Source organism: Phyllobates terribilis, unplaced genomic scaffold, assembly GCF_046119375.1.
Source record: "Phyllobates terribilis strain yellow unplaced genomic scaffold, ASM4611937v1 Scaffold_14__1_contigs__length_39327217, whole genome shotgun sequence".
Classification (NCBI taxonomy): domain Eukaryota; kingdom Metazoa; phylum Chordata; class Amphibia; order Anura; family Dendrobatidae; genus Phyllobates; species Phyllobates terribilis.
In genome coordinates, this window is record NW_027362774.1 from 29,193,243 (window position 1) to 29,265,331 (window position 72,089).

Sequence of the window (72,089 nt, forward strand, 5' to 3'; positions counted from 1 at the left end):
TCAATGGAGACAAGTCCGGAGATGCTGCCGGCAGCTCTTATGTAATCACCGACCAGTAATGTCCCCGCTGTGCTCAATGGAGACAAGTCCAGAGACACTGCAGCTCCTGTGTGATCACCGACCAATGACGTCCCAGATGTGCTCGATGGAGACAAGTCCGGAGACGCTGCCGGCAGCTCCTGTGTAATCACTGACCAGTGATGTCCCCGCTGTGCTCAATGGAGACAAGTCTAGAGACACTGCCGGCAGCTCCTGTGTAATCACTGACCAGTGATGTCCCCGCTGTGCTCAATGGAGACAAGTCCGGAGACGCTGCCGGCAGCTCCTGTGTAATCACCGACTAGTGAGGTCTCCGCTGTGCTCCATGGAGACAAGTCCAGAGACGCTGCCGGCAGCTCTTGTGTAATCACCAAACAGTGACGTCCCCGCTGTGCTCCATGGAGACAAGTCCGGAGACGCTGCCGGCAGCTCCTGTGTAATCAAACAGTGACGTCCCAGATGTGCTCGATGGAGACAAGTCCAGAGACGCTGCCGGCAGCTCCTGTGTAATCACCTACCAGTGATGTCCCGGATGTGCTCGATGGAGACAAGTCTGGAGACCCTGCAGCTCAGGTGTAATCACCGACCAGTGATGTCCCCGATGTGCTCAATGGAGACAAATCCGGAGACGCTTCCGGCAGATCCTGTGTAGTCATGGTAAAGAATATTGGAGATATAATTTCATGTCAATCATTTGGTGATGGAGCATCTTAGCCGGACTTCTGGCTCATAGCCCGGTGTGGTGTGGACGCCTCCTGATGATTGTGTATACTGAGTGACGTCTGAGGCCCGAGGCTTGGTGTGCGACGTCTGAGGCCCGAGGCTTGGTGTGCGACGTCTGAGGCCCGAGGCTTGGTGTGCGACGTCTGAGGCCCGAGGCTTGGTGTGCGACATCTTAGGCCCGAGGCTTGGTGTGCGACATCTGAGGCCCGAGGCTTGGTGAGTGACATCTGAGGCCCGAGGCTTGGTGTGCGACATCTGAGGTCCGAGGCTTGGTGAACGACGTCTGAGGCCCGAGGCTTGGTGAGCGACGTCTGAGGCCCGAGGCTTGGTGAGCGACGTCTGAGGCCCGAGGCTTGGTGTGCGACGTCTGAGGCTCGAGGCTTGGTGAGCGACGTCTGAGGCCCGAGGCTTGGTGAGCGACGTCTGAGGCCCGAGGCTTGGTGTGCGACGTCTGAGGCTCGAGGCTTGGTGAGCGACGTCTGAGGCCCGAGGCTTGGTGAGCGACGTCTGAGGCCCGAGGCTTGGTGAGCGACGTCTGAGGCCCGAGGCTTGGTGTGCGACGTCTGAGGCTCGAGGCTTGGTGAGCGACGTCTGAGGCTCGAGGCTTGGTGAGCGACGTCTGAGGCCCGAGGCTTGGTGAGCGACGTCTGAGGCCCGAGGCTTGGTGAGCGACGTCTGAGGCCCGAGGCTTGGTGTGCGACGTCTGAGGCTCGAGGCTTGGTGAGCGACGTCTGAGGCCCGAGGCTTGGTGAGCGACGTCTGAGGCCCGAGGCTCGGTGAGCGACATCTGAGGCCCGGTGTGCGACATCTGAGGCCCGAGGCTTGGTGAGCGACGTCTGAGGCCCGAGGCTCGGTGGGAGACATCCGAGGCTTGATGTGAGGCTTTCAATATCACTTGCAGCAATAACAGATCACTGGGCGCCATTCTTCTAATCTGATGAAACCACGTGGGCAGCGCTATGAAGAGGCTTCACGAGCGACCATCACACCAGTCCTGCTCCTGGGATTATGATGGGGGCATAATTTCCGCTAGCCAGACCCCTCTAATCTTCACTCCAGGACACTCACAGCTCGATGTGAAATAGAGTTATGCTGGCCATTTCTCTAGTGTCCCAGGAGTCATACCAAGACGACGACCCCAGGTCGCATGTTCCGTGTACTACTGTGAGCGCCTGCGTGGCCTAAACCTGCTCCTGTGGCTGCGTCTCCGGACTTGTCTCCCTCGAGCACATCGGGGACGTCATTGGTCGGTGATTACACAGGAGCTGCCGGCAGCGTCTCCGGACTTGTCCCCATCGAGCACATTGGGGACGTCATTGGTCGGTGATTACACAGGAGCTGCCGGCGGTGGACCCTTGCTGATTTTCTTCCTCAGACGACCATTAATGACCTCAGTGACAGCAGCCTAGATTTGAGGTGCTGGGATTTCTGCACGAGGCTTAGACTCCGGACTGGATTTATACATATATTCCTCTGTCCTCAGGGAAGATCTCTCTGTGCTGGTGGGAAGCACAGAGCTGGACTCAAGGTATCCACCCAGCAAAGTATCCTACGCCATCCACAAGGTGATCATACACGAGGAATTCAACAACATTCATCTCAGCAATGACCTGATGCTGCTCATGACCAGGGACAAGATCCGTTTTGGTCGTGGAGTTCAACCCATTTGTTTCCCAAATTTTGACCTTCGCATTTCTGCGCTCAATAACTGCTCAGTGTCAGGATGGACAGGTCCAGAGGATGCAGGTGAGAGAGTGACAGGGGGTCTGCACTGCCAGAACAGGGGGGTCCACACGCTTCATCCGGGAACATCTCATACCAATCTGCCCAGCAGGATATGACGGCAGCCAGCCATTATACAATGGAGTTAGGCTTATCCTCAGGGGTCCTGCTGGCTATTAGACGCTTGGGAACTCTGCGCTTCCATCTGACCGGACACATGGGATCTCTGCGCTCTTCTCCAGTAGGTTGCTTGGGATGTCTGTGCTTCCATCTGACGGGTCGCCTGGGATCTTTACGCTTCCATCTGAAAGGATATCTGGGATCTCTGCGCTTCTCTCCAGTAGGTTGCTCGGGATCTCTGAGCTTCCATCTGACGGGACGCATGGGATCTCTGTGCTCTTCTCCAGTAAGTTGCTTGGGATCTCTGTGCTTCCATCTGACGGGTCGCCTGGGATCTTTACGCTTCCATCTGAAAGGATATCTGGGATCTCTGCGCTTCTCTCCAGTAGGTTGCTCGGGATCTCTGAGCTTCCATCTGACAGGACGCATGGGATCTCTGTGCTCTTCTCCAGTAAGTTGCTTGGGATCTCTGTGTTTCCATTTGACAAGACGCCTGGGATCTCTGCTCTCCTCTCCAGCAGGACGCTCAGGATCACAGCTCTCACCTCTGAAAGGACGCTCAGGATCACCGCTCTCGCCTCTGACTGGGCACTCGGGCTCTACCTCTTGGTGCAGACTGTCAGTGGAGAACATGACTCCTTGCCCTCTACAAAGGACAGTGTCGACTGAATGCTGCATCCATCGAGGTCTCCATGGTTCTGGCTGTTTGGTAAGATATTTGTGACCAGGTGCAGACCATAGTGGATGGATGTGATGTTACCTGTGTGTGCTGCTTCTGCAGGGGACCGGTGGCAGCCCGGTGTCATGTCAGGTAAAGGATCAATGGCTGCTGGCTGGAGTCCTGTCCGGTGCAGGGATGAGGCCCTACCTTCCAGTCCTCTACACTCGCACCTCATACTACAGTCACTGGATTTCATCTCGTGCTGCGCAGGCCGGGAGGCCGTTCATTCCTACCATCAGTACGGTGGATCTACCGCAGCAGCATTTCCGAGCTGCAGTCAAGGAGGGAACAGAAGAGCTGCTGTACGATTATTACAGCGAAAAGGAGCCTCCCAAGACTTCTGGCTGCTCATCCCGGGCAGACGTCCTTCTCATTCTCTGCATCATTTTCATTACATTGTGAAATAAAATAGAGAAACATGATAAAAATCTGTGTAGAGACTTTGTACAACCACCACCTAGTGCTGCACAGGGGTGTCTGGAAGGCTCAGGGAACAGGAAGGGCTGGAGGAAGAGATGGAGACTAGAGTCAGTGAGGGCGGCGAGAAACACCACACAGGAGATCAGTAATGAGATGGGGACAACACGTGACATCCGCGTCACACAAACCAGTGACTGCCACCAAACCATGCCATGTACCAGAAATGTGCCACACCCCGGTCACAAGTAGAGGCGGTTTCTGACTCTTACGACATCGGGCAGGCAGAAGAGCAGGAGGGTGTGAAGGGTATGGAGTCCCTAAAGTGGCGGTGCGGCACTCAGTCCAAGCATTAATCCCTAGCACGGTACCGCCATAATGCACCACCCAATCAATACGTCACTATATACTGCTTGACTGATGTGGCAGACACCATATGTGACGACACAGCATTTAATCTTAATTATCCAGGTGTAAATTCAGTAGGCCAGGAGACATACGCTATTATCTTTATGTTGACTTTTGAATTTGTGTTTTTCTTTGGTTGGTCGAGAAACTATTATTTGGATAAGCCTGAATGTTGACACTTGAATTGATATTTACTGCAACTTATTGTCTGCTAACTCTGCAAGACAGGGACAGAGGGTCATTGAACAATGGATGTTTGCTATATACACTACCGTTCAAAAATTTGGGGTCACCCAGACAATTTTGTGTTTTCCATGAAATATTTGATAAATAAAAGTGAGTTGCAAAATGAATCGAAAATATAGTCCAGACATGGAGAAGGTTAGAAATAATGATTTTTATTAGAAAGAATAATTTTCTCCTTCACACTTTGCTCCTTTGCAGCAATTCCAGCATTGCAGACCTTTGGCTTCTAGCTGTTAATTTTCTGAGGTAATCTTGAGACATTTCCCCCCATGCTTCCTGAAGCCCCTCCACAAGTTGGATTGGCTTGATGGACACTTTTTGCACCATACGGTGAAGCTGCTCCCACAACAGCTCAATGGGGTTGAGATCTGGTGACTGCACTGGCCACTCCATTACAGATAGAATACCAGCTGCCGGCTTCTTCCCTAAATAGTTCATGCATAATTTGGAGGTGTGCTTTGGGTCATTGTCCTGTTGTAGGATGAAATTGGCTCCAATCAAGCGCTGTCCACAGGGTATGGCATGGCGTTGCAAAATGGAGTGATAGCCTTCCTTATTCAAAATCCCATTTACCTTGTACAAATTTCCCACTTTACCAGCACCAAAGCAACCCCAGACCATCACATTACCTCCACCATGCTTGACAGATGGCGTCAGGCACTCTTCCAGCATCTTTTCAGTTGTTCTGCGTCTCACAAATGTTCTTCAGTGTGATCCAAACACCTCAAACTTTGATTCGTCTGTCCATAAAACTATTTTCCAATCTTCCTCTGTCCAATGTCTGTGTTCTTTTGCCCATATTAATCTTTTCCTTTTATTAGCCAGTCTCATATGGCTTTTTCTTTGCCACTTTGCCCTGAAGGCCAGCATCGCGGAGTCGCCTCTTCACTGTGGACGTTGACACTGACGTTTTCCGTGTACTATTTAATGACGCTGCCAGTTGAGGAGCTGTGAGGCGTCGATTTCTCACACTAGAGACTCTAATGTACTTGTCTTGTTGCTCAGTTGTGCAGCGCGGCTCCCACTTCTCTTTCTACTCTGGTTACAGCCTGTTTGTGCTCTCCTTCTACTCTGGTTACAGCCTGTTTGTGCTCTCCTTCTACTCTGGTTAGAGCCTGTTTCTGCTCTCCTCTGAAGGGAGTAGTACACACCGTTGGAGGAAATCTTCAGTTTCTTGGCACTGTCTCACATGGAATAGCCTTCATTTCTAAGAACAAGAATAGACTGTCGAGTTTCACAGGAAAGTTCTCTTTTTTTGGCCATTTTGAGAGTTTCATAGAACAAACAAATGTAATGCTCCAGATTCTCAACTAGCTCAAAGGAAGATCAATGTTATAGCTTCTCAAATCAGCCAAACCGTTTTCAGCTGGGCTAACATACTTGTGCAAGGGTTTTCTAAACATCCATTAGCCTTCTTACACAGTTAGCAAACACAATGTACCATTAAAACACTGGAGTGGTGGTTGTTGGAACCACACCTATGTAGATATTGCAAAAAAAAACAAGACGTTTGCAGCTAGAATAGTCATTTACCACATTAACAATGTAAAGAGTGTATTTCTGATTCATTTAATGTTAGTTTAATTGAAAAAAATCTGCTTTTCTTTCAAAAATAATGAAATTTCTAAATGACCACAAACTTTTGAACGGTAGTCTATGTTAATTGACCATTGTGTGGGCCCTGTGGCTTGTTGACCCGCAAAACAGAGAAGGACGAACTATACAGATCGATTAAATGTTCAAACATTGAGAGTTAAACTCATCCCACCTCCCCCTTGACCTGTGGATGATGACATGAACCACAGATGTTGATATAAAAAGGACCCCTCTCCTTCTGAGGTCTTTACAAAAATCACAGCCAAGAGAGACTCTTCAGAACAGTAACTAGGACACATGGCTCCATCAAGAGGGACACAGATTTGACTCTACAGGATGTCAGCTAGGGGACCAAGGCCCAAGCTGGAACAACACAGATCTGTTCCATCGAATATCACTGAACCCATGGATACGTTTGAGGAAGCTAGGATTGTAACCCTCCAGTTGCCTGACCCCAGGGATACGTTTGGGGAAACCAAGTTGGGACCCTCTGGTCACCTTAAACCCATGGATATGTTTGGGGTAGCCAGGTTGGGACCATCCAGTCGCCTGGCCCCATGGAGACATTTGGAGAAGCCAGGTTGGGACCCTTCGGTCATCTGGACACATGCCTCAATGGACTGTCAGCTTCCTAAGCTTGTCATTACCTCCTCTCTGTGGGGGCCAGCCAAAATCTGGTTGCCACTGGTGGGGGTAGTCGGCCCTGGAAGCCCCGGAGTCGCAGCTGCTCTAATCCCGGCGTGTCAGCGGAAGGGTGAGACTCTGTAATTTTGTACCAGCTTGGGTATTTGCTGGGACTGTTCTGTGTCACTGTCTGTTTGGTGGCTCAATAAAGTATTTCCACACTGTTTTATCCTCATCCTGTGTTGTCTGAGTAGTATTCTGCCCACCGGAGACCCCAGTGTCTCCAGACCATGTTACAGGCGCTTTATGCCCGCAGACGACGGTATCACCAATAATCACAGGCACTTTGTGCTCGTAGGTGACAGTATCACCAATCACAGGCGCTTTGTGCCACAGACGATGGTATGACCAATAATCACAGGCGCTTCGTTCTCGAAGGCGATGGTATCACCAATAATCACAGGCACTTCGTGCTCGCAGGAGACGGTATCACCAATCACAGGCACTTTGTGCCGCAGACGATGGTATGACCAATAATCACAGGCGCTTCGTTCTCGCAGACGTCGGTATCACCAGTAATCATAGGCACTTTGTGACGCAGATGACGGTATCACCAATAATCACAGGCGCTTTGTGCTCGCAGGTGACTGTATCACCAATAATCACAGGCGCTTTGTGCTTGCAGGTGACTGTATCACCAATAATCACAGGCGCTTTGTGCTCGCAGGTGACGGTATCACCAATAATCACAGGCGCTTCATTCTCGCAGATGACGGTATCACCAATAATCACAAGCGCTTCGTGCCCGCAGACGACAGTATCACCAATAATCACAGGCGCTTAATGCCGCAGACGATGGTATCACCAATAATCACAGGCGCTTAATGCCGCAGACGACGGTATCACCAATAATCACAGGCGCTTAATGCCGCAGACGACGGTATCACCAATAATCACAGGCGCTTTGTGCTCGCAGGCACCGTTATCACCAATAATAATAGGCACTTCGTGCCCGCAGACGACAGTATCACCAATAATCACAGGCGCTTAATGCCGCAGACGATGGTATCACCAATAATCACAGGCGCTTAATGCCGCAGACGACGGTATCACCAATAATCACAGGCGCTTAATGCCGCAGACGACGGTATCACCAATAATCACAGGCGCTTAATGCCGCAGACGACGGTATCACCAATAATCACAGGCGCTTTGTGCTCGCAGGCACCGTTATCACCAATAATCACAGGCGCTTAATGCCGCAGACGACGGTATCACCAATAATCACAGGCGCTTTGTGCTCGCAGGCACCGTTATCACCAATAATCACAGGCGCTTAATGCCGCAGACGACGGTATCACCAATAATCACAGGCGCTTTGTGCTCGCAGGCACCGTTATCACCAATAATCACAGGCGCTTAATGCCGCAGACGACGGTATCACCAATAATCACAGGCGCTTAATGCCGCAGGCACCGTTATCACCAATAATCAAGCCAAAGCAAAAAAAACTGGTGAAAAAGTTAAAACATAACCTTTAAAACAGATAAAAATACTAATCCAAATATAAAAACTCACATGGACCATCGGTACAAAAAATACCTGCCGCAGTCGACAGAGGGGGAGGTGTGGTAGGGGACGCAATAATAACAGGAGATCCCCACATTTTTTAGAAGGGGGCTATTCCCTGCTCAGTCATCTCACAATCTGAACAACCCACCACCACAATAAACCCCCAGGTTATTAATCTGTCCTCTAGGAACCTCACAGCTTCTGAGATGGCAGTATTAAGTAAAGGTCTGACTTTTGTACCAACCACCGACTACGATCCCTTTCACACGATCAAGGACATCAACCTGTTCGGTCGTAAATTTCAGTGCCGTAAGCATTATATTAGGAATGACAAACGTGCTGAATTTGGAGTGCGGGGTGACTTGCTAGCGGATATTAGGACTTTATTTCAGCTCAGTGATCCTGACCCTAATCTTGAAGGGAAAGGTCCTTTTACTGACCTGAAGTCAAAAAGTACTAAAATGCCCCCTCCACAGAATGACCTCAGCCCGATTGATGTGTTCTTGAGTATGGTCACTAAGGATCTTAGAGACCTAGGGAGACGACCGACATGGGATAAAGACGGATTTTGGTAAGACCTTACCTGTAAAATCCTTTTCAGCGAAGGAAGGAAGGGAGACACAGTCATTACTAGTGGCAGGCGGAGCCCACATAGGATAGAACACCTCAGATTAAAAAAAGAGTGTTGTCCGGCCCCTCCAGCTTGGGCTCCTCGTACTCCAGCTCTCCAGTCCGTACACAAGCTAAGGAAGAGCAAATATCACCAGCGGAGCAACACAACCCCTTCTGAAGAACTTCAGAGAAAAAACAAGAGACAGGTTATGCATATAACAGAAAAACCACACAGTCCCAGGTACTACTCACTGGACCTGACCACTGCGATGAGCTGGCAATGCTGGAACAGAGCCTTAGCACGCCGACCCCCGCCCAGATGACCGCCATCAGAGAAGGGTCACGCCGCATCTGAAAACACAACAACACACTTCTGCCATGGGAGGGAGCTGTGTCTCCCTTCCTTCCTTCGCTGAAAAGGATTTTACAGGTAAGGTCTTACCAAAATCCGTCTTTCAGCAGCAGATGGAAGGAAGGGAGACACAGTCATTACTAGTGGGACGTCCCAAAGCAGTCCAAAAATTAAGGGTGGGAAAAAACCAACAGAGGCAGAATCCCAACAACCTAGAAAAATGCGCAACTAGCGCTAAATACAAGTTAACGATAACTTAAACTACAGCCGCCTGCAGGACCCTACGTCCTAAGGCTGCATCAGCGGAAGCACTGATGTCCACCTTATAAAACTTTGTAAAAGTGTGGACGGAGCGCCAGGTAGCCGCCCGGCAGAGATGAGCTGCCGAGGCCCCTTGATGAAAAGCCCATGACGAACCCACAGCTCTCGTGGAGTGAGCTCGAATCTTAATTGGACAAGATTCGCCCTTGAGTCGGTAAGCCTCTAAAATGGCCGACCGAATCCATCGAGCTATAGTGTCCTTGGAAGCTCGTTGACCACGCCGACGACCTGCTGGAATCACAAACAGAGAGTCCGATTTCCGAAAACCTTGAGTAATAGACAAATAGAACTTCAAAGCCCGCACTAAATCCAATGAGTGCAAGGCCCGTTCCTTCGCATTCCTCGGTTCCGGACAGAGCGAGGGCAACACAATATCCTGGTTAACATGAAATTGTGACACCACCTTAGGTAGAAAGTCGCCCCGTGTGCGAAGCACCACGCGATCCGGGAGAAACTCCAGAAAAGGAGGCGAGCAAGAAAGAGCCGCCAGTTCAGAAACCCTTCTCAAAGAGGTGACTGCCACTAAAAAGGCAACCTTCCAAGAAAGCAAAAAAAGGCTAACGGAGTCCATAGGCTCAAAAGGCCCATGTTGAAGAGCCTCCAAGACCAGATTGAGCCGCCAAGGGGACACAAGCGCCTTCCGCGGCGGAAACTGACGGGTTACCCCGCGAAAAAAGGAACGAACGTCCCTACGCGAGGCGATAGCCTTCCGAAACAGCAAGGACAAAGCAGAAACCTGACCCCTCAGAGTGCTAACTGCCAAACCCTTGTCCAGGCCATACTGCAAAAAGGCCAACAAATTGGGAATGGAAAAAATCCTCGGGTTCCTTGAAGAACCCGAACACCATGAAAAGAAGGCCTCCCAAGTCTTGTGATAGATCCTAGTAGTGGCAGGACCCCTGGCAGCTCGCAGAGTGGCAATGACTTCGGCTGAAAAACCTTGACGAGTCAAGATTTCGGTCTCAAGAGCCACGCCGTCAAACGCAGAGACTTCAGGTCCGGATGACGAACGGGCCTTTGGGTTAACAGGTCCGTGCGAAGAGGGAGAGGAAGTGGAGGCGCAGCCAGAAGCGACACCAGCGTCGAGAACCACGTCCTCCTTGGCCAGTCCGGGGCTACTAACATAGCCGGGACTCTTTCCAGTCTGATCCGACGCAACACCAGAGGAAGTAAGGATATCGGCGGGAACACATAGATTAGCTCGAATTGGTCCCACGGAGCCACCAGAGCATCCACCGCCACAGCCTTCGGGTCCTTGTACCTGGACATGAACGTCGGTAACTTGGTGTTGAACCTTGATGCCATCAAATCCACTTGAGGAGTTCCCCAACGAGAGCACAGCTGTGCAAAAATTTCTGGGTGAAGACTCCATTCTCCGGGATCCACCTTCTCACGACTGAGGAAGTCCGCCGTGATATTCTGAACTCCCGGAATGTGAATCGCAGAGATGGCTGGCACCTTGGCCTCGGCCCATACCAGGATCCGAGACACTTCCATCATGAGCCTGGAGCTCCTCGTTCCACCTTGATGGTTGATATACGCGACCGACGTCGCGTTGTCTGTCTGCACTCGGACTGGCAGACCGTTTAAAGGGGCCGTCCAGTGTTGGAGGCAAAGGAAAATCGCCCTCAATTCCAGGATGTTGATCGGCAGGACAGACTCTTCCGACGACCATACTCCCTGAATCCAGAGATCGTTCCAGACACCCCCCCAGCCTGACAGGCTGGCATCGGTGGTTATGACCGACCACCTCGGAAGGAGGAAGGACTTCCCCAGGGATAACGCTTCCGGACGTAACCACCATTCTAGAGACTCTCGCACCCTGTGGGAGATGATGACACTGCGATCCAGCGAAGCCTGTGATCGATCCCAACGGTTCAGAATGAGCATTTGGAGAGTCCTGGAATGAAATTGGGCAAACGGAAGTGCCTCCATTGACGCCACCATCAAACCCAAAAGGCGCATACACCTTCGAAGGGACATTGCTGTCGAAGACTTCATAACCTGTACATGTCGAAGAAGACTTGCTTGCTTGTCTGGAGGCAGGGACACCACTGCTCGTACCGTGTCGAAATGCATCCCCAAAAACAGGATTGACTGCGACGGTTCCAGAGACGACTTCTTCCAATTGACCAGCCACCCGAAGTCCTCCAGGAGCTGAAGGGATAGATTGCGAGCCGTCACCGCCTCCTCCTTTGAGGACGCCACAATCAAAAGGTCGTCCAGGTAGGGAAGAACCGTAACCCCCTGTCTTCGAAGGATCGCCATGAGAGGTGCCAGAATTTTTGTAAAAACTTTGGGCGCCGAGGCCAACCCGAATGGTAGCGCCACAAACTGGAAATGGTCCTGACCTATGGCAAAACGAAGGAAGCGTTGGTGGGCCCTTCCGACGGGAACATGCAAATAAGCGTCGCGAATGTCGATTGACACCAAAAAGTCGTTCTGTGACAGGGCCGCCACAACCGAGCGAAGCGACTGCATGTGGAATTTCCGGGTGCGGACATGCCGATTCAATCTTTTGAGATCCAGAATGGGGCGAAATTTGTCCTTTTTGGGGACCACAAAGAGGTTTGAATAAAACCCTCTTCCCCGGTCCTCCGGCGGAACCGGTACCACCACACCCTTCAGCAGAAGGGAATCGACCTCCTGCCGTAGAGCGGCAACTAGCTCGGGCTCTGACGGAATGCGAGATCGGCAAAACCTGTCCGGGGGGTCGAGAAAGAAACTCTATGAAGTAGCCTGCTGACACAACCCGCGTCACCCAGGCGACCGAAACGCGGGATCGATTCGAATTGGAGCAGGCGACCCCCCACTCGAGAGCCCTCCAGTGAAAACCTGGCGTCAGTCCGCCTTAGCGGGCTTTTTGTCAGCTTCCCGCTTGTCTTGACGGAAGCTCTGTTTCCAGGGAGTGCGGGATTTCTGAGAAGCCTTTTCTCCTGAAAAAGAGGGACGACCCGATCCCCAAGAGGGCTGACCGGACCGTCCCCTGGACCGAAAGGGCCGCCGACTACTACCGGCACTAGGCCTGCCCGACGCAGAAGCCACAGTTCTTCGCTGTGGTAAGGCCGCTTCTTTTGCCTTTGCCTTGACAATCAGCTCCGTGAGGTCAGATCCAAATAACTGACCACCCTTGTAAGCTAAAGATAGCAAACCTTGCTTGGAAACCGCGTCCCCGGTCCACTGTCTGAGCCACAGTGCTCTTCTGACTGTGACCGCCGAGGATTGCGCCCTGGACAGCAGTGACGCGGTATCCAAACCTGCATCACTGCCATATCGGGCCGCATCCTCCAACAACTTGAAAAACCCATCCACCTCGGATAGCGGGGATCCATCCTGCCACGCCGTCCGTAGACGGTCCAACCAGCTTAGGGAAGCTTTACAAGCACACATGGATCCTAGCACCGCTCTGAATCCATGACCCGCGGCCTCGTAGATGGATTTCGCCGCCATCTCCGTTTTTCTGTCCAGCGGATCCTGCAGACTCGCCTTCCCTTTAACAGGAAGTAATGAAGATTTGCTAAGCTGGGATAAAGGGACATCCACTTCAGGAGAAGGAATCCAATTATCAATCAACTCCGTGGAACACGGATACCGTTTATCTGGACACAGGCGTTCCTTCTCCACTGCCCCATTAAGCTCATCCAGAGATGGTAATGCCAAGCGCGACCTATGCGACTCCTGAAACATCCGGGCCGACTTACCAGGACGTCTAGTTACCTCCTCCGGAAACTGTAACGCCTCCCTCATGGCTCCAATAAAAGCCTCTGCACGGCCCAAAAAAGAGGCAGAGTGCCCCTGCCGATCCTCCTTATCCGAATCGGACATCTCCCCATCTGAGCTTGAAGGGGAACCCTCCATAACAGAGATCTCCGAGTCGCTGCGCGGGGAGGGCAGTACCGGCCTGTGGCGCTTCCTGCCATGAGAGGGTCTAGCTGACACCCAATAACCTAGAAGGTCAGAAAGGCCATCAATAGAACGAGTGAGGGTCTCCATTTTGACCACTGCCCCATCACCGAAACCCCCGACCGCTGCGCTTGACGCCGTCGAGGACTCCTGCGTGTCAGACACGCGAGACTGATCCTGTAGCGGACCTGGGATCTGACATGCTCTCACACAGTATATGGCAGGTTAAACCTGTCAGTAAGTAGGACAGTGTGGTTTCTTAAAAGAAAGCTGAAGGGTTAAAGTTCTTAAATAGAGAGCTACCCCAGCTGACCCCCAATTAAGGGATAACCGCCTAATAAGGGGTTAATGTCGCAGACTCCCCACAACCTCTGTGAAATGAAAAGGATGTGCGAGCCCCAGACAAAAAAAAGGAACCTCTATATGAGGTAATAGCTGCAGGACAGCACAGTCTGCCACCTTATTGTGCCTCAGAAAGGTGCCCTGCGCTGAGGGGGTGAGGGGTTAAGCTTCTGCCCTGACAGGCAGAAGCGACTCACCCAGCTGGCCGCGGTGCAGTGTTCCTTCGGTCTGTCGGGAGGAGAGGAGAGTGAGGAGCCCGATGGAAGCCGTTCAGTAATGGCCGCCGCGCTGTGAGGTGAGAGAAGCCGGAAGAGGAGGGGCAGGAGAAAACGCGCGCTCAGAGCGCTTCCTGCCCGCGAAAGACCGGGAAGGCGCGAAGCCACGCCCCCCGCCGGCTTCAAAAAAAGCGGCCGCGACTCCTCCGCTCTCCGCTCCTGCCCCGCTTCCATGTCCTGCAGGCATCCACCTGCGGACAAAAAAACACAAGTCACCACCTGAATACATGTAGCAGCGGCTGCCGCAGCAGCCGCTGGAGCACTCAAAACACATTAACATGCTGAGTACTCACCCAGCTGAGCGCCACAGGGACCCCCAGGGATTTGTGGCGCTGTGCCCAAGCTTCCCCCCAGGGCGGAGAACGCAGTGACCCCAGATGCGCGGTTTGCGTCCCCGCCAGGGAAGCATCCCTCATCCCCCGGGGCCGGCAGGGTTCTGCAGGGACCTCTCTCAAAGGGTAATGCAGATCCGCCAAGGGAGGGGTGGGGTCCAGCAGCGCTGAGACCCCTGAGACCTCAAGACCACGGGGGTCCAAGTCTCTGTCCGATAAAAATAAAAAAATTTTCTGAGGAGCTGCTTCCAGCAGCGACCATCCTCTGTGACCTCAAATTTTAGACTGGAGAGCTGGAGTAGGAGGAGCCCAAGCTGGAGGGGCCGGACAACACTCTTTTTTAATCTGAGGTGTTCTATCCTATGTGGGCTCCGCCTGCCACTAGTAATGACTGTGTCTCCCTTCCTTCCATCTGCTGCTGAAATACAATCTTACACGCCAGGAAATGCAAGCGCTGATGGTCCATGAGAAGGATCTCTATCACCATAAAGCCATCGGATAAAGGCGGCAGTGTTGTCATCATGAACACTGGTGATTACCACCTTACGTTCACCAAATTGCTAAAAGAAAAAGACTGCTATCGGATACTGGATACTAATCCAACCAAGGAGTTTTCCTTGGAGTTGAAGCAATTAGCTAGGGATGCACTGAGTGATGGTTTTCTCAGTTACCAAGAGTTTGAATTTATCTGTCCGAGCAATCCAGTCATGGCAACCTTCTATAGTTTACCAAAAGTACATAAAGGATTAAGACCACGGAAAGGGTGTCCGATTGTATCCGGAGTTAATCTAACTCAAAACCTGGGCGTGTTTTTGGATAAGGTCCTCGGGCCGTTCGTGACGAGTTTGAATTCATTCATTGGTGATACAACTGACGTCCTTAGAAGACAGGAAAATATTGTTGTGGACCCCGATGTGATACTAGCTAGTATCGATGTGGAATCATTGTATTCCTCGATACATGAGAGGAGCCTCGAGGCAGTCCAGTTCTTTCTTAGCGAGAGGGGCAGACAGTACAATAGACACAAGCTTGTCCTGGAAGCACTCCGGTTCTGTTTTTCAAAAAACGTTTTCCTCTTCGACGGGAAGTACTTCCACCCACTCAGGGCTACAGCGATGGGGAGTCCATGTGCTCCATCGTACGCAAATTTGTACCTGGGCTGGTGGAAGGAAACCATGGTCTTTGGTGACACGCCAATGGAGGGGAGTGACTGTATACTACTATGGATCCGTTACATCGATGACGTCCTAATGATGTGGAAAGGAGACAAAAGAGAATTTGAAAGTTTCGTTGATAGACTGAATCTTAACAATCTGGACCTTTATTTTACTTTGAGATGGACATGGAGAGACTGCCTATTTTGGATATCGTGATCCAAAAGGGAGACAATATATTGATAGGGACGAAAACCTTTAGGAAGTCAACTGCGACGACCTCCCTTCTGAGGTGGGAGAGCAACCACCCGGTCCCCTTCAAGAAGGAAATTCCCAAAGGACAGTTCATCCCTGTTCGCAGGAATTGTTCAGACGAAGCCACCTTTGAGCAACAGGCTTGTGACCTGCGAAAACTGTTTTATGAAAGGGGATATCCAAGGAAAGTGGTGTCTAAGGCATACAGGGAGACAGTGGCCGGGGACCGCACTTCTCTACTGAATCCATTCCCTAAACAAGTAGAGGATGACAACACATGTAGGCTCATTACCACCTTCTCCAACAAAGCACACAATGTCCGTAAGATACTGCAGAGACATTGGTCAATTCTCCAGATGGATGAGGATATTGGCACAATGGTCAAATCAACGCCTCAGATCACTTATAAAAGGGGTAGATCCCTGAAGGATGTTCATAGCCACTACACTACCCACAATGAAGGCAGTTGGCTACAAAGTTCCACAAAAGGTAGCTTTAGATGTAGTGTCTGTGTGTCCTGTAGATCAATGACCCAAAGCAAGAGTTTCACAAGCAACGTCATGGGTGAGACTTTTGTGATAAAACATTTTATCAACTTGTAGGTCCAAGGGGGTAGTCTATAAGGCCACATGTGTATGCGGTATCTAGTATGTGGGGAAAACGAAAAGAAAGCTCAGGAGAAGGGTGAGTGAGCATCAACGAGATATTGCTTTGAAAAGAGAGACCCCCATAGAAAGACATGTGAATACTATGCATCCAGACCACCTTGACGCTATGCGGTTCATGGGGATTACGGTTTCATCTTGGGGAGGTGACTGGGAGAAGTTGATTTTACAGAGAGAGACAAAATGGATTTACAGATTACAGACAGTGATTCCGAACGGTCTTAATGAACAACTGTCCTTTAGGTCTTTCTTATAGGTGGACTGTTAGGGTGAGGAGCGTGGGAAAGGCTGTCGCGGAGTGGGGGCGCCATTTGCGCAGGTTGTGGGATGCTAACCTCCACTGTCAGGTAGGGAGCAGTGTGGCTAGAACTGTATTGGGGCTTGTCAGATGCTTTCCTTTCCTTGTCTTCACCTGCAGTCCCTGTGATGCGGTCCCTGTGATGCGGTCCCCGTGATGCGGTCCCCGTGATGCGGTCCCCGTGATGCGGTCCCCGTGATGCGGTCCCTGTGATGCGGTCCCTGTGATGAGGTCCCCGTGATGCGGTCCCCGTGATGCGGTCCCCGTGATGAGGTCCCTGTGATGAGGTCCCTGTGATGCGATGCCCGTGATGCGGTCCCTGTGATGCGGTCCCCGTGATGCGGTCCCTGTGATGCGGTCCCCGGTATGCTTACCTTGGTATATCCTCTCTTAATCCGTTGAATTACCCCTCTTCATCCATATGGTCTCTCTTTCTGGGCTGGATGTGCCTTCATTGCATGCAGTAAATTGCCTCTTGCCTTCAGACTTAACTGATGCTGCGACGATTTTCTTTTGCCAAAAAACATACGGGTATTGTGTGGCGATGTTAAGATACATACTTCGCCGCATATGGTATATATCCAGAGCCCCAATCCAATGCTTGTTGGATCAGAGGCTATTTATGGATGATATTTTTCTGAGTGATGACCGGTTTATAAAGGATTTTGATTGGGACATCGGTTTGAATAAAATGATTCCCCCCTACTCTTGATCATGTCATCACGTGGCTATGGTTTATCCCACGTGTCTGTCATTACTCTTACCATGTACGTCCCACCTGGTTTGTTTGTGTTTCAGCACGTGCGCACCGGGTATGATGCTTGCGTGTCACCACCGGGAGATGCGTTTCATAGACCGGAAGTGATAGGACCACGACCGGAAGTGACGCAACCGCTGCCAAATGAGCACGACCAGGTATTTAATAATGGATGGGCATCATCCACAAGTGGCGCCGCGGTTATGATATGACCGGCGACGCAAGGAACACTGTGTATGCTATGACACACCATCTTCACTCTGATGATCCACTGATGTGAGGAAACGCGTCGGGAGTGGTGTTCTGTCTATCTCTGGCGGCTGAGGACATGTAATGCCCCAGATCTGAGAGCGGATTAGAGCAACCATTGAACTGACAGATAATGGTGAGAGTGTTCCATTATTAAGCTCATGTCTAACCATTGTATGTCATCTATGGTTCTTTGCTCTTCATAGCTCCTTTATAACATCTGACATTTTTTGTCCATCATTGAAGTTGGTGTGACATAGGCATTGCCCTGTGTCATTCAGCGGTATGGATAGGATTATATACATTTAGGGTAACATATTTCATGACCCGCGGCAGGTATTTTTTGCACCGATGGTCCATGTGACTTTTTATATTTGGATTAGTATTTTTATCTATTTAAATTAAAGGTTATGTTTTAAGGTTTTTCACCACTTTTTTTGCTTTGGCTTGGTTTGGATTTAGTGGTTGTTCTATTAAACCCTTCTGCTGTTTTCATATCACCGATAATCACAGGCGCTTCGTGCCGCAGACGACGGTATCACCAATCACAGGCGCTTCGTTCCCGCAGACGACGGTATCACCAATCACAGGCGCTTCGTTCCCGCAGACGACGGTATCACCAATCACAGGCGCTTCGTTCCCGCAGACGACAGCATCACCAATCACAGGCGCTTCATTCCCGCAGACGATGGTGTCACCAATCACAGGCGCTTCATTCCCGCAAACGACAGTATCACCAATCACAGGCGCTTCATTCCCGCAGACAACAGTATCACCAATCACAGGCGCTTCGTGCCGCAGACGATGGTATCACCAATCACAGGCGCTTCGTGCCGCAGACGACGGTATCACCAATCACAGGCGCTTCGTGCCGCAGACGACGGTATCACCAATCACAGGCGCTTCGTTCCCGCAGACGACAGTATCACCAATCACAGGCGCTTCGTTCCCGCAGACGACAGTATCACCAATCACAGGCGCTTCGTGCCGCAGACGATGGTATCACCAATCACAGGCGCTTCGTGCCGCAGATGACAGTATCACCGATAATCACAGGCGCTTCGTGCCGCAGACGACAGTATCACCAATCACAGGCGCTTCGTGCCGCAGACGACAGTATCACCGATAATCACAGGCGCTTCGTGCCGCAGACGACGGTATCAATCACAGGCGCTTCGTGCCTCAGATGACAGCATCACCAATCACTGGCGCTTCGTGCCGCATGACGACGGTATCACCAATAATCACAGGCGCTTTGTGCCGCAGACGACGGTATCACCAATCATCACAGGCGCTTTGTGCCGCAGACGACAGTATCACCAATCACAGGCGCTTCGTGCCGCAGACAACAGTATCACCAATCACAGGTGCTTCGTGCCGCAGACGACAGTATCACCGATAATCACAGGCACTTCGTGCCGCAGACGACGGTATCACCAATCACAGGCGCTTCGTGCCGCAGACGACGGTATCACCAATCACAGGCGCGTCGTTCCCGCAAACGACAGTATCACCAATCACAGGCGCTTCGTTCTCGCAGACGATGGTGTCACCAATCACAGGCGCTTCGTACCGCAGACAACAGTATCACCAATCACAGGCGCTTCGTTCCCGCAGACAATAGTATCACCAATCACAGGCGCTTCGTTCTCGCAGACGACGGTATCACCAATAATCACAGGCGCTTCGTTCCCACAAACGACAGTATCACCAATCACAGGCGCTTCGTTCTCGCAGACGATGGTGTCACCAATCACAGGCGCTTCGTTCTCGCAGACGACAGTATCACCAATCACAGGCGCTTCGTTCCCGCAGACGACGATATCACCAATAATCACAGGCGCTTCGTGCCGCAGACGACAGTATCACCAATAATCACAGGGGCTTCGTGCTGCAGACGACGGTATCACCAATCACAGGCGCTTCGTTCCCACAGACGACAGTATCACTAATCACAGGCGCTTCGTTCTCGCAGACGACAGTATCACCAATCACAGGCGCTTTGTGCAGCAGACGACAGTATCACCAATCACAGGCGCTTCGTGCAGCAGACGACAGTATCACCAATCACAGGCGCTTCGTGCAGCAGACGATGGTGTCACCAATCACAGGTGCTTCGTGCAGCAGACGACAGTATCACCAATCACAGGCGCTTCGTTCCCGCAAACGACAGTATCACCAATCACAGGCGCTTCGTGCAGCAGACGACCGTATCACCAATCACAGGCGCTTCGTTCTCGCAGACGATGGTGTCACCAATCACAGGTGCTTCGTGCAGCAGACGACGGTATCACCAATCACAGGAGCTTCGTGCAGCAGACAACGGTGTCACCAATCACAGGTGCTTCGTGCAGCAGACGACGGTATCACCAATCACAGGCGCTTCGTTCCCGCAAACGACAGTATCACCAATCACAGGCGCTTCGTTCTCGCAGACGATGGTGTCACCAATCACAGGTGCTTCGTGCAGCAGACGACGGTATCACCAATCACAGGCGCTTCGTTCTCGCAGACGACGGTGTCACCAATCACAGGTGCTTCGTGCAGCAGACGACGGTATCACCTATCACAGGCGCTTCGTGCAGCAGACGACGGTATCACCAATCACAGGCGCTTCGTTCCCGCAAACGACAGTATCACCAATCACAGGCGCTTCGTTCCCGCAGACGACAGTATCACCAATCACAGGCGCTTCGTTCCCGCAGACGACAGTATCACCAATCACAGGCGCTTCGTGCAGCAGACGACCGTATCACCAATCACAGGCGCTTCGTGCAGCAGACGACGGTATCACCAATCACAGGCGCTTCGTGCCGTAGATGACGGTATCACCAATCACAGGCGCTTCGTGCAGCAGACGACGGTATCACCAATCACAGGCGCTTCATGCCGCAGACGACAGTATCACCAATCACAGGCGCTTCGTTCCCGCAGACGACAGTATCACCAATCACAGGCGCTTCGTGCCGCAGACGACAGTATCACCAATCACAGGCGCTTCGTTCCCGCAGACGACAGTATCACCAATCACAGGCGCTTCGTGCCGCAGACGACAGTATCACCAATCACAGGCGCTTCGTTCCCGCAGACGACAGTATCACCAATCACAGGCGCTTCGTGCCGCAGACGACAGTATCACCAATACACTGTGTTTCAAATTATTATGCAAATAATATTTTCTCAGATTTTCCCACATTCCCTCTATGAATTGCAGTCATTGTCATTTTCCAGTCTAATAACTATTCGAGTACAATTGAAAGGTTTTTGTACAATTTGCCGATGATAACAGGAGATTTTTAAAATAATAAACTCAAAATGCATGTTCCAAATTATTCTGCACAGCAGAGGTTTCAACCTTTTTTATTTTAATAAAGAACAAAAAAATGGTCATTTGTGAAATTATAAGCATTAGCAGGTTATTACACACTGAAATCAAACAGTTTTCAGCTCAAAACTTTATTCTAGGTGATGTTACATTTGCACATAGGACCCCTTGTTCGAAAGGAGCTTCTGAACTCTCTCGTCCATTGAATTTGTCAGGTTTTGGATGGTTTCTGCTTCAATTGTTTTGCATGAGGACAGAATACCCTCCCAGAGCTGTTGCTTAGATGTGAACTGCCTCCCGCCATCATAGACACTCCTTTTGATGATGCTCCAGAGGTTCTCAATGGGGTTGAGGTCAGGGGAGCATGGGGGTCACACCATAAGTTTGTCCCCTTTTATGCCCATAGCAGCCAGAGATGCAGATGTGTTATGTGCAGCATGAGACGGGGCATTATCATGCATGAAATGATCTCGATGGTCCAGATGGATGGAGTGGAGGATGGCTGGTTGATGGACACCCCATGCAAACACGGCTACGGCGCTAACAAGGAGGAGGTGGAGTAATGTTTTGGGCTGGAATCATGGGGAGAGAGATTGTCGGCCCTTTTAGGATCCCTGAAGGGGTAAAGATGAACTCCATAATGTATGTTGAGTTTCTCAAACAGCACTTCCTTCCATGGTTCAAGAAGAAGAACCGTGTATTTCACAGCAAGATCATTTCATGCATGATAATGCACCATCTCATGCTGCACATAACACATCTGCATCTCTGGCTGATATGGGCATAAAAGGGGACAAACTTATGGTGTGGCCCCCATGCTCCCCTGACCTCAACCCCATTGAGAACCTCTGGAGCATCATCAAAAGGAGTGTCTATGATGGCAGGAGGCAGTTCACATCTAAGCAACAGCTCTGGGAGGGTATTCTGTCCTCATGCAAAACAATTGAAGCAGAAACCATCCAAAACCTGACAAATTCAATGGACGAGAGAGTTCAGAAGCTCCTTTCCAACAAGCGGTCCTATGTGCAAATGTAACATCACCTAGAATAAAGTTTTGAGCTGAAAACTGTTTGATTTCAGTGTGTAATAACCGGCTAATGCTTAGAATTTCACAAATGACCATTTTTTTGCTCTTTATTAAAATGAAAAGGTTGAAATCTCTGCTGTGCAAAATAATGTGGAACATGCATTGTGAGTGCAGTTTGAGTGTTTTATTATTTTATAAATCTCCTGTTATCATCGGCAGTTTGTACAAAAACCTTTCAATTGTCCTCGAATAGTTATTAGACTGGAAAATTACAATGACTGCAATTCATAGAGGGAATGTGGGAAAATCTGAGAAAATATTATTTGCATAATAATTTGGAACACCGTGTAATCACAGGCGCTTCGTTCTCGCAGACGATGGTGTCACCAATCACAGGCGCTTCTTGCCGCAGACGACGGTATCACCAATAATCACAGGCGCTTCGTGACGCAGACGACGGTATCACCAATCACAGGCGCTTCGTTCTCGCAGACGACGGTATCACCAATCACAGGCGCTTCGTTCTCGCAGACGATGGTGTCACCAATCACAGGCGCTTCGTGCAGCAGACGACAGTATCACCAATCACAGGCGCTTCGTGCAGCAGACGACGGTATCACCAATCACAGGCGCTTCGTTCTCGCAGACGACGATATCACCAATCACAGGCGCTTCGTTCTCGCAGACGACGGTATCACCAATCACAGGCGCTTCGTTCTCGCAGACGATGGTGTCACCAATCACAGTCGCTTCGTGCAGCAGACGACAGTATCACCAATCACAGGCGCTTCGTGCAGCAGACGACGGTATCACCAATCACAGGCGCTTCGTGCAGCAGACGACGGTATCACCAATCACAGGCGCTTCGTGCAGCAGACGACAGTATCACCAATCACAGGCGCTTCGTGCAGCAGACGACGGTATCACCAATCACAGGCACTTCGTGCAGCAGACGATGGTGTCACCAATCACAGGCGCTTCGTTCCAGCAAACGACAGTATCACCAATCACAGGCGCTCCGTTCTCACAGACGATGGTGTCACCAATCACAGGCGCTCCGTTCCCGCAGACGACAGTATCACCAATCACAGGCACTTCGTGCAGCAGACGATGGTGTCACCAATCACAGGCGCTTCGTTCCAGCAAACGACAGTATCACCAATCACAGGCGCTCCGTTCTCACAGACGACGGTATCACCAATCACAGGCACTTCGTGCAGCAGACGATGGTGTCACCAATCACAGGCGCTCCGTTCTCGCAGACGACGGTATCACCAATCACAGGCGCTTTGTGCCGCAGACGACGGTATCACCAATCACAGGCGCTTCGTTCCCACAGACAATAGTATCACCAATCACAGGTGCTTCGTTCCCGCAGACGACAGTATCACCAATCACAGGTGCTTCATGCAGCAGACGATCGTATCACCAATCACAGGTGCTTCGTGCAGCAGACGACGGTATCACCAATCACAGGCGCTTCATGCAGCAGACGACGGTATCACCAATCACAGGCACTTCGTGCAGCAGACGATGGTGTCACCAATCACAGGCGCTTCGTACCGCAGACTACAGTATCACCAATCACAGGCGCTTCGTTCCAGCAAACAACAGTACCACCAATCACAGGCACTCCATTCTCGCAGACGATGGTGTCACCAATCACAGGCGCTTCGTACCGCAGACGACAGTATCACCAATCACAGGCGCTTCGTTCTCGCAGACGACAGTATCACCAATCACAGGCGCTTCGTTCCCGCAGACGACGGTATCACCAATCACAGGCGCTTCGTTCCCGCAGACGACAGTATCACCAATCACAGGCGCTTCGTGCAGCAGACGACGGTATCACCAATCACAGGCGCTTCATTCCCGCAGACGACGGTATCACCAATCACAGGCGCTTCGTTCCCGCAGACGACAGTATCACCAATCACAGGCGCTTCATGCAGCAGACGACGGTATCACCAATCACAGGCGCTTCGTTCCCGCAGACGACAGTATCACCAATCACAGGCGCTTCATGCAGCAGACGACGGTATCACCAATCACAGGTGCTTCGTGCAGCAGACGATGGTGTCACCAATCACAGGCGCTTCGTTCCCGCAGACGACGGTATCACCAATCACAGGCGCTTCGTGCAGCAGACGATGGTGTCACCAATCACAGGCGCTTTGTGCTGCAGATGACGGTATCACCAATAATCAACCATGTAAAGAGTACGGTTTTATTACTCTGCGCTCCGGTTACATGAAGATCTTTCTGTAAGAAGTGAAATCAGCTGAATCAGGAAGCGTCCACACGGCTCGGAGACGCTGCCGTCCGCTGGTCACCCCCTGCTGAGCTCTGTGCCCGCCTCACAGCTCTCCCAGTAGCTGCCCTTACTCTGGCATCAGTCTGGCAGCTTTGACTTGTTCCCAACTTCTGCGCTGAGTCTTCAGAGAAAGCTGTGTAATCAGGGCACAGGTCAGCAGTGATCCTCATCCCATTAGTAAGGATTGGTGTCATTATGTCCCTTGTGAGCCCATTACCTCGGCGATCTCCACCTTCCTCTCCCACGCTCGCACGTTCTTCTCCAGCTCCTCCTGCGCCATTTTCTCCTGCACGTACTGCAGAACGTCTGGGACGCGATAGTCGCTCAGCTGCTTCCTCAGCTTCTTGTTCACAATTTCAGCCTTCTCCCGTTCCTGACAAAAGTAACCAGACATATAAAGGGTCACAGCCCGAAACAGGGCACCACCAGCCCACCTGTGACATCGCTCACCCCCAGGATCCCGCTCACCTGCTCCACCTGACTCGTCTCCAACTCAATTCTCTGCAGGATCTCAGCACGGGATGATATCTCCTTGGCAAGACGACCCGACTCCAGCGAGGTATGCTGAAGCCTCTTCTGTAAGAACAGGAGACCATCCAGAGCACGGTCCTGCACACAGACCCCATCCAGAGCACGGTCCTGCACACAGACCCCCATCCAGAGCACGGTCCTGCCCTCCGCGTACACAGACCCCCATCCGGAGCACGGTCCTGCACACAGACCCCCATCCAGAGCACGGTCCTGCACACAGACGCCCATCCAGAGCACGGTCCTGCACACAGACCCCATCCAGAGCACGGTCCAGCACACAGACCCCATCCGGAGCACGGTCCAGCACACAGACCCCATCCGGAGCACGGTCCAGCACACAGACCCCATCCGGAGCACGGTCCAGCACACAGACCCCATCCAGAGCACGGTCCAGCACACAGACCCCATCCAGAGCACGGTCCTGCACACAGACCCCATCCGGAGCACAGTCCAGCACACAGACCCCATCCGGAGCACGGTCCAGCACACAGACCCCATCCAGAGCACGGTCCTGCACACAGACCCCATCCGGAGCACAGTCCAGCACACAGACCCCATCCGGAGCACGGTCCAGCACACAGACCCAATCCAGAGCACGGTCCTGCACACAGACCCAATCCAGAGCACGGTCCTGCACACAGACCCCCATCCAGAGCACGGTCCTGCACACAGACCCCATCCGGAGCACGGTCCTGCACACAGACCCAATCCAGAGCACGGTCCTGCACACAGACCCCCATCCAGAGCACGGTCCTGCCCTCCGCGTACGCAGACCCCCATCCGGAGCACGGTCCTGCACACAGACCCCCATCCAGAGCACGGTCCTGCACACAGACCCCATCCAGAGCACAGTCCTGCACACAGACCCCCATCCAGAGCACGGTCCTGCACACAGACCCCCATCCAGAGCACGATCCTGCACACAGACCCCATCCAGAGCACGATCCTGCACACAGACCCCATCCAGAGCACGGTCCTGCACACAGACCCCCATCCAGAGCACGGTCCTGCACACAGACCCCATCCAGAGCACGGTCCTGCACACAGACCCCCATCCAGAGCACGGTCCTGCACACAGACCCCATCCAGAGCACGGTCCTGCACACAGACCCCCATCCAGAGCACTGTCCTGCACACAGACCCAATCCAGAGCACGGTCCTGCACACAGACCCCATCCAGAGCACGGTCCTGCACACAGACCCCCATCCAGAGCACGGTCCTGCACACAGACCCCATCCGGAGCACGGTCCTGCACACAGACCCAATCCAGAGCACGGTCCTGCACACAGACCCCCATCCAGAGCACGGTCCTGCCCTCCGCGTACGCAGACCCCCATCCGGAGCACGGTCCTGCACACAGACCCCCATCCAGAGCACGGTCCTGCACACAGACCCCATCCAGAGCACAGTCCTGCACACAGACCCCCATCCAGAGCACGGTCCTGCACACAGACCCCCATCCAGAGCACGATCCTGCACACAGACCCCATCCAGAGCACGATCCTGCACACAGACCCCATCCAGAGCACGGTCCTGCACACAGACCCCCATCCAGAGCACGGTCCTGCACACAGACCCCATCCAGAGCACGGTCCTGCACACAGACCCCCATCCAGAGCACGGTCCTGCACACAGACCCCATCCAGAGCACGGTCCTGCACACAGACCCCCATCCAGAGCACTGTCCTGCACACAGACCCCATCCAGAGCGCGGTCCTGCACACAGACCCCATCCAGAGCACGGTCCTGCACACAGACCCCATCCAGAGCACGGTCCTGCACACAGACCCCATCCAGAGCACGGTCCTGCACACAGACCCCATCCAGAGCACGGTCCTGCACACAGACCCCATCCAGAGCACGGTCCTGCACACAGACCCCATCCAGAGCACGGTCCTGCACACAGACCCCATCCAGAGCACGGTCCTGCACACAGACCCCATCCAGAGCACGGTCCTGCACACAGACCCCATCCAGAGCACGGTCTTACCCTCCGCATACACAGACCCTCATCCAGAGCACAGCACGGTCCTGCCCTCCGCGTACACAGACCCCCATCCAGCGCACAGTCCTGCCCTCTGCGTACACAGACCCCCATCCAGAGCACGGTCCTGCCCTCCGCTTATGCAGACCCCCATCCGGAGCACGGTCCTGCCCTCCGCTTATGCAGACCCCCATCCGGAGCACAGTCCTGCCATCCGCGTACGCAGACCCCCATCCAGAGCATGGTCCTGCACGCAGACCCCCATCCAGAGCACAGTCCTGCCCTCCGCATACGCAGACCCCCATCCAGAGCACGGTCCTGCCCTCCGCGTACGCAGACCCTCATCCAGAGCACGGTCCTGCCCTCCGCATACGCAGACCCCCATCCAGAGCACGGTCCTGCCCTCCGCGTACACAGACCCCCATCCGGAGCACGGTCCTGCACACAGACCCCCATCCAGAGCACGGTCCTGCACACAGACGCCCATCCAGAGCACGGTCCTGCACACAGACCCCATCCAGAGCACGGTCCAGCACACAGACCCCATCCGGAGCACGGTCCAGCACACAGACCCCATCCGGAGCACGGTCCAGCACACAGACCCCATCCGGAGCACGGTCCAGCACACAGACCCCATCCAGAGCACGGTCCTGCACACAGACCCCATCCGGAGCACAGTCCAGCACACAGACCCCATCCGGAGCACGGTCCAGCACACAGACCCCATCCAGAGCACGGTCCAGCACACAGACCCCATCCAGAGCACGGTCCTGCACACAGACCCCATCCGGAGTACAGTCCAGCACACAGACCCCATCCGGAGCACGGTCCAGCACACAGACCCAATCCAGAGCACGGTCCTGCACACAGACCCAATCCAGAGCACGGTCCTGCACACAGACCCCCATCCAGAGCACGGTCCTGCCCTCCGCGTACGCAGACCCCCATCCGGAGCACGGTCCTGCACACAGACCCCCATCCAGAGCACGGTCCTGCACACAGACCCCATCCAGAGCACGGTCCTGCACACAGACCCCCATCCAGAGCACGGTCCTGCACACAGACCCCCATCCAGAGCACGATCCTGCACACAGACCCCATCCAGAGCACGATCCTGCACACAGACCCCATCCAGAGCACGGTCCTGCACACAGACCCCCATCCAGAGCACGGTCCTGCACACAGACCCCATCCAGAGCACGGTCCTGCACACAGACCCCCATCCAGAGCACGGTCCTGCACACAGACCCCATCCAGAGCACGGTCCTGCACACAGACCCCCATCCAGAGCACGGTCCTGCACACAGACCCCCATCCAGAGCACGATCCTGCACACAGACCCCATCCAGAGCACGATCCTGCACACAGACCCCATCCAGAGCACGGTCCTGCACACAGACCCCCATCCAGAGCACGGTCCTGCACACAGACCCCATCCAGAGCACGGTCCTGCACACAGACCCCCATCCAGAGCACGGTCCTGCACACAGACCCCATCCAGAGCACGGTCCTGCACACAGACCCCCATCCAGAGCACGGTCCTGCACACAGACCCCCATCCAGAGCACGGTCCTGCACACAGACCCCCATCCAGAGCACGGTCCTGCACACAGACCCCATCCAGAGCACTGTCCTGCACACAGACCCCATCCAGAGCACGGTCCTGCACACAGACCCCATCCAGAGCACGGTCCTGCACACAGACCCCATCCAGAGCACGGTCCTGCACACAGACCCCCATCCAGAGCACGGTCCTGCACACAGACCCCATCCAGAGCACGGTCCTGCACACAGACCCCCATCCAGAGCACGGTCCTGCACACAGACCCCATCCAGAGCACGGTCCTGCACACAGACCCCCATCCAGAGCACTGTCCTGCACACAGACCCCATCCAGAGCACGGTCCTGCACACAGACCCCATCCAGAGCGCGGTCCTGCACACAGACCCCATCCAGAGCACGGTCCTGCACACAGACCCCATCCAGAGCACGGTCCTGCACACAGACCCCCATCCAGAGCACGGTCCTGCACACAGACCCCCATCCAGAGCACGGTCCTGCACACAGACCCCCATCCAGAGCACGGTCCTGCACACAGACCCCATCCAGAGCACGGTCCTGCACACAGACCCCATCCAGAGCACTGTCCTGCACACAGACCCCATCCAGAGCACGGTCCTGCACACAGACCCCATCCAGAGCGCGGTCCTGCACACAGACCCCATCCAGAGCACGGTCCTGCACACAGACCCCATCCAGAGCACGGTCCTGCACACAGACCCCATCCAGAGCACGGTCCTGCACACAGACCCCATCCAGAGCACGGTCCTGCACACAGACCCCATCCAGAGCACGGTCCTGCACACAGACCCCATCCAGAGCACGGTCTTACCCTCCGCATACACAGACCCTCATCCAGAGCACAGCACGGTCCTGCCCTCCGCGTACACAGACCCCCATCCAGCGCACAGTCCTGCCCTCCGCGTACACAGACCCCCATCCAGAGCACGGTCCTGCCCTCCGCTTATGCAGACCCCCATCCGGAGCACGGTCCTGCCCTCCGCTTATGCAGACCCCCATCCGGAGCACAGTCCTGCCATCCGCGTACGCAGACCCCCATCCAGAGCATGGTCCTGCACGCAGACCCCCATCCAGAGCACAGTCCTGCCCTCCGCATACGCAGACCCCCATCCAGAGCACGGTCCTGCCCTCCGCGTACGCAGACCCTCATCCAGAGCACGGTCCTGCCCTCCGCATACGCAGACCCCCATCCAGAGCACGGTCCTGCCCTCCGAGTACACAGACCCCCATCCAGAGCACGGTCCTGCCCTCCGCTTATGCAGACCCCCATCCGGAGCACAGTCCTGCCATCCGTGTACGCAGACCCCCATCCAGAGCACAGTCCTGCCCTCCGCGTACGCAGACCCCCATCCAGAGCACGGTCCTGCCCTCCGCGTACGCAGACCCTCATCCAGAGCACGGTCCTGCCCTCCGCATACGCAGACCCCCATCCAGAGCACGGTCCTGCACGCAGACCCCTATCCAAAGCACAGTCTTAACCTCCGCGTACGCAGACCCTCATCCAGAGCACGGTCCTGCCCTCCGCGTACGCAGACCCCCATCCGGAGCACGGTCCTGCCCTCCACATACGCAGACCCCCATCCAGAGCATGGTCCTGCACGCAGACCCCCATCCAGAGCACAGTCCTGCCCTCCGCGTACGCAGACCCCCATCCAGAGCACGGTCCTGCCCTCCGCGTACGCAAACCGTCATCCAGAGCACGGTCCTGCCCTCCGCGTACACAGACCCCCATCCAGAGCACGGTCCTGCCCTCCACGTTCGCAGACCCCCATCCAGAGCACGGTTCTGCCCTCTGCGTACGCAGACCCCCATCCAGAGCACGGTCCTGCACGCCGCGTACGCAGACCCCCATCCAGAGCACGGTCCTGCACGCAGACCCCCATCCAGATCACAGTCTTACCCTCCGCGTACGCAGACCCTCATCCAGAGCACGGTCCTGCCCTTCGCGTACACAGACCCCCACCCAGAGCACGGTCCTGCCCTCCGCGTACGCAGACCCCCATCCGGAGCACGGTCCTGCCCTCCACATACGCAGACCCCCATCCGGAGCACGGTCCTGCCCTCCACATATGCAGACCCCCATCCAGAGCATGGTCCTGCACGCAGACCCCCATCCAGAGCACAGTCCTGCCCTCCGCGTACGCAGACCCCCATCCAGAGCACGGTCCTGCCCTCCGCGTACGCAGACCCCCATCCAGAGCACGGTCCTGCCCTCCGCGTACGCAGACCCTCATCCAGAGCACGGTCCTGTCCTCCGCATACGCAGACCCCCATCCAGAGCACGGTCCTGCCCTCCGCGTTCGCAGACCCCCATCCAGAGCACGGTCCTGCCCTCCGCGTTCGCAGACCCCCATCCAGAGCACGGTCCTGCCCTCCGCGTTCGCAGACCCCCATCCGGAGCACGGTCCTGCCCTCCGCGTACGCAGACCCCCATCCGGAGCACGGTCCTGCCCTCCGCGTACGCAGACCCCCATCCGGAGCACGGTCCTGCCCTCCGCGTACGCAGACCCCCATCCGGAGCACGGTCCTGCCCTCCGCGTACGCAGACCCCCATCCGGAGCACGGTCCTGCCCTCCGCGTACGCAGACCCCCATCCGGAGCACGGTCCTGCCCTCCGCGTACGCAGACCCCCATCCGGAGCACGGTCCTGCCCTCCACGTACGCAGACCCCCATCCGGAGCACGGTCCTGCCCTCCGCGTACGCAGACCCCCATCCGGAGCACGGTCCTGCCCTCCGCGTACGCAGACCCCCATCCGGAGCACGGTCCTGCCCTCCGCGTACGCAGACCCCCATCCGGAGCACGGTCCTGCCCTCCGCGTACGCAGACCCCCATCCGGAGCACGGTCCTGCCCTCCGCGTACGCAGACCCCCATCCGGTGCACAGTCCTGCCCTCCGCGTACGCAGACCCCCATCCGGAGCACGGTCCTGCCCTCCGTGTACGCAGACCCCCATCCAGAGCACGGTCCTGCCCTCCACATACGCAGACCCCATCCAGAGCATGGTCCTGCCCTCCGCGTACGCAGACCCCCATCCAGAGCACGGTCCTGTCCTCCGCATACGCAGACCCCATCCAGAGCACGGTCCTGCCCTCCGAGTACGCAGACCCCCATACAGAGCACGGTCCTGCCCTCCGCGTTCGCAGACCCCCATCCAGAGCACGGTCCTGCCCTCCGCGTACGCAGACCCCCATCCAGAGCACGGTCCTGCCCTCTGTGTACACAGACCCCCATCCAGAGCACGGTCCTGCCCTCCACATACGCAGACCCCCATCCGGAGCACGGTCCTGCCCTCCGCGTATGCAGACCCCCATCCGGAGCACGGTCCTGCCCTCCGCGTACGCAGACCCCCATCCGGAGCACGGTCCTGCCCTCCGCGTACACAGACCCCCATCCAGAGCACGGTCCTGCCCTCCGCGTACGCAGACCCCCATCCAGAGCACGGTCCTGCCCTCCACATACGCAGACCCCCATCCGGAGCACGGTCCTGCCCTCCGCGTATGCAGACCCCCATCCGGAGCACGGTCCTGCCCTCCGCGTACGCAGACCCCCATCCGGAGCACGGTCCTGCCCTCCGCGTACACAGACCCCCATCCAGAGCACGGTCCTGCCCTCCGCGTACGCAGACCCCCATCCAGAGCACGGTCTTACCCTCCGCATACACAGACCCCCATCCAGAGCACAGTCTTACCCTCCGCATACACAGACCCCCATCTCGCTCTTGGCGGTCACCTTGTAGGAGTTCAGCACTTGCATGGTGTTCCCAGTTGTCAGTTTTAGCTGCAAAAGATCCTGGTTCCTTTCATCGATTCTTTCCAAAAATTGTGCATTTTCGATTTTCAGCTGCTGGAAATCCACCTCGTTCAGCACTTCCCCCATCTCCTCCTTCTAGAAATCACATGCCGCAAAAGTTACTGAGGCTGCACCTAGCGTCCCCGCATTCATCTCACCCCCAGCGCCCTCCATTACTTGTCCTATGAGGAGGTAATTATAGAGACTGAATTCTGAGAGATGCTGCAGGGGGGCGCACGGAGCGGACGCCGCAGATGGGTGAGCGGAGTGGACGCTGCCACGGGGGCGAACGGAGTGGACGCCGCAGATGGGTGAATGGAGTGGACGCCGCGTGGGGGCGCATGGAGCGGACGCCGCAGATGGGTGAAAGGAGTGGACGCTGCCATGGGGGCGAACGGAGCAGACGCCGCAGATGGGTGAATGGAGTGGACGCTGCCACGGGGGCAAACGGAGCAGACGCCGCAGATGGGTGAATGGAGTGGACGCTGCCACGGGGGCAAACGGAGCAGACGCCGCAGATGGGTGAATGGAGTGGACGCTGCCACGGGGGCAAACGGAGCAGACGCCGCAGATGGGTGAATGGAGTGGACGCTGCCACGGGGGCAAACGGAGCAGACGCCGCAGGGGGGCGCACGGAGCGGACCCCGCAGATGGGTGAACGGAGTGGACGCTGCCACGGGGGCGAAGGGAGCAGACGCCGCAGGGGGGCGCACGGAGCGGACGCCGCAGATGGGTGAACGGAGTTGACGCTGCCACGGGGGCGAACGGAGCAGACGCTGCCACGGGGGCGAACGGAGCAGACGCTGCCACGGGGGCGAACGGAGCAGACTCCGCAGATGGATGAATGGAGTGGACGCCGCGTGGGGTCACATGGAGGGGATGCCGTAGATGGATACAAGGAGCAGACTCCGCGTGGGGTCACACGGAGCAGACGCCGCAGTGGGGGGGCATGGAGCCGGAGCGGACGCTGCGCAGATGGGTGAACGGAGTGGATGCCGCGTGGGGGCGCACGGATCAGACGCCGCAGATGGGTGAACGGAACGGACTCCGCGTGGGGTCGCAAGGAGCAGACGCCGCGTGGGGGTGAACAGAGCAGACGCCGTGGGGGGCGCACGGAGGGGACGCCGCGGGAGGGGGCGCACGGAGGGGACGCCGCGGGGGGGGGGGGGGCATGGAGCCGGAGCAGACGCTGCAGATGGGTGAATGGAGTGAACGCTGCCACGGGGGCAAACGGAGCAGACGCCGCAGATGGGTGAATGGAGTGGACGCTGCCACGGGGGCAAACGGAGCAGACGCCGCAGATGGGTGAATGGAGTGGACGCTGCCACGGGGGCAAACGGAGCAGACGCCGCAGGGGGGCGCACGGAGCGGACCCCGCAGATGGGTGAACGGAGTGGACGCTGCCACGGGGGCGAAGGGAGCAGACGCCGCAGGGGGGCGCACGGAGCGGACGCCGCAGATGGGTGAACGGAGTTGACGCTGCCACGGGGGCGAACGGAGCAGACGCTGCAGGGGGGCGCACGGAGCAGACTCCGCAGATGGATGAATGGAGTGGACGCCGCGTGGGGTCACATGGAGGGGATGCCGTAGATGGATACAAGGAGCAGACTCCGCGTGGGGTCACACGGAGCAGACGCCGCAGTGGGGGGGCATGGAGCCGGAGCGGACGCTGCGCAGATGGGTGAACGGAGTGGATGCCGCGTGGGGGCGCACGGATCAGACGCCGCAGATGGGTGAACGGAACGGACTCCGCGTGGGGTCGCAAGGAGCAGACGCCGCAGGAGGGGCGCACGGAGCGGACGCCGCGTGGGGGTGAACAGAGCAGACGTCGTGGGGGGGGGGGGCGCACGGAGGGGACGCCGCGGGAGGGGGCGCACGGAGGGGACGCCGCGGGGGGGGGGGGGGCATGGAGCCGGAGCAGACGCTGCAGATGGGTGAACGGAGTGGATGAAGCGTGGGGGCGCACGGATCGGACGCCGCAGATGGGTGAACGGAAGGGACTCCGCGTGGGGGTCGCACGGAGCAGACGCCGCAAGAGGGGCACACGCCGTGTGAGGGCGCACGGAGCGGACGCTGCAGATGGGTGCACGGAGCGAACGCCGCGTGGGGGTGAACAGAGCAGATGCCGGAGGGGGGGGGGGGCGCATGGAGGGGACACCAACCCCTGATGATCTGCAGTACAGCCTGCATCTAGACAGGGATACCCCCGTCATATAGCATCTGTGTTCCACTGCAAAGGTACCACAGGTGGCCATGACAGGAGTACCACCAATCTGTCTGGGGAGATGAGGGCACTGGACTGCACAATGATGGGAGTGATAGAAAGAGCAGAGCACTACTACCCAAGGGGCCCATCAATACCATGGCACCCCGGGTACAGGACATGGGGGAAGATTAGATGTAATGTGCGGTACCTGCTTCAGCTGCATCTGTAATTTCTTCTTCTGGATTTTTAATGCTGCGTTCTTTAAGCGGAGCTTATCCACCAGACTGTCCTGCCGGGAGAGATGACCCCATTATGACCGGTGAGAGACCTGCCTGATCCCCGCACCCCTCAGACCACGTGTACACTGACTCTCGCCAGCATCTTCTCTTCCATGTAGCGCAGGAGCTTTTCGGGGCTGCCCCTTTCGCCCTTCTTGTTGCTCGCAGCCGCTCTGCCGATGTCTCGCTCAAACTCGTACTTTGCCTTTTTAATTTCTGAGCTGCGGATTTCTGCCTCCTCCTTAGTGGCCTGGAGAACCGGAGAAGAAGCGGTCAGAGCATCGGATGGGAGCAGAGAGGGTCAGTCATCATAACAAGACATGGAGCAGCTGGGCGCTGGAGTATGAGGTTCTGCAGCAGCTGGGCGCTGGAGTATGAGGTTCTGCAGCAGCTGGGCGCTGGAGTATGAGGTTCTGCAGCAGCTGGGCGCTGGAGTATGAGGTTCTGCGGAAGCTGAGGTGTATTATGAGGTTCTGCAGCATTATATTGGGGGATGCATTATACTATATGGGGGTGTGGATTATGCCATATGGGGTGTGTGCATTATACTATATGGGGGGATGCATCATACCCTATGGGGGTGCATTATACTATATGGGGGGTGCATTATACTGTATAGGGGTGTGGATTATACTATATGGAGGGTGCATTATACTGTATGAGGGTGTGTGCATTATACCCTATGGGGAGTGTGCAATTTACCCTATAGGGGTGCATTATACCCTATGGGGAGTGTGCATTTTACCCTATGGGGGGTGAAGGAGGCAGAGTCCCTTCCTCAGGAAGCCAGCAGCGGCAGAAGTGTGGTAATGCTGCGGGCCTGGTGTCGGCAGTGAGCAGCGCGGAGTGCATCATTGCTTTCCTAGTGGCCATTTTCCTGAAGCTGTGAGCCGCCTCTGGCGGTATGTGCACAGATTGGGATCTTGGCCCGGCCGAGATCTCAATCTGCGCATGCGCTGCCTCTGGCGGGCCACCGTCCTGAAAATGGCTGCCAGGAAAGCAATGATGCACTCCGCGCTGCTCACCGCCGACACCAGGCCCGCAGCATTACCACACTTCTGCCGCTGCTGGCTTCCTGAGGAAAGGACCCTGCTCCACCACCGCCGCATCCCCCCTGTAAGCTTGCATCCGGACTATAAGACGCACCCCCCATTTTCCTCCCTAATTTAGGGGGGAAAAAAGTGTGTCTTATAGTCCGAAAAATAAGGTACATTACTGAAATTTTGGGTAAGGACTGATACTCCATCTTTTATTTTTCTCACCAGGTCAACCGCAGATTATCATATTTGATTACTGTGACCATGAAGCTACCGGATGATCTGGAGATGGTGTGACAGAGGGAGAAGACCCGGAAAGTCCGAAAACCAAAGCATAAGAAATAGAGAAGACAGGGGTCAAAAGACTAAACTATTATGAAACTAAAGATTTTGGGACTAATACTTTAACAACTTTTTATTATGTTTTTGTGGGGGTTTTTAGGGATTTTTGCCCTTCCACACACAAGTTTATATGATGAATTCCCTCAATAATCCTATTTACATTATTTCACTGTTATATTACAGCTCTGAAAGTTGTATTATTGACAGCGAACAAGAGGGGGACTGGGAAGAGAATGATATAATACTCTGATCGGCCATAACGACCAATGGTACCAATGACAAAGTTAGAGGGAGGTGGAAGGTCCTTAAAAATGAGTACAGGGAACTAGGAGAGAAGTTGAAGGCCAGGACCTCCAAGGTGGTGTTTTCAGAAATACTGCCGATGCCACGAGCATCACTTGATCGACAGCAGGAGCTTAGGCAGATAAATAAGTGGTGCACAAATTGGTGAAGGAAGGAAGGGTTTGGGTTCATGGAGAACTGGGCCGACTTCGCTGTCGGCTACAGGCTCCTCAGTAGGGACGGGCCGCACCTCAATGGAGAAGGTGCAGCTGTGCTGGGGGAGAAAATGGTCAGACGGATGGAGGAGCTTTTAACCCCTTTACCCCCGGAGGCTGTTTGCACGTTAACGACTGGGCCAATTTTTACAATTCTGACCACTGTCTCTTTATGAGGTAATAACTCTGGAGCTTCACCGGATCCCCCTGATTCTGAGATTGTTTTTTCGTGAATATTGTTCTTCATGATTGTGGTAAAATTTCTTCGATATCACTTGCGTTTATTTGTGAAAAAAAAAAACGGAAATTTGGCGAAAATTTAGAAAATATCGCAATTTTCAAAATTTAAATTTTCATGCCCTTAAATCAGAGAGATATGTCACACAAAATAGTTAATAAATAACATTTCCCACATGTCTACTTTATATCAGCACAATTTTGGAACCAAATTTTTTTTTTTTTTATTAGGGAGCTATAAGGGTTAAAAGTTGACCAGCGATTTCTCATTTTTCCAACACAATTTACAAAACCATTTTTTTAGGTACCACATCACATTTGAAGTCACTTTGAGGGGTCTTTATGACAGAAAATACCAAAAAGTGACACCATTCTAAAAACTGCACCCCTCAAGGTGCTCAAACCACATTCAAGAACTTTATTAACCCTTCAGGCGCTTCACAGGAGTTTTTGGAATGCAGAAGAAAAAAAATAACATTTAATTTTTTTCACAAAAATGTTACTTTAGACCCAATTTTTTTTTTTCGCAGGGGTAACAGGAAAAAATGGACCCCAAAATTTGTTGTGCAATTTCCCCTGAACATGCAGATACCCCATATGTGGGGAAAAAAAAACAGTTTTGGCGCACGGCAGGGCTCGGAAGGGAAGGCGCGCCATTTGACTTTTTGAATGTAAAATTTGCTTGAATAATTAGCGGATGCCATGTTGCTTTTGGAGAGCCCCTGATGTGCCTAAACAGTGGAAACCCCCACAAGTGACACCATTTTGGAAACTAGACCCCCCCTATCTAGATGTGTGGTGAGCACCTTGAATCCCCAAGTGCTTTACAGAAGTTTATAACATGGAGCCGTAAAAATAAAAAAAATCAAACTTTTCCCACAAAAATGATGATTTAGCCCCAATTTTTTTATTTTCACAAGGGTAAGAGGAGAAAATGGACCCCAAAAACTTTTGTGCAATTTCTCCTGAGTACGCCAATACCCCATATGTGGGGAAAATACAGTGTTTGGGCGCACGGCAGAGTTCAGAAGGGAGGGAGCACTTTGTGACTTTTTGAACGCAAAATTGGCTGGAATAGAGAGCGGACGCCGTGTCGCATTTGGAGAGTCCCTGATGTGCCTAAACAGTGGAAACCCCCCACAAGTGACCCCATTTTGGAAATTACACCCCTCAAGGATTTTATCAAGGGGTATCGTGAACAGAGGTACGGCACAGAATTTGATAACATTAGGTCATCATATTGAATAAGTTGTCATTAGTCTTGAGTGCAAGTGCTCGCTACTTGAGTTTGCATCGGGTGCTCAGGTATGCACCATGTATCGCGGGTGCTGGAGTGACATGCTCGAGTCCCCGCCCGCATGTTTCACGGTTATTAGACACCCAAAAAAAAACATGCGGGGATCACTCGTGCATACTCAGTGCATACCCGAGCACCCGATGCAAACTCAAGTAGCGAGAGCTCAACACTAGTCGCCATATCGTCATCTTTTTTTTTTTACTTTTGAAAAAAATCCCAACCCTAATATAACCCTAATATAACCCCAACCTTAGCCCAACCTTAGCCCAACCCTAACCCCAGCCCAACCCTAACCCTAACCCTAGCCCAACCTTAGCCCAACCCTAACCCCAGCCCTAGCACAACCCTAACCCCAGCCCAACCCTAGCTTTTATTTTTTACGCTGTTCCTCGTGCAGTATAAGTGATTAGACGACTTTATTCTTTGGGTCGGTGAGACTACAGCGATACCAGAATCATATGGGGTTTTTATGATTGACAGCTGTCACACACTAAAAGATGCATTTTTTTTGTAAAATCTAGTTTTTGCATCGCCATATTTTGAGAGCTATAATTTTTCCAGATTTTGGCAGACAGAGTCATGTGACGGCTTGTTTTTTGCGGGATGAGTTGACGTTTTTTATTGGTGCCATTTTCAGGTACGTGACATTTTTTGATCACTTTCTATTCTGATTTTTGGGAGGCAGAATAAACAAAAACCAACAATTCAGGAATTGTTTTTTTTTTTTTTTTTTTTTTCTGTTCCGCGTGTGGTAAAATTGATGAGGTATCTTTATTCTTCGGGTCAGTACGTTTACAGCGGTACCACATTTATATCGTTTTTTTATGTTTTGGCGCTTTTACACAATAAAAGCTATTTTATAGAAAAAAATAATTTTTTCGCCTCGCTTTATTCTGAGAGCTATAACTTTTTTATTTTTCAGCTGATGGAGCTGTATGGCGGCTTGTTTTTTGCGGGACAAGATGACGTTTTCAGCGGTACCATTTTTATTTATATTTGTCTTTTTGATCGCGTTTTATTCCATTTTTTTCTTTGGTGGTATGATGATAAAGCATTGTTTTTTGTTGTTGTTTGTTTTTTACAGTGTTCACTGAAGGGGTTAACTAGTGGGACAGTTTTATAGGTCAGGTCGTTCCGGACGCGGCGATACCAAATATGTGTACTTTTATTGTTTTTTTTTTTCATAATATTTGATGGGTACATTATATTTTTATTTTTGGTGGATTATTTATTTATTTTTTTTTTTTTACTTTTATACTTTGTCCCACTATGGGACTTTTTTTTAATCTGATCCCCTGTATAGCATAGGGATGGAGCAGCATTGTGGAGGTAAGCGCTGCATACTCACCTCTTCCCCGGCGTCCCACGCTGTCTGAGGCCGGGTCCCGTGGTTGTGATGGTTGTCACCAGACAACAGGAAGATACTTTGGTCATGCGCAGTGCACGATCAAAGTATCTTCTGTCTCTGCAGCGCTGACAGCCTGTATATAGCATAGGGATGGTACTCCATTCCTGTGCTATACAGGCGATCAGAGTAAAAAAAGTGAAAGTCCTATAGTGGGACAAAGTATAAAAGTAAAAAAAAAATATTAAAAAATGAAAATAAAAAAATAAAAAAAAAAAAATCCACCAAAAATAAAAATATAATCTCCCATTAAGTTGCTACCCTTACATAGAGTAGCGAGAACGGTATGGAAACAGGAAGAAAAGAACCGACTTTACACATGTTATAGCTGAAATGTCTATATGGGGGAATCCGTTTTTTTGAGACATTAATGGAACATCCATCTGCCCCGTTTTAGATGGCTAATGGGGTCTGTGTGTTGAGAGATATTTATGAAGGGTCTATGCTGAGGTCATCTGAACAGGTGCAAAATAAATTCAAGGTTCCAAGATCTGAATTCTTCAGGTATCTCCAACTTAGGACCGGGCTCAGGTCTCACCTACAAAACTGTGAAATATCAAACTATTTCCTCATTCCCCTTAATAGGAATCTCAAATAAATCTCAAGGCCCACAAGGTCTTTTATCCAGCTTGTATACATATTTGCATAAGTTTGATAAGTTGTGGTTGTATCCTAATCAGGAAAATATACTATTTTTCATCTTTTTTCTCTTCATATAATTTCAGAAGGTGCGACATTCCTAAGAATGAGACATATATATATATATATATATATATATATATATATATATATATATATATATATATATATATATATAGTAACCCATCTGACATGTTTACCTGGATATGTCCTTCTTGATGTCTATCTATGTTGATGTGCTATCTCTGGATGTTTTCTGATGCTAAATACAATGTATAATTGTTTATAAATCTGTTTAATAAACAAATCAAGTTTTAAAAAAAATAAATAAAAATATAATGTATCCATCAATAAATCTTATTATAAAAAAAAAACAAACAATAAAAGTACACATATCTGGTATCGCAGCCTCCGGAACGACCTGACCTATAAAACTGTCCCACTAGTTAACCCCTTTAGTGAACACGGTAAAATAATGAATAAAAAACAAAGCAAAAAAACAATGCTTTATCATCATACCGCCAAACCAAAAATGGAATAACACGCGATTAAAAAGATGAATGTAAATATTAATGGTACCGCTGAAAACGTCATCTTGTCCCGCAAAACACAAGCTGCCATACAGCTCCATCACCCGAAAAATCAAAAAGTTATAGCTCTCAGAATAAAGCGAGGCAAAAAAATTTTTTTTTTTTATAAAAGTTTTTATTGTGTAAAAGTGCAAAACATAGAAAAATGATATAAATGTGGTACCGCTGTAAACGTACTGACCCCTTATCAATTTTACCACACGCGGAACAGAATAAAAAAATGTAAAAAAAACAATTCCTGAATTGTTGGTTTTTGTTTATTCTGCCTCCCAAAAATCAGAATAGAAAGTGATCAAAAAAGTCACGTGCCCGAAAATGGCACCAATAAAAACATCAGCTCATCCCGCAAAAAACAAGCCGTCACATGACTGTCTGCCAAAATATAGAAAACTTACAGCTCTCAAAATATGGCGATGCAAAAACTAGATTTTACAAAAAAAAATGCGTCTTTTAGTGAGTGACAGCTGTCAATCATAAAAACCCGAAATCATTCTGGTATCTCTGTAATCGCACCGACCCGAAGAATAAAGTCATCTCATCACTTATACCGCACGAGGAACGGCGTCAAAAAATAAACGCTAGGGTTAGGGTTGTGCTAGAGGCTAGGGTTGTGATGGGGTTGGGGTTGTGATGGGGTTGGGGTTGTAATACGGTTGGGGTTGTGATGGGGTTGGGGTTGTATTACGGTTGGGGTTGTGATGGGGTTGGGGTTGTGATGGGGTTGGGGTTGTAATGGGGTTGGGATTTTATTCAAAAGTAAAAAAAAAAAAATAAAGATGACGATATGGCGACTAGTGTTGAGCGCCAGTGCTCGCTACTTGAGTTTGCATCGGGTGCTCGGGTATGCGCTGAGTATCGCGTGTGCTCGAGTCTCCATCCCATATGCTTCGCGGCCAAAAAAAACTCGCGGGGATTGCCTGCCATGCACAAGTGATCCCCGCATTTTTTTTTTGGGTGTCTAATAACCGTGAAACATGTGGGCGGAGACTCGAGCATGTCACTCGATCACCCGCGATACATGGTGCATACCGGAGTACCCGATGCAAACTCAAGTAGCGAGCACTTGCGCTCAAGACTAATGACAACTTATTCAGTATGATGACCTAATGTTATCAAATTCTGTGCCGTACCTCTGGGTTCAAAATGTTCACTATACCCCTTGATAAAATCCTTGAGGGGTCTAGTTTCCAAAATAGTGTCACTTGTGGGGGGTTTCCACTGTTTAGGCGCATCAGGGGCTCCCCAAACACAACATGGTGTCCGCTCTCGATTCCAGCCAATTTTGCATTCAAAAAGTCACACAGTGCTCCCTCCCTTCTGAACCATGACGGGCGCCCAAACACTGTATTTTCCCCAGATATGGGGTATTGGCGTACTCAGGAGAAATTGCACAAAAGTTTTTGGGGTCCATTTTCTCCTCTTACCCTTGTGAAAATAAAAAAATTGGGGCTAAAACATCATTTTTGTGGAAAAAGTTTTTTATTTTCAAGGCTCCATGTTATAAACTTCTGTAAAGCACTTGGGGGTTCAAGGTGCTCACCACACATCTAGATAAGTTCCCTGAGGGGTCTAGTTTCCAAAATGGGGTCACTTGTGGGGGGTTTCCACTGTTTAGGCACATCAGGGGCTCTCCAAACGCAACATGGCGTCCGCTAATTATTCAAGCAAATTTTACAATCAAAAAGTCAAATGGCGCTCCTTCCCTTCCGAGCCCTGCCGTGCGCCCAAACAGTAGTTTTCCCCCACATATGGGGTATCGGCGTGTTCAGGGAAAATTGCACAACAAATTTTGGGGTCCATTTTTTCCTGTTACCCCTGCGAAAATAAAAAAAAATTGGGTCTAAAGTAACATTTTTGTGAAAAAAAGTTAAATGTTATTTTTTTTCTCCCGCATTCCATGAATTCCTGGGAAGCGCCTGAAGGGTTAATAAAGTTCTTGAATGTGGGTTTGAGCACCTTGAGGGGTGCAGTTTTTAGAATGGTGTCACTTTTGGGTATTCTCTGTCATAAAGATCTCTCAAAGTGATTTCAAATGTGATGTGGTCCCTAAAAATGGTTTTGTAAATTGTGTTGGAAAAATGAGAAATCGCTGGTCAACTTTTAACCCTTATAGCGCCCTAACAAAAAAAAATGTTGGTTCCAAAATTGTGCTGATGTAAAGTAGACATGTGGGAAATGTTATTTAGTAACTCTTTTGTGTGACATATCGCTCTGATTTAAGGGCATAAAAATTTAAATTTTGAAAATGGCTAAATTTTCAAAATTTTCGCCAAATTTCCGTTTTTTTCACAAATAAACGCAAGTGATATCGAAGAAATGTTACCACAATCATGAAGTACAATATGTCACGAAAAAAACAATCTCAGAATCAGGGGGATCCGGTGAAGCTCCAGAGTAATTACCTCATAAAGTGACAGTGGTCAGAATTGTAAGAATTGGTCCGATCATTAACGTGCAGACCACCCTCGGGGGTAAAGGGGTTAAGGAAATACTACTAGAATCCTGTAGAAACTTTATATCCTCTGGTAATAAAATGTCCAGGAATAAAAATAAACCATTATGGATAAATAAGACAGTACAAAGTTTAATAAGACAAAAACAAAGGGCCGAGAAATCTTGAAGGCAGAGAATACAGAGATAGCATTTCAGGAGTATAAAGACCTAAATAAGAAATGTAAAAAAGAAATCAAGCTGCAAAATTATCTACAGAGCAACAAATCGCCAGCGACATTAAAATAAATCCCACAGTTTTTTATAAATACATCAATGTCAAAAAGAAAAATACAGAAGGTATCGGCTCCTTAAAAGACGATAACAACAAGATAATTATAGAGGACAAAGAAAAGGCTGAGATATTAAACAGGCACTTTTCATCCGTGTTCACCAACAATGGTCTGTGCCAAGGATCTTTCAACAGGGCAAAAATCACAGTTCACCACCTGATATAACAAGTTTAACACAAAAAGAGCAAAATATAGAAGAATAGAACAGCAGCACTCGCCACATCCAGAGGCTAAAAGTCCTTTATTTCATGTAGAATTGGACATCAGGTACAACGGTGTTTCATAAAAGCATCGGAGACGTGCGGGGAGAGAGGCGTGAGGGGGAGAGAGGCGTGCGGGGCGAGAGAGGCGTGCGGGGCGAGAGAGGGGCGTGAGGGGGGGGGAGAGGGGCGTGAGGGGGGGGAGAGGGGCGTGAGGGGGGGGGAGAGTGGCGTGAGGGGGGGGGAGAGTGGCGTGAGGGGGGGGGGGGAGAGTGGCGTGAGGGGGGGGGAGAGTGGCGTGAGGGGGGGGGAGAGTGGCGTGAGGGGCAGAGAGAGGCGTGCGGGGCAGAGAGAGGCGTGCGGGGCAGAGAGAGGCGTGCGGGGCAGAGAGAGGCGTGCGGGGCAGAGAGAGGCGTGCGGGGCAGAGAGAGGCGTGCGGGGCAGAGAGAGGCGTGCGGGGCGAGAGAGGCGTGCGGGGCGAGAGAGGCGTGCGGGGCGAGACAGGTGGATGACGGCTGTTTCGCGTCTCTATGGCAGGTCCAATCTAGAAAGAAGTGCGGCTGCTTCCTTTACACGTGGGGTCTCTGTGCATAATTAAAACATAATTGACAGACAATTAAAACAACATTACAAAAAGACTAAGACTGCCGTATCCAGTTTGTGGTTTAGCCCTCGGGGGCCTTGGGCTTCTAGGATCCATTTACCTTCTCTTACTAGTAATAGATGATTATAATCTCCCCCTCCCCCCCGAGTCGGGGATTTTACATGCTCAATACCGGCAAATCGCAGACAATCAGGATCCCGTCATCACATTCTCTTATTTGTGGGATTAGCCTTGGCGATCCTTTACCAGAGGTAATAGACTTAAGATGTTCCCTGAATCTGACAAATAATGGTCTTATTGTATTTCCAATATAGAATCCCTGTGACGATACAGCGTAAAATCTTAATTAGCCAGACGATTAGATTTGTAAATCCAAGAGAAATACACTATTGTGCTTTATTAGAGGTTGCCGGCTGTGCTTTATTAATGTTCTGCTTGCTCGTCACTTTATGTACACTAATATAACTTGTAAAGTGTCCAGCATTCCACTAATCTCATTAGTATCTCAGGAGCCTCTAACCATTGTTCAAAAATCGTCTAGGCCAATTGTGTAAGTGTTGAAAGAAGATCCGGCGGAGCCTTCACCACAGGGAGTCTCACATGTAGACCCAGGTGATGCGGTCGACCTGAGAAAGATACCTCCACTAATGTACACTGAGCTTTGGGGAGAGGGTAAGAGCAGTTCCACCATTCAGGGGGCTGAGCCCAGAGAAGCAGAAGGGACATGTGTTTTTGTAGCAGTAAGACTTGGGACAGAGAATCAAGGAGCATCAGAAAGACTTTACAAGGAGAATGAGAGACATCCTTCAGGACAGCAGATGGATTGCATGGCATCCAAAGAGACACAGATTTGTATTCTACATGAGTCTAGTCTAAGGATACGACCCTGACTGGAAAGATTCAGATCTGCTCCATTGACCATCAGAGAGACAAGGATACATTTGGGGAGACCAGGAGAGGACGAAGAAGTCACCTGGCCCCATGGATGTGTTATTTGTGGTTGCCAGGAGGGACCCACCAGTCGCCTGCAACCCACGGAGACATTCGGGAAGCCAGATTGGGACCCACAAGTCATCTTGCCCCATGGAAACTCTCGGAGAGGCCAGGGTGGAACCCTCGGGTTTCCTGGCCTTGTACCTCGATGGACTGCTAGCTTCCCAAGCTTGCCGTTACCTTCTCTCTGTGGGGGTCTGCCAGAAGCAGGGGGGGGGGGGGGGGGCCCTGGTTGAGGTAGTCGGCCCTGGAAGTCCCAAAGTCACAGCTGTTCTATCCCAGGCGGGTGGAGGAGGAAGGGTGAGACTGTAATTTTGCACCATCTTGGGTATTTTCTGGGACTGTTCTATGTGTTTATTGTCCGCTTTGTGGGTCAGTAAAGTATTGCCGCGCTGTTTACCCTCACCCTGTGTTGTCTGAGTAGCGTTACCCCCACGGAAGACCCCGGGTCTTCACAATCCATGAAACAGGGAGGAAATGATAATCGTTTATTACTAGTAAGAGAAGGTAAATGGATCCTAGAAGCAGAAGCCCAAGGCCCCCGAGGGCTAAACCACAAACTGGATACGGCAGTCTTAGTCTTTTTGTAATGTTGTTTTAATTGTCTGTCAATTATGTTTTAATTATGCACAGAGACCCCACGTGTAAAGGAAGCAGCCGCACTTCTTTCTAGATTGGACCCGTAGAAGCGGCAGAGAGGCGAAACGGCCGTCGTCCACCTGTCTCTCTCTGCATGTCTCCCCGTACGTCTCCCCCCGCACATCAGACCACACCACCACCACCGCCAGACCACGGCCACACCACCGCCGCCAGACCACGGCACCACCGCAAGACCACACCGCCAGACCACGGCCACACACCACTGCCAGACAACACCACCACCGCCAGACCACACCCACCACCACCGCCAGACCACGGCACCACAGCCAGACCACACCCACCACCACAGCCAGACCACGGCACCACCACCGCCAGACCACGGCACCACAGCCAGACCACAGCCACACCACCACAGCCAGACCACAGCCACACCACCACAGCCAGACCACAGCCACACCACACCACCACCACTGCCAGACCACACCACCACAGCCAGACCACACCACCACCGCCAGACCACGGCCACACCACCGCCGCCAGACCACCGCCGCCAGACCACACCACACCACCATCACAGCCAGACCACACCACCGCCAGACCACACCACCACCACCGCCAGACCACATCACCACCACAGCGGACCACACCACCACCGACAGATCACGGCCAGGTATCCCAGCGTAGCTTTGCTTGACTGGACACCTGCGAGTGTCTGCGTGTCTTCGCTCTCTGCCTTCTGTAAACTCCTCTGTTGCAGATCTCTGAATAAACTTCAGCCTCTGCTTCAAGGAGAATTGTCTGCAGTATCTCCTCGACTCTTCCAGCTCTCAGAAAGGACTTTCTTACAGGGTCAGTATCGGTGCCCCCTCCATGGACGTCCCTCCCATACCTTGTAACTTTGAAAGCCGCGCTGGGTGTTGTCGGCGTCTCTCTGCGCCTCTTCCCGCGACTCCTCCAGCTCTCGCTGCACCAGATCACACTTCTGCTCCACAGTCAGGCTCAGCAGACGCTCAGAGATGGTGCTGCGCGACTTAGAGCGCCGCCGACTGCGCATCTACAAGAGAGACAGCGGTCTATAGGGGGCAGCACTGCCTCATACATGGGGTACTACAGCACCATACAGGGGTCTATAGGGGGCAGCACTGCCTCATACATGGGGGTACTACATCACCATACAGGGGTCTATAGGGGGCAGCACTGCCTCACACATGGGGGTACTACAGCACCATATAGGGGGCAGCACTGCCTCATACATGGGAGTACTACAGCACCATACAGGGGTCTATAGGGGGCAGCACTGCCTCATACATGGGGTACTACAGCACCATACAGGGGTCTATAGGGGGCAGCACTGCCTCATACATGGGAGTACTACAGCACCATACAGGGGTCTATAGGGGGCAGCACTGCTTCACACATGGGGGTACTACATCACCATACAGGGGTCTATAGGGGGCAGCACTGCCTCACACATGGGGGTACTACATCACCATACAGGGGTCTATAGGGGGCAGCACTGCCTCACACATGGGGGTACTACAGCACCATACAGGGGTCTATAGGGGGCAGCACTGCCTCACACATGGGGGTACTACATCACCATACAGGGGTCTATAGGGGGCAGCACTGCTTCACACATGGGGGTACTACATCACCATACAGGGGTCTATAGGGGGCAGCACTGCCTCACACATGGGGGTACTACATCACCATACAGGGGTCTATAGGGGGCAGCACTGCCTCATACATGGGGGTACTACAGCACCATACAGGGGTCTATAGGGGGCAGCACTGCCTCACACATGGGGGTACTACAGCACCATACAGGGGTCTATAGGGGGCAGCACTGCCTCACACATGGGGGTTCTACAGCACCATACAGGGGTCTATAGGGGGCAGCACTGCCTCACACATGGGGGTTCTACATCACCATACAGGGGTCTATAGGGGGCAGCACTGCCTCACACATGGGGGTGCTACATCACCATACAGGGGTCTATAGGGGGCAGCACTGCCTCATACATGGGAGTACTACATCACCATACAGGGGTCTATAGGGGGCAGCACTGCCTCACATATGGGGGTACTACAGCACCATGCAGGGGTCTATAGGGGGCAGCACTGCCTCATACATGGGAGCACTACAGCACCATACAGGGATCTATAGGGGGCAGCACTGCCTCACACATGGGAGTACTACAGCACCATACAGGGGTCTATAGGGGGCAGCACTGCCTCATACATGGGAGTACTACATCACCATACAGGGGTCTATAGGGGGCAGCACTGCCTCACACATGGGGGTACTACAGCACCATACAGGGGTCTATAGGGGGCAGCACTGCCTCACACATGGGAGTACTACATCACCATACAGGGGTCTATAGGGGGCAGCACTGCCTCACATATGGGGGTACTACAGCACCATACAGGGGTCTATAGGGGGCAGCACTGCCTCACACATGGGGTACTACAGCGCCATACAGGGGTCTATAGGGGGCAGCACTGCCTCACACATGGGGTACTACAGCACCATACAGGGGTCTATAGGGGCAGCACTGCCTCACACATGGGGTACTACAGCATCATACAGGGGTCTATAGGGGCAGCACTGCCTCACACATGGGGTACTACAGCGCCATACAGGGGTCTATAGGGGGCAGCACTGCCTCACACATGGGAGTACTACATCACCATACAGGGGTCTATAGGGGGCAGCACTGCCTCACATATGGGGGTACTACAGCACCATACAGGGGTCTATAGGGGGCAGCACTGCCTCACACATGGGGTACTACAGCGCCATACAGGGGTCTATAGGGGGCAGCACTGCCTCACACATGGGGTACTACAGCACCATACAGGGGTCTATAGGGGCAGCACTGCCTCACACATGGGGTACTACAGCATCATACAGGGGTCTATAGGGGCAGCACTGCCTCACACATGGGGGTACTACAGCACCATACAGGGGTCTATAGGGTGCAGCACTGCCTCGTACATGGGGTACTACAGCACCATACAGGGGTCTATAGGGGGCAGCACTGCCTCATACATGGGGTACTACAGCACCATACAGGGGTCTATAGGGGGCAGCACTGCCTCACACATGGGGTACTACAGCACCATACAGGGGTCTATGGGGGCAGCACTGCCTCACACATGGGGGTACTACAGCACCATACAGGGGTCTATAGGGGGCAGCACTGCCTCATACATGGGGGTACTGCAGCACCATACAGGGGTCTATAGGGGGCAGCACTGCCTCATACATGGGGGTACTACAGCACCATACAGGGGTCTATGGGGGCAGCACTGCCTCACACATGGGGGTACTACAGCACCATACAGGGGTCTATAGGGGGCAGCACAGCACCATACAAGGGTCTATAGGGGGCAGCACTGCCTCATACATGGGTACTACAGCATCATACAGGAGTCTATAATGGGCAGCACTGCCTCACACATGGGGGTACTACAGCACCATACAGGGGTCTATAGGGGGCAGCACAGCACCATACAGGGGTCTATAGGGGGCAGCACTGCCTCATACATGGGTACTACAGCATCATACAGGAGTCTATAATGGGCAGCACTGCCTCACACATGGGGGTACTATAGCGCTAGCACCACACCGGGGAGGGGGAGACTAGTGATACTTTAGGGCTGTGGTCTTTGGCTCTGTACCTGGCTGAAGTCCAGAATGGATCCAGTGGTGTCGGATGGGGCGGACGGGATCAGCTCCTTCGGATCCAGGCGTTTATAGAACTTTTCAAACATGTCTGTCTCGGCTTTGAGCGTGGAGAGAAGAAGACTGCAAGAGCGAGAAGCCCGACATATAGGGGGCAGCACAGAGGCGAGGGGCGGTGTGTGAGAAGGAGCAAACACGGGGAGGACATCACAGGCGGAGGAACTAGAAGTATCTGGTGAGACACAGGGCAGTATACATATATACACATGCACAGGGGGTGTACAGGGCGGCCATATATATATATATTATATACAGGTGACACCAGACGTTTCCATCCACTATATATAAAGACACATATGATGTTTTCCTCAATATCTGACATGGAATCAGAATAAACCTTTCCCGTTTTAGGACAATTAGGATTTTACCATAATGTTTAATATTTGCCCAATGCCGGAATAATGAGACAGAGAAGGTTTAAGACATTTTTATTACTTACTGCAGAGTACATACAGTAAGATCACCATGCCCCTTTATGAGGTGTCATAATCGTACGCCCCACCTCAGATCCCCCTGTTTGGCGCAGGCTCCGGCGCTGAGCCCGCATCTTTCCGGGCACATGACAGCTGATCTATACAGCAGACGTGTGCCCGATCCCCCCGCGGCTGTTAACCAGTTAAATGCCGCTGTCAATATCTGACAGCAGCATTTAATTCACACTCCAGGGAAGCGTGTCATTGGCTCTGCCCATCGTCGACCCCGTCACGTGATCGCGGGTCACCGATGGGTTGGCATGACAACCCGGGGTCTGCAGCAGATCCCTGTGGTTGTCATTGCCAGATTGTTATGAGCGCCACCCAGTGGTCGATGCTCATAGGAAGTGAGCAGATCTGCTACACAGAGGCGATCTGCTCATTGGCCGTGTGCAGTACAGGAGATCAGACGAGTGCGGCTTCATCTCTCCCATGGAAACTACTGAAGCAAGCAAAAAGGAGAAAAAATATAAAGAGTTTACATCACCCCCTTTCACCCCATTCAAAATAAAACAATAAAAAATAACCAGATACACATATTTGGTATCAGAGAGTTCAGAATCATCCGATCTATCAATATAAAAAAATAATTAATCCGATCGATAAACGGAGACAGAATTATGTTTTTTTTTTTGTCACCGTAACATTGCAATACAATGCAATAACAGCGATCAAAACATCGGATTTACCCCAATATGGTATCAATAAAAACGTCAGCTCCGCGCGCAACCCGGCCCCAGATCACAAAAAGTGGAGACGCTACGGGTCTCGGAAAATGCCACCATTTTTTATTTTAGCAAACTTTCTTTTTTTATTTAAATGGTGAAAAAAAAAATGCAACCTATAGATGTTTGGTGTCTACAAACTCGTAATGACCTGGAGAATAATAATGGCCGCTCAGGTTTAGCATTCAGTGAATGTGGAAAGAAAAAACAACATCTGTAGTATTGCACTTTTTTTGCAATTTCACAGCACTTGGATTTTTTTCCTGTTTTCCAGTGCACATTATGGTAAAACCAGTGATGTTGTTCAAAAGTACAACTCGTCCCGCAAAAAATAAACCCTCACACGGCCATATTGACCAAAAAATAAAAAAGTTATGGCTCTGGGAACAAGGGGAGCAAAAAACGAAAACACAAAAACATGTAATGGTCATGAAGGGGTTAAACAATTCTGGACGGCCCATATGATTATGTCAGGTATTTGGAAGCTTCTGATACGATTTTTGGCAACATCTGAGTTAATTAGAGACACGCCTGTGGAGGTATTTTAATGCACACCTGAAACACACTGCTTCTTTTTGTGTAGCATCATGGGAAAGTCTAAAGAAATCAGCCAAGATATCAGGAAGAGAATTGTGGACTTGCACAAGTCTTGCTCATCCTTGGGTACAATTTCAAGATCCCTGAAGGTGCCTTGTTCATCTGTACAAACAATTATACGCAAGTACAGACAAGATGGGAATGTCCAGCCATCATACCGCTCAGGAAGGAGATGGGTTCTGTGTCCCAGAGATGAACGTGCTTTGGGCCGACATGTGCATATCAACCCAAGGACAAAAGCAAAAGACCTTGTGAAGATGATGGCGGAAGTTGGTAAGATTGTGTCAATATCCACAGTGAAACGAGTACTGTATCAACATGGGCTGAAAGGCCACTCTGCCAGGAAGAAGCCATTACTCCAAAAGAAACATAAAAAAGTCAGATTAATGTTTGCAAATGCACACAGGAACAAAGACCTTAATTTTGGAGACATGTCCTGTGGTCTGATGAAACTAAAATTCAACTTTTTGGGCATAATGACCATCGTTACGTTTGGAGGAAAAAGGGAGAAGCTTGGAAGACTAAGAACACCATCCCAACTGTGAAACATGGGGGTGGCAGCATCATGTTGTGGGGTTGTTTTGCTGCAGGAGGGACTGGTGCACTTCACAAAATAGATGGCATCGTGAGAAAAGAAGATTATGTGGCAATACTGAAGCAACATCTCAAGACATCAGCCAGGAAGATAAAGCTTGGGCGGAAATGGGTCTTCCAAATGGACACTGACCGGAAGCATACGGCCAAAATGGTAACAAAGAGGCTTAAAGGAGTAATACCATCTCCAAGATCCTATCCCAATATGTAGTAGGTGTAATAATAATAATATTAGTAAATACCTCCAATTAGAAATGTAGTATAGTTTTTCTGATTCGTTATGTCTCTTTCCTCATGTGCAGACATTGCAGGATCTTAGGTATCCATGGTTACGACCACTGACATAGTAACAGCTAGTTGCTAGTGGTCGTAACCATGGATACCCAAGATCCTGCAATGTTTGCACATGAGGAAAGAGACATAGTGAATCAGGAGAACTATACTACATTTTTAATTGGAGGTATTTGCTAATATTATTATTATTATTATTATTATTATTATTAAACCTACTACATATTGGGATAGGATCTTGGAGATGGGATTATTCCTTTAAGGATAACAAAGTCCATGTTTGGGAGAGGCCATCACAAAGCCCTGATCTCAATCCTATTGAAAATTTATGGGCAAATCTGAAAAGGCTGCGAGCGCCGAGCAAGACGACCTCCAAACCGGGATCAGGTACTCCAGAGCAAGGCGACCTCCAAACCGGGATCAGGTACACCAGAGCAAGGCGACCTCCAAACCGGGATCAGGTACTCCAGAGCAAGACGACCTCCAAACCGGGATCAGGTACTCCAGAGCAAGGCGACCTCCAAACCTGGATCAGGTACTCCAGAGCAAGGCGACCTCCAAACCTGGATCAGGTACACCAGAGCAAGGCGACCTCCAAACCTGGATCAGGTACACCAGAGCAAGGCGACCTCCAAACCGGGATCAGGTACTCCAGAGCAAGGCGACCTCCAAACCGGGATCAGGTACTCCAGAGCAAGGCGACCTCCAAACCGGGATCAGGTACTCCAGAGCAAGGCGACCTCCAAACCGGGATCAGGTACTCCAGAGCAAGGCGACCTCCAAACCGGGATCAGGTACTCCAGAGCAAGGCGACCTCCAAACCGGGATCAGGTACTCCAGAGCAAGGCGACCTCCAAACCGGGATCAGGTACTCCAGAGCAAGGCGACCTCCAAACCGGGATCAGGTACACCAGAGCAAGGCGACCTCCAAACCTGGATCAGGTACACCAGAGCAAGGCGACCTCCAAACATGGATCAGGTACACCAGAGCAAGGCGACCTCCAAACCTGGATCAGTTACACCAGTTCTGTCAGGAGGAATCGGCCAAAATTCCCACCAACTATTGTGAGAAGCTTCTGGAAAGAGACCCCAAACGTCTGACCCAAGTCATTCAGTGTAAGGGCAATGGGAGCAAATACTAATGAGATGGATGGAAACTTCTGACTCTGCAGTAAGTAATAAAAATGTCTTAAACCTTCTCTCCTCTCATTATGAGTTGTCTCGAAAGCTTGAAACTTCTTACCATCCTTTCAGTTCGCCATTAACAGGTATCAACCACTGAGGACTCTCACATCTAAATATTGTTCTATCTATTAGCTAACACGGTGCAAGAAAATATATTCTCCCTGTCCCATTATTCCGGCATTGGGCAAATATTAAACATTATGGTAAAATCCTAATTGTCCTAAAACGGTAAAGGTTTATTCTGATTCCATGTCAGATATTGAGGAAAACATCATATGTGTCTTTATATATAGTGGATGGAAACTTCTGGTGTCAACTGTATATACAGGGTGTGTAAATATATAGGGGGTGTACATATATACCCGGGGGTTGTACCTATATATACACGGGAGGTGTACGTGCACATATGTAACAGGAGGTGTGTACATACATACATACATACACATATATATACACGGGGGTGTGCATATATATACCGGGGGTGTGCATATACAGTTAGGTCCATATATATTTGGACAGAGACAACATTTTTCTAGTTTTGCTTCTAGACATGACCACAATGAACTTTAAACAAGACAATTCAGATGCAGTTGAAGTTCAGACTTTCCGCTTTCATTTGAGGGGATCCACATTAAAATTGGATGAAGGGTTTCGGAGTTTCAGCTCCTTACCATGTGCCACCTTGTTATTAAAGGGACCAAAAGTAATTGGACAGTTGACTCCGCAGCTATTTCATGGACAGGTGTGGGCAATCCCTTCGTTATGTCATTCTCCATTAAGCAGATACAAGGCCTGGAGTTGATTTGAGGTGTGGTGCTTGCATTTGGAAGGTTTTGCAGTGAAGTAAACATGCGGTCAAAGGAGCTCTCCATGCAGGTGAAACAAGCCATCCTTAAGCTGCAAAAACAGAAAAAAACCATCCGAGAAATTGCTACAATATTAGGAGCGGCAAAATCTACAGTTTGGTACATCCTGAGAAAGAAAGAAAGCACAGGTGAACTCATCAATGCAAAAAGACCTGGGCGCCCACGGAAGACAACAGTGGTGGATGATGGCAGAATAATCTCCATGGTGAAGAGAAACCCCTTCACAACAGCCAACCAAGTGACCACCACTCTCCAGGAGGTAGGCGTATCAATATCCAAATCTACCATAAAGAGAAGACTGCATGAAAGTAACTACAGAGGGTTCACTGCACGGTGCAAGCCACTCATAAGCATCAAGAATAAAAAGGCTAAAAAACATCGAAAAAAGCCGCACAGTTCTGGAAGAAACCAAGATCAACCTCTACCAGAATGATGGAAAGAGAAAAGTATGGCGAAGGCGTGGTACAGCTCATGATCCAAAGCATACCACATCATCTGTAAAACACGGCGGAGGCAGTGTGATGGCGTGGGCATGCATGGCTGCCAGTGGCACTGGGTCACTAGTGTTTATTGATGATGTGACACAGGACAGAAGCAGCCGAATGAATTCTGATGTATTCAGAGCCATACTGTGTGCTCAGATCCAGCCAAATGCAGCCAAACTGATTGTCCATCTGTAGTATCAAACGACGACCAATGACCCAAAACATAAAGCCAAAGCAACCCAGGAGTTTATTAAAGCAAAGAAGTGGAATATTCTTGAAAGGCCAAGTCAGTCACCTGATCTCAACCCAATTGAGCCGCATTTCACTTGTTAAAGACTAAACTTCAGACAGAAAGGCCCACAAACAAACAGCAACTGAAAAGCACCGCAGTGAAGGCCTGGCAGAGCATCAAAAAGGAGGAAACCCAGCGTCTGGTGATGTCCATGAGTTCAAGACTTCAGGCAGTCATTGCCAACAAAGGGTTTTCAACCAAGTACTAGAAATGAACATTTTATTTACAATTATTTAATCTGTCCAATTACTTTTGGTCCCTTTAAAAACAGGGTGGCACATGTTAAGGAGCTGAAACTCCTAAACACTTCATCCAATGTTAATGTGGAGACCCTCAAATGAAAGCGGAAAGTCTGAACTTCAAGTGCATCTGAATTGTTTGGTTTAAAATTCATTGTGGTAATATCTAGAAGCAAAACTAGAAAAATGTTCTCTCTGTCCAAATATATATGGACCTAACTGTATATACTGGGGTGTATATATATACACGGGGGGGGGGGAACATATATATATATGGGGAGTGGTGTGCATATATATATACGGGGGGTGTACATATATATACGGGAGGTTTACATATATATAAAGGGGTGTACACATATATAAGGGGGTGTACATACAGTACAGACCAAAAGTTTGGACACACCTCATTTAAAAAAGTTTCTGTATTTTCTTGACTATGAAAATTGTACATTCACACTGAAGGCATCAAAACTATGAATTACCACATGTGGAATTATATACTTACCAAAAAAGTGTGAAACAACTGAAAATATGTCTTATATTCTAGGTTCTTCACAGTAGCCACCTTTTGCTTTGATGACTGCTTTGCACACTCTTGGCATTCTCTTGATGAGCTTCAAGAGGTAGTCACCGGAAATGGTCTTCACTTCACAGGTGTGCCCTGTCAGGTTTAATAAGTGGGATTTCTTGCCTTATAAATGGGGTTGGGACAATCAGTTGTGTTGTGCAGAAGTCTGGTGGATACACAGCTGATAGTCCTACTGAATAGACTGTTGCAAAAACCATCAAGCGCTACAAAGAAACTCGCTCACATGAAGACCGCCCCAGGAAAGGAAGACCAAGAGTCACCTCTGCTTCTGAGGATAAGTTTATCCGAGTCACCAGCCTCAGAAATCGCAGGTTAACAGCAGCTCAGATTAGAGACCAGGTCAATGCCACACAGAGTTCTAGCAGCAGACACATCTCTACAACAACTGTTAAGAGGAGACTTTGTGCAGCAGGCCTTCATGGTAAAATAGCTGCTAGGAAACCACTGCTAAGGACAGGCAACAAGCAGAAGAGACTTGTTTGGGCTAAAGAACACAAGGAATGGACATTAGACCAGTGGAAATCTGTGCTTTGGTCTGATGAGTCCAAATTTGAGATCTTTGGTTCCAACCACCGTGTCATTGTGCGAAGCAGAAAAGGTGAATGGATGGACTCTACATGCCTGGTTCCCACCGTGAAGCATGGAGGAGGAGGAGGAGGAGGTGTGATGGTGTGGGGGGGCTTTGCTGGTGACACTGTTGGGGATTTATTCAAAATTGAAGGCATACTGAACCAGCATGGCTACCACAGCATCTTGCAGCGGCATGCTATTCCATCCGGTTTGCGTTTAGTTGGACCACCATTTATTTTTCAACAGGACAATGACCCCAAACACCTCCAGGCTGTGTAAGGGCTATTTGACCAAGAAGGAGAGTGATGGGGGGCTACGCCAGATGACCTGGCCTCCACAGTCACCAGACCTGAACCCAATCGAGATGGTTTGGGGTGAGCTGGACCGCAGAGCGAAGGCAAAAGGGCCAACAAGTGCTAAGCATCTCTGGGAACTCCTTCAAGATTGTTGGAAGACCATTTCCGGTGACGACCTCTTGAAGCTCATCAAGAGAATGCCAAGAGTGTGCAAAGCAGTCATCAAAGCAAAAGGTGGCTACTGTGAAGACCCTAGAATATAAGACATATTTTCAGTGGTTTCACACTTTTTTCTTAAGTAGGTCCAAACTTTTGGTCTGTACTGTGTATATATATATATATGTACACCCCTCCGTATACATGTGTACATCCCATATATATATATATATATATATATATATATATATATATATATATATATATATATATATATATATATATATATATATATATATATATATATATATATATATATATATATAATGTACACATGTATACGGAGGGGTGTGCATATATATATATATATATATATATATATATATATATATATACATACACGGGGAGGGGTGTACATATATATACACGGGGAGGGGTGTACATATATATACACGGGGATGGGTGTACATATATATACACGGGGATGGGTGTACACACACATATATATATATATACACATACACACGGGGGGAGTACATGTATATATATATATATATATATATATATATATATATATATATATATATATATATATATATATACACACACAGGGGGGGTGTACATGTACATATATATATATATATATATATATATATATATACATACACACAGGGGGGGTACATATATATACAGGGGTGTGCATATATACGGGGAGGGGTGTACATACATATACAGGGGGGGTGTACATATATATATATATATATATATATATATATATATATACACAGGGGGGTGTACATACATATACAGGGGTGTGTGCATATATATACAGGGGGGTGTGCATATATATATATATATACAGGGGGGTGTACATACATATACAGGGGGGTGTGCATATATATATACAGGGGGGTGTGCATACATATACAGGGGTGTGTGCATATATATACAGGGGGGTGTGCATATATATATACAGGGGTGTGTACATATATATACAGGGGGGTGTGCATATATATATACAGGGGTGTGTGCATATATATATACAGGGGTGTGTGCATATATATACAGGGGGGTGTACATATATATACAGGGGTGTGCATATATACGGGGGGGGGGTGTACAGGGCGCTGAGTGCACGTGTCGCAGTACCCGGTGTCCCGGAGCAGTCCACGCACTTGCTCGGGGCTCAGCTCGCTCAGGTGCGGCTCCTCCCCGGCCCCGGACTCGGTCCTCACACTCTCGGCGTCCGTCTCCGCCATGGTCGTCAGGCTGACACTCCGCGTCTCCAGGGAGACGGATCACGTGACGCCTCCTCCGCTCTAAATCTCCATCACTGCACGGCGAGTAATGAGCTAACCCCGCCCCCAAGAGAGCGGAATTTCCATACATAACCCCGCCCTCAAGAGAGCGAACTTTTCCATACATAACCCCGCCCCCAAGAGAGCGGAATTTCCATACATAACCCCGCCCTCAAGAGAGCAGAATTTCCATACATAACCCCGCCCCCAATAGAGCGGAATTTTCATACATAACCCCGCCCTCAAGAGAGCAGAATTTCCATACATAACCCCGCCCCCAATAGAGCGGAATTTCCATACATAACCCCGCCCCAAAAAGGAAACAAAATTGGAGGATATTGGGGGGCACAGGATGTTGGGGGGGCTCAGGATGTTCGGGGGGCGCAGGATGTTGGGGGATGTGGGGGTGCAGGGGGTTGAGGGGCGCAGGATGTTGGGGGATGACGGGGGACGCAGGATGTTGGGGGAGCAGGACGTTGGGGGATGGGGGGCGCAGGATGTTGGGGGATGGGGGTATAGGATGTTGTGGGCGCAGGATGTTGGGGGGGCTCAGGATGTTGGGGGGGCGCTGGATGTTGGGGGGGCTCAGGATGTTGGGGGGGCGCAAGATGGGGCGCTGGATGTTGGGGGGCGCAGGATGTTGGGGGATGGGGGGCCGCAAGGTGGGGGTGCAGGGGGTTGGGGGGTGACGGGGGGGCGCAGGGTGTTGGGGGATGTGGGGGGCACAGGACGTTGGGGGCGCAGGATGTTGGGGGATGGTGGGCTCAGGATGTTGGGGGGGCGCAGGATGTTGGGGGGGCGCAGGATGTTGGGGTGCGCAGGATGTTGGGGTTGGGGGTGCAGGATGTTGGGGGGCGCAGGATGTTGAGGGGTGCAGGATGTTGGGGGCGCAGGATGTTGGGGTGCGCAGGATGTTGGGGTTGGGGGGCGGAGGATGTTGGGGGCGCAGGATGTAGGGGTTGGGGGCGCAGGATGTTGGGGGGTTCAGGGGGTTGGGGGGCAGAGGATGTTGGGGGCGCAGGATGTAGGGGTTGGGGGCGCAGGATGTTGGGGGGCGCAGGATGTTGGGGGCGCAGGATGTTGGGGTGCGCAGGATGTTGGGGTTGGGGGGCGGAGGATGTTGGGGGCGCAGGATGTAGGGGTTGGGGGCGCAGGATGTTGGGGGGTTCAGGGGGTTGGGGGCCGCAGGATGTTGGGGGATGGGGGACCGCAAGGTGGGGGTGCAGGGGGTTGGGGGGGCGCAGGATGTTGGGGATGACGGGGGGCGCAGGATGTTTGGGGGCGCAGGATGTTGGGGGTTGTGGGCGCAGGATGTTGGAGGCGCAGGATGTTGGGGGATGAGGGGCCGCAAGATGTAGGGGGATGTAGGGGGTTCGCAGGATGTTGGGGGATGTGGGGGGTGCAGGATGTTGGGGGATGTGGGGGGCGCAGGATGTTGGGGGGCTCAGGATGTTGGGGGGTGCAGGATGTTGGAGGGGCGCAGGATGTTGGGGTTTGTGGGCGCAGGATGTTGGGGGCCGCAGGATGTTGGGGTTGGGGGTTGTGGGCGCAGGATGTTGGGGGATGTGGGCCGCAGGATGTTGGGGGTTGTGGGCGCAAGATGTTGGGGGTTGTGGGCGCAGGAAGTTGGGGGGCGCAGGATGTTGGGAGTTGTGGGCGCAGGATGTTGGGGGGCGCAGGATGTTGGGGGGCGCAAGATGTTGGGGTTGTGGGCACAGGATGTTGGGGTGCGCAGGATGTTGGGGGTTGTGGGCGCAGGATGGTGGGGTTGGGTGCGCAGGATGTTGGGGTTGGAGGGGTGCAGGATGTTGGGGGCGCAGGATGTTGGAGGGTGCAGGATGTTGGGGTGCGCAGGATGTTGGGGTTGGGGGCGGAGGATGTTGGGGGGCGCAGGATATTGGGGTTGGGGGGGCGCAGGATGTTGGGGGGCGCAGGATGTTGGGGGTGCAGGATGTTGGGGTTGGAGGGGTGCAGGATGTTGGTGGTTGTGGGTGCAGGATGTTGGGGTTGGGGGGCGCAGGATGTTGGTGGTTGTGGGCGCAGGATGTTGGGGTTGGGTGCGCAGGATGTTGGGGGGCGCAGGATGTTGGGGTTGGAGGGGTGCAGGATGTTGGGGGCACAGGATGTTGGAGGGTGCAGGATGTTGGGGTGCGCAGGATGTTGGGGTTGTGGGGCGGAGGATGTTGGGGGGCGGAGGATGTTGGGGGGGCGCAGGATATTGGGGTTGGGGGGCGCAGGATGTTGGGGGTGCAGGATGTTGGGGGGTGGGGGTGCAGGATGTTGGGGTTGGAGGGGTGCAGGATGTTGGGGGGCACAGGATGTTGGGGGTGCAGGATGTTGGGGGTTGTGGGCGCAGGATGTTGGGGGATGTGGGCCGCAGGATGTTGGGGGATGTGGGCGCAGGATGTTGGGGGTTGTGGGCGCAGGAAGTTGGGGGGCGCAGGATGTTGGGAGTTGTGGGCGCAGGATGTTGGGGTTAAGGGGCGCAGGATGTTGGGGTTGTGGGCACAGGATGTTGGGGTGCGCAGGATGTTGGGGGTTGTGGGCGCAGGATGGTGGGGTTGGGGGGCGCAGGATGTTGGGGTTGGGTGCGCAGGATGTTGGGGGGCGCAGGATGTTGGGGTTGGAGGGGTGCAGGATGTTGGGGGAGCAGGATGTTGGAGGGCGCAGGATGTTGGGGTGCGCAGGATGTTGGGGTTGGGGGGGCGGAGGATGTTGGGGGGCGCAGGATATTGGGGTTGGGGGTGCAGGATGTTGGGGGGCGCAGGATGTTGGGGGTGCAGGATGTTGGGGTTTGGGGGTGCAGGATGTTGGGGTTGGAGGGGTGCAGGATGTTGGGGGGCACAGGATGTTGGGGTAAGCAGGATGTTGGGGTTGGGGGTGCAGGATGTTGGGGTAAGCAGGATGTTGGGGTTGGGGGTGCAGGATGTTGGGGGTTGGGGCGCAGGATGTTGGGGTTGGAGGGGTGCAGGATGTTGGGGCGCAGGATGTTGGGGTTGGGGGGTGCAGGATGTTGGGGGGCTCAGGATGTTGGGGGGCGCAGGATGTTGAGGTTGGGGGGTGCAGGATGTTGGGGGTTGGGGGCGCAGGATGTTGGGGGTGCAGGATGTTGGGGTTGGGGGGTGCAGGATGTTGGGGGTGCGGGGCAGAGTGAGCGGTGGAGCAGCCTGTAGCTCAGCGGCGCTGGCTTCCTCCGGCCTGCAGGGGTCGCTGCGCTCTGGAGGCGCCGCTCGTCCTTTCCTCCCAGTCAGTCCCGGAAGCCTGTGATCCCGGCCCGGCCTGGCTTTGCTGTGTGTGGCCGCCCCTCTCCTCCTGCGAGCGGCCTCCCGCCGCCTCCCTATCCCGGGGCCGCGGGGCCTGAGCTCCAGACCCCCCGCCGCCGCCATGCCGGGCCCGCAGGCCGGGAGCAGAGCCCGTGTGTACGCCGACGTGAACAGCCTGAGGAGCCGCGAGTACTGGGACTACGAGGCGCACGTCCCGAACTGGGGGTAACCGGGGGCTGCGGAGGGGGCGACATAATGCTCCACCGAGAGAACCGGGAGGCAGTGACCCGGGGGCTGTATAGAGGGGGAGGGGCTGTGACCCGGGGGCTGTATGGAGGGGGATTCACCGGGGAGGGGCTGTGACCCGGGGGCTGTATGGAGGGGGATTCACCGGGGAGGGGCAGTGACCCAGGGGGCTGTATAGAGGGGGATTCACCGGGGAGGGGCTGTGACCCAGGGGGCTGTATAGAGGGGGATTCACCGGGGAGGGGCTGTGACCCGGGGGCTGTATAGAGGGGGATTCACCGGGGAGGGGCAGTGACCCAGGGGGCTGTATAGAGGGGGATTCACCGGGGAGGGGCTGTGACCCAGGGGGCTGTATAGAGGGGGATTCACCGGGGAGGGGCTGTGACCCGGGGGCTGTATAGAGGGGGATTCACCGGGGAGGGGCAGTGACCCAGGGGGCTGTATAGAGGGGGATTCACCGGGGAGGGGCTGTGACCCGGGGGGCTGTATAGAGGGGGATTCACCGGGGAGGGGCTGTGACCCAGGGGGCTGTATAGAGGGGGATTCACCGGGGAGGGGCTGTGACCCGGGGGCTGTATAGAGGGGGATTCACCGGGGAGGGGCAGTGACCCAGGGGGCTGTATAGAGGGGGATTCACCGGGGAGGGACTGTGACCCAGGGGGCTGTATAGAGGGGGATTCACCGGGGAGGGGCTGTGACCCGGGGGCTGTATAGAGGGGGATTCACCGAGGAGGGGCTGTGACCCGGGGGCTGTATGGAGGGGGATTCACCGAGGAGGGGCTGTGACCCGGGGGCTGTATAGAGGGGGATTCACCGGGGGGGGCAGTGACCCGGGGGCTGTATAGAGGGGGATTCACCGAGGAGGGGCTGTGACCCGGGGGCTGTATGGAGGGGGATTCACCGGGGAGGGGCAGTGACCCAGGGGGCTGTATAGAGGGGGATTCACCGGGGAGGGGCTGTGACCCAGGGGGCTGTATAGAGGGGGATTCACCGGGGAGGGGCTGTGACCCGGGGGCTGTATAGAGGGGGATTCACCGGGGAGGGGCAGTGACCCAGGGGGCTGTATAGAGGGGGATTCACCGGGGAGGGGCAGTGACCCAGGGGGCTGTATAGAGGGGGATTCACCGGGGAGGGGCAGTGACCCAGGGGGCTGTATAGAGGGGGATTCACCGGGGAGGGGCTGTGACCCGGGGGCTGTATAGAGGGGGATTCACCGGGGAGGGGCTGTGACCCGGGGGCTGTATGGAGGGGGATTCACCGGGGAGGGGCAGTGACCCAGGGGGCTGTATAGAGGGGGATTCACCGGGGAGGGGCTGTGACCCGGGGGCTGTATGGAGGGGGATTCACCGGGGAGGGGCTGTGACCCGGGGGCTGTATGGAGGGGGATTCACCGGGGAGGGGCTGTGACCCGGGGGCTGTATGGAGGGGGATTCACCGGGGAGGGGCTGTGACCCGGGGGCTGTATGGAGGGGGATTCACCGGGGAGGGGCTGTGACCCGGGGGCTGTATAGAGGGGGATTCACCGGGGAGGGGCTGTGACCCGGGGGCTGTATGGAGGGGGATTCACCGGGGAGGGGCTGTGACCCGGGGCTGTATGGAGGGGGATTCACCGGGGAGGAGCTGTGACCCGGGGGCTGTATAGAGGGGGATTCACCGGGGAGGGGCTGTGACCCGGGGGCTGTATGGAGGGGGATTCACCGGGGAGGGGCAGTGACCCAGGGGGCTGTATAGAGGGGGATTCACCGGGGAGGGGCTGTGACCCGGGGGCTGTATAGAGGGGGATTCACCGGGGAGGGGCTGTGACCCGGGGGCTGTATAGAGGGGGATTCACCGGGGAGGGGCTGTGACCCGGGGGCTGTATAGAGGGTGATTCACCGGGGAGGGGCTGTGACCCGGGGGCTGTATAGAGGGGGATTCACCGGGGAGGGGCTGTGACCCGGGGGCTGTATAGAGGGGGATTCACCGGGGAGGGGCAGTGACCCGGGGGGCTGTATAGAGGGGGATTCACCGGGGAGGGGCTGTGACCCGGGGGGCTGTATAGAGGGGGATTCACCGGGGAGGGGCTGTGACCCGGGGGGCTGTATAGAGGGGGATTCACCGGGGAGGGGCTGTGACCCGGGGGCTGTATAGAGGGGGATTCACCGGGGAGGGGCAGTGACCCAGGGGGCTGTATAGAGGGGGATTCACCGGGGAGGGACTGTGACCCAGGGGGCTGTATAGAGGGGGATTCACCGGGGAGGGGCTGTGACCCGGGGGCTGTATAGAGGGGGATTCACCGAGGAGGGGCTGTGACCCGGGGGCTGTATGGAGGGGGATTCACCGAGGAGGGGCTGTGACCCGGGGGCTGTATAGAGGGGGATTCACCGGGGGGGGCAGTGACCCGGGGGCTGTATAGAGGGGGATTCACCGAGGAGGGGCTGTGACCCGGGGGCTGTATGGAGGGGGATTCACCGGGGAGGGGCAGTGACCCAGGGGGCTGTATAGAGGGGGATTCACCGGGGAGGGGCTGTGACCCAGGGGGCTGTATAGAGGGGGATTCACCGGGGAGGGGCTGTGACCCGGGGGCTGTATAGAGGGGGATTCACCGGGGAGGGGCAGTGACCCAGGGGGCTGTATAGAGGGGGATTCACCGGGGAGGGGCAGTGACCCAGGGGGCTGTATAGAGGGGGATTCACCGGGGAGGGGCAGTGACCCAGGGGGCTGTATAGAGGGGGATTCACCGGGGAGGGGCTGTGACCCGGGGGCTGTATAGAGGGGGATTCACCGGGGAGGGGCTGTGACCCGGGGGCTGTATGGAGGGGGATTCACCGGGGAGGGGCAGTGACCCAGGGGGCTGTATAGAGGGGGATTCACCGGGGAGGGGCTGTGACCCGGGGGCTGTATGGAGGGGGATTCACCGGGGAGGGGCTGTGACCCGGGGGCTGTATGGAGGGGGATTCACCGGGGAGGGGCTGTGACCCGGGGGCTGTATGGAGGGGGATTCACCGGGGAGGGGCTGTGACCCGGGGGCTGTATGGAGGGGGATTCACCGGGGAGGGGCTGTGACCCGGGGGCTGTATAGAGGGGGATTCACCGGGGAGGGGCTGTGACCCGGGGGCTGTATGGAGGGGGATTCACCGGGGAGGGGCTGTGACCCGGGGCTGTATGGAGGGGGATTCACCGGGGAGGAGCTGTGACCCGGGGGCTGTATAGAGGGGGATTCACCGGGGAGGGGCTGTGACCCGGGGGCTGTATGGAGGGGGATTCACCGGGGAGGGGCAGTGACCCAGGGGGCTGTATAGAGGGGGATTCACCGGGGAGGGGCTGTGACCCGGGGGCTGTATAGAGGGGGATTCACCGGGGAGGGGCTGTGACCCGGGGGCTGTATAGAGGGGGATTCACCGGGGAGGGGCTGTGACCCGGGGGCTGTATAGAGGGTGATTCACCGGGGAGGGGCTGTGACCCGGGGGCTGTATGGAGGGGGATTCACCGGGGAGGGGCAGTGACCCAGGGGGCTGTATAGAGGGGGATTTACCGGGGAGGGGCTGTGACCCGGGGGCTGTATGGAGGGGGATTCACCGGGGAGGGGCAGTGACCCAGGGGGCTGTATAGAGGGGGATTTACCGGGGAGGGGCTGTGACCCGGGGGCTGTATAGAGGGGGATTCACCGGGGAGGGGCTGTGACCCGGGGCTGTATGGAGGGGGATTCACCGGGGAGGGGCTGTGACCCGGGGGCTGTATAGAGGGGGATTCACCGGGGGAGGGGCAGTGACCCGGGGGCTGTATAGAGGGGGATTCACCGGGGGAGGGGCAGTGACCCGGGGGCTGTATAGAGGGGGATTCACCGGGGGAGGGGCAGTGACCCGGGGGCTGTATAGAGGGGGATTCACCGGGGGAGGGGCAGTGACCCGGGGGCTGTATAGAGGGGGATTCACCGGGGGAGGGGCAGTGACCCGGGGGCTGTATAGAGGGGGATTCACCGGGGGAGGGGCAGTGACCCGGGGGCTGTATAGAGGGGGATTCACCGGGGGAGGGGCAGTGACCCGGGGGCTGTATAGAGGGGGATTCACCGGGGGAGGGGCAGTGACCCGGGGGCTGTATAGAGGGGGATTCACCGGGGGAGGGGCAGTGACCCGGGGGCTGTATAGAGGGGGATTCACCGGGGGAGGGGCAGTGACCCGGGGGCTGTATAGAGGGGGATTCACCGGGGGAGGGGCAGTGACCCGGGGGCTGTATAGAGGGGGATTCACCGGGGGAGGGGCAGTGACCCGGGGGCTGTATAGAGGGGGATTCACCGGGGAAGGGGCAGTGACCCGGGGGATTCACCGGGGGAGGGGCAGTGACCCGGGGGCTGTATGGAGGGGGATTCACCAGGGGAGGAGCAGTAACCCGGGGGCTGTATGGAGGGGGATTCACCGGGGGAGGAGCAGTGACCCGGGGGCTGTATAGAGGGGGATTCACCGGGGGAGGGGCAGTGACCCGGGGGCTGTATAGAGGGGGATTCACCGGGGGAGGGGCAGTGACCCGGGGGCTGTATAGAGGGGGATTCACCGGGGAAGGGGCAGTGACCCGGGGGATTCACCGGGGGAGGGGCAGTGACCCGGGGGCTGTATGGAGGGAGATTCACCGGGGGAGGAGCAGTGACCCGGGGCTGTATAGAGGGGGATTCACTGGGGGGGCAGTGACCCGGGGCTGTATAGAGGGGGATTCACCGGGGGGGCAGTGACCTGGGGGCTGTATAGAGGGGGATTCACCGGGGGAGGGGCCGTGACCTGGGGGCTGTATGGAGGGGGATTCACCGGGGAGGGGCAGTGACCCAGGGGGCTGTATAGAGGGGGATTTACCGGGGAGGGGCTGTGACCCGGGGGCTGTATAGAGGGGGATTCACCGGGGAGGGGCTGTGACCCGGGGCTGTATGGAGGGGGATTCACCGGGGAGGGGCTGTGACCCGGGGGCTGTATAGAGGGGGATTCACCGGGGGAGGAGCAGTGACCCGGGGGCTGTATGGAGGGGGATTCACCGGGGAGGGGCTGTGACCCGGGGGCTGTATAGAGGGGGATTCACCGGGGAGGGGCTGTGACCCGGGGGCTGTATGGAGGGGGATTCACCGGGGAGGGGCAGTGACCCGGGGGCTGTATAGAGGGGGATTCACCGGGGAGGGGCTGTGACCCGGGGGCTGTATAGAGGGGGATTCACCGGGGAGGGGCTGTGACCCGGGGGCTGTATGGAGGGGGATTCACCGGGGAGGGGCAGTGACCCGGGGGCTGTATAGAGGGGGATTCACCGGGGAGGGGCAGTGACCCGGGGGCTGTATAGAGGGGGATTCACCGGGGAGGGGCAGTGACCCGGGTGCTGTATGGAGGGGGATTCACCGGGGAGGGGCTGTGACCCGGGGGCTGTATAGAGGGGGATTCACCGGGGAGGGGCAGTGACCCGGGGGCTGTATAGAGGGGGATTCACCGGGGGAGGGGCAGTGACCCGGGGGCTGTATAGAGGGGGATTCACCGGGGGAGGGGCAGTGACCCGGGGGCTGTATAGAGGGGGATTCACCGGGGGAGGGGCAGTGACCCGGGGGCTGTATAGAGGGGGATTCACCGGGGGAGGGGCAGTGACCCGGGGGCTGTATAGAGGGGGATTCACCGGGGGAGGGGCAGTGACCCAGGGGCTGTATAGAGGGGGATTCACCGGGGGAGGGGCAGTGACCCGGGGGCTGTATAGAGGGGGATTCACCGGGGAAGGGGCAGTGACCCGGGGGCTTCACCGGGGGAGGGGCAGTGACCCGGGGGCTGTATGGAGGGGGATTCACCAGGGGAGGAGCAGTAACCCGGGGGCTGTATGGAGGGGGATTCACCGGGGGAGGAGCAGTGACCCGGGGGCTGTATAGAGGGGGATTCACCGGGGGAGGGGCAGTGACCCGGGGGCTGTATAGAGGGGGATTCACCGGGGGAGGGGCAGTGACCCGGGGGCTGTATAGAGGGGGATTCACCGGGGGAGGGGCAGTGACCCGGGGGCTGTATAGAGGGGGATTCACCGGGGAAGGGGCAGTGACCCGGGGGATTCACCGGGGGAGGGGCAGTGACCCGGGGGCTGTATGGAGGGAGATTCACCGGGGGAGGAGCAGTGACCCGGGGGCTGTATGGAGGGGGATTCACCGGGGGAGGAGCAGTGACCCGGGGCTGTATAGAGGGGGATTCACTGGGGGGGCAGTGACCCGGGGCTGTATAGAGGGGGATTCACCGGGGGGGCAGTGACCTGGGGGCTGTATAGAGGGGGATTCACCGGGGGAGGGGCCGTGACCTGGGGGCTGTATGGAGGGGGATTCACCGGGGGAGGAGCAGTGACCCGGGGGCTGTATGGAGGGGGATTCACCGGGGGGGCTGTATGGAGGGGGATTCACCGGGGGGGGGGCAGTGACCCGGGGGGGCTGTATGGAGGGGGATTCACCGGGGCAGGGGCAGTGACCCGGGGCTGTATGGAGGGGGATTCACCGGGGGAGGGGCAGTGACCCGGGGCTGTATGGAGGGGGATTCACCGGGGGAGGGGCCGTGACCCGGGGCTGTATGGAGGGGGATTCACCGGGGGAGGAGCAGTGACCCGGGGGCTGTATGGAGGGGGATTCACCGGGGGAGGAGCAGTGACCCGGGGCTGTATGGAGGGGGATTCACCTGTGGAGGGGCCGTGACCCTGGGGCTGTATGGAGGGGGATTCACCGGGGGAGGAGCAGTGACCCGGGGCTGTATGGAGGGGGATTCACCGAGGGAGGGGCCGTGACCTGGGGGCTGTATGGAGGGGGATTCACCGGGGGAGGGGCCGTGACCCGGGGGCTGTATGGAGGGGGATTCACCGGGGGAGGAGCCGTGACCCGGGGGCTGTATGGAGGGGGATTCACCGGGGGAGGGGCAGTGACCCGGGGCTGTATGGAGGGGGATTCACCGGGGGAGGGGCAGTGACCCGGGGCTGTATGGAGGGGGATTCACCGGGGGAGGGGCAGTGACCCGGGGCTGTATGGAGGGGGATTCACCGGGGGAGGGGCAGTGACCCGGGGCTGTATGAAGGGGGATTCACCGAGGGAGGGGCAGTGACCCGGGGCTGTATGGAGGGGGATTCACCGGGGGAGGGGGATTCACCGGGGGAGGGGGATTCACCGGGGGAGGGGCAGTGACCCGGGGGCTGTATGGAGGGGGATTCACCGGGGACGGGCAGTGACCCGGGGGCTGTATGGAGGGGGATTCACCGGGGGGGGCAATGACCCGGGGGCTGTATAGAGGGGGATTCACCGGGGACGGGCAGTGACCCGGGGGCTGTATGGAGGGGGATTCACCGGGGACGGGCAGTGACCCTGGGGCTGTATGGAGGGGGAATCACCGGGGGGGGATGGGGCAGTGACCCGGGGGCTGTATAGAGGGGGATTCTCCGGGGGGGGCAGTGACCCGGGGGCTGTATGGAGGGGGATTCTCCGGGGGGGGCAGTGACCCGGGGGCTGTATAGAGGGGGATTCACCGGGGGGGGGCAGTGACCCTGGGGCTGTATAGAGGGGGATTCACCGGGGGGGGCAGTGACCCTGGGGCTGTATAGAGGGGGATTCACCGGGGGGGGCAGTGACCCGGGGACTGTATGGAGGGGGATTCACCGGGGGGATGGGGCGGTGACCCGGGGGCTGTATAGAGGGGAATTCACCGGGGGGGGCAGTGAACCGGGGGCTGTATGGAGGGGGATTCACCGGGGGAGGGGCAGTGACCCGGGGGCTGTATGGAGGGGGATTCACCGGGGCAGGGGCAGTGACCCGGGGGCTGTATAGAGGGGGATTCACCGGGGGAGGGGCAGTGACCCGGGGGCTGTATAGAGGGGGATTCACCGGGGGAGGGGCAGTGACCCGGGGGCTGTATAGAGGGGGATTCACCGGGGGAGGGGCAGTGACCCGGGGGCTGTATAGAGGGGGATTCACCGGGGGAGGGGCAGTGACCCGGGGGCTGTATAGAGGGGGATTCACCGGGGGAGGGGCAGTGACCCGGGGGCTGTATAGAGGGGGATTCACCGGGGGAGGGGCAGTGACCCGGGGGCTGTATAGAGGGGGATTCACCGGGGGAGGGGCAGTGACCCGGGGGCTGTATAGAGGGGGATTCACCGGGGAAGGGGCAGTGACCCGGGGGATTCACCGGGGGAGGGGCAGTGACCCGGGGGCTGTATGGAGGGGGATTCACCAGGGGAGGAGCAGTAACCCGGGGGCTGTATGGAGGGGGATTCACCGGGGGAGGAGCAGTGACCCGGGGGCTGTATAGAGGGGGATTCACCGGGGGAGGGGCAGTGACCCGGGGGCTGTATAGAGGGGGATTCACCGGGGGAGGGGCAGTGACCCGGGGGCTGTATAGAGGGGGATTCACCGGGGAAGGGGCAGTGACCCGGGGGATTCACCGGGGGAGGGGCAGTGACCCGGGGGCTGTATGGAGGGAGATTCACCGGGGGAGGAGCAGTGACCCGGGGCTGTATAGAGGGGGATTCACTGGGGGGGCAGTGACCCGGGGCTGTATAGAGGGGGATTCACCGGGGGGGCAGTGACCTGGGGGCTGTATAGAGGGGGATTCACCGGGGGAGGGGCCGTGACCTGGGGGCTGTATGGAGGGGGATTCACCGGGGAGGGGCAGTGACCCAGGGGGCTGTATAGAGGGGGATTTACCGGGGAGGGGCTGTGACCCGGGGGCTGTATAGAGGGGGATTCACCGGGGAGGGGCTGTGACCCGGGGCTGTATGGAGGGGGATTCACCGGGGAGGGGCTGTGACCCGGGGGCTGTATAGAGGGGGATTCACCGGGGGAGGAGCAGTGACCCGGGGGCTGTATGGAGGGGGATTCACCGGGGAGGGGCTGTGACCCGGGGGCTGTATAGAGGGGGATTCACCGGGGAGGGGCTGTGACCCGGGGGCTGTATGGAGGGGGATTCACCGGGGAGGGGCAGTGACCCGGGGGCTGTATAGAGGGGGATTCACCGGGGAGGGGCTGTGACCCGGGGGCTGTATAGAGGGGGATTCACCGGGGAGGGGCTGTGACCCGGGGGCTGTATGGAGGGGGATTCACCGGGGAGGGGCAGTGACCCGGGGGCTGTATAGAGGGGGATTCACCGGGGAGGGGCAGTGACCCGGGGGCTGTATAGAGGGGGATTCACCGGGGAGGGGCAGTGACCCGGGTGCTGTATGGAGGGGGATTCACCGGGGAGGGGCTGTGACCCGGGGGCTGTATAGAGGGGGATTCACCGGGGAGGGGCAGTGACCCGGGGGCTGTATAGAGGGGGATTCACCGGGGGAGGGGCAGTGACCCGGGGGCTGTATAGAGGGGGATTCACCGGGGGAGGGGCAGTGACCCGGGGGCTGTATAGAGGGGGATTCACCGGGGGAGGGGCAGTGACCCGGGGGCTGTATAGAGGGGGATTCACCGGGGGAGGGGCAGTGACCCGGGGGCTGTATAGAGGGGGATTCACCGGGGGAGGGGCAGTGACCCGGGGGCTGTATAGAGGGGGATTCACCGGGGGAGGGGCAGTGACCCAGGGGCTGTATAGAGGGGGATTCACCGGGGGAGGGGCAGTGACCCGGGGGCTGTATAGAGGGGGATTCACCGGGGAAGGGGCAGTGACCCGGGGGCTTCACCGGGGGAGGGGCAGTGACCCGGGGGCTGTATGGAGGGGGATTCACCAGGGGAGGAGCAGTAACCCGGGGGCTGTATGGAGGGGGATTCACCGGGATAGGAGCAGTGACCCGGGGGCTGTATAGAGGGGGATTCACCGGGGGAGGGGCAGTGACCCGGGGGCTGTATAGAGGGGGATTCACCGGGGGAGGGGCAGTGACCCGGGGGCTGTATAGAGGGGGATTCACCGGGGGAGGGGCAGTGACCCGGGGGCTGTATAGAGGGGGATTCACCGGGGAAGGGGCAGTGACCCGGGGGATTCACCGGGGGAGGGGCAGTGACCCGGGGGCTGTATGGAGGGAGATTCACCGGGGGAGGAGCAGTGACCCGGGGGCTGTATGGAGGGGGATTCACCGGGGGAGGAGCAGTGACCCGGGGCTGTATAGAGGGGGATTCACTGGGGGGGCAGTGACCCGGGGCTGTATAGAGGGGGATTCACCGGGGGGGCAGTGACCTGGGGGCTGTATAGAGGGGGATTCACCGGGGGAGGGGCCGTGACCTGGGGGCTGTATGGAGGGGGATTCACCGGGGGAGGAGCAGTGACCCGGGGGCTGTA

At 54.4% G+C, this 72,089-nt stretch overlaps 2 protein-coding genes across 6 annotated transcripts in view; one reads left to right on the forward strand and one right to left on the reverse strand.

The window, feature by feature from the left end:
• Positions 1-3,738, forward strand: part of LOC141175961 (inactive serine protease 54-like) — a 4,408-nt gene extending 670 nt beyond the window's left edge. For both annotated transcript variants that reach the window (XM_073659948.1, XM_073659949.1), the window contains exons 3-5: positions 2,246-2,508; positions 3,123-3,313; positions 3,386-3,738. In XM_073659948.1, coding sequence (XP_073516049.1) covers positions 2,246-2,508; positions 3,123-3,313; positions 3,386-3,727 — 796 coding nt within the window. In that variant the 3' untranslated portion in view covers positions 3,728-3,738. The remainder of the gene's footprint in view (positions 1-2,245; positions 2,509-3,122; positions 3,314-3,385) is intronic.
• Positions 3,739-24,268: 20,530 nt separating this feature from the next.
• Positions 24,269-58,424, reverse strand: CFAP263 (cilia and flagella associated protein 263). 4 transcript variants are annotated; one of them, XM_073659813.1, is made up of 9 exons: positions 58,224-58,424; positions 49,653-49,779; positions 46,855-47,019; positions 34,833-34,991; positions 34,672-34,752; positions 32,198-32,353; positions 24,838-24,942; positions 24,587-24,742; positions 24,269-24,502 (listed from the first exon to the last, which is right to left on the reverse strand). In XM_073659813.1, the coding sequence occupies exons 1-9, from the start codon at positions 58,331-58,333 to the stop codon at positions 24,437-24,439; spliced, it is 1,125 nt and encodes a 374-aa protein (XP_073515914.1). In that variant the 5' UTR covers positions 58,334-58,424; the 3' UTR covers positions 24,269-24,436. The 4 variants fall into 4 exon arrangements, with proteins under 4 accessions (XP_073515914.1, XP_073515913.1, XP_073515916.1 ...); XM_073659812.1 differs by having other exon boundaries at positions 24,838-24,945; positions 58,224-58,420; XM_073659815.1 differs by having other exon boundaries at positions 24,838-24,945; positions 58,250-58,374.
• Between the last annotated feature and the right edge of the window lie 13,665 nt (positions 58,425-72,089).

Bases quoted from the DNA above. Each gene is read 5' to 3' on its own strand.
- CFAP263 (XM_073659812.1), bottom strand. From the start codon at position 58,333: ATGGCGGAGACGGACGCCGAGAGTGTGAGGACCGAGTCCGGGGCCGGG. The intron at 47,020-49,652 runs GTACAGAGCCAA...TCTCTCTTGTAG, and splicing joins CCATTCTGGACTTCAGCCAG to ATGCGCAGTCGGCGGCGCTC. The intron at 24,743-24,837 runs GTGAGCGGGATC...TACTTTTGTCAG, and splicing joins AGACGAGTCAGGTGGAGCAG to GAACGGGAGAAGGCTGAAAT.